Genomic DNA, 72089 nt, shown 5'->3' on the forward strand with positions numbered 1-72089 from the left:
TTTGTTGTCTGATTGCTTTGGTTAGGACTTCGATTACTATATTGAATAAGTAGGGAGAGAGTGGGCAGCCTTGTCTAGTCCCTGATTTTAGTGGGATTGCTTCAAGTTTCTCTCCATTTACTTTGATGTTAGCTACTGGTTTGCTTTTACTATGTTTAGAAATGGGCCTTGAATTCCTGATCTTTGCAGGACTTTTATCGTGAAGGGGTGTTGAATTTTATCAAATGCTTTCTCAGCATCTAATCATGTGATTCTCATCTTTGAGTTTGTTTTTATAGTGGATTACATTGGTGGTTTTTCGTATATTAAACCATCCCTGCATCCCTAGAATGAAGCCTACTTGATCATGATGGATGATCGTTTTGATGTGTTCTTGGATTTGGTTTGCAAGAATTTTATTGAGCATTTTTGCATCAATATTCATAAGGGAAACTGGTCTCAAGTTTTCTTTCTTTGTTGTGTCTTTGTGTGGTTTCAGTATAAGAGTAACTGTGGCTTCATAGAAGGAATGTGGTAGTGCTCTGTCTGTTTCTATTTTGTGGAATAGTTTGAAAAGTATTGGTATGAGGTCTTCTATGAAGGTCTGATAGAATTCTGCACTGAACCTATCTGGACCTGGGCTCTTTTTGATCGGGAGACTTTTAATAACTGCTTCTATTTCTTTTGGAGTTATAGGGTTGTTTAGATGGTTTATTTGTTCCTGATTTAACTTTGGTTCTTGGTATCTGTCTAGAAAATTTCCTCCATATTTTCCAGTTTTATTGAATATAGGTTTTTGTAGTAAGATCTGATGATTTTTTTAATTTCTTCAGATTCTGGTGCTATGTCTCCCTTTTCATTTCTGATTTTTTTAATTTGCATACACTCTTTGTAACCTCTGGTTAGTCTAGCTAAGCGTTTATCTATCTTATTGATTTTCTCAAAGAACCAGCTCCTGGTTTTGTTGATTCTATATATAGTCCTTTTCATTTCTACTTGGTTGATTTCAGCCCTGAGTTCAATTATTTCCTGCCTTCTATTCCTCTTGGATTTATTTACTTCTTTTTATTCGAGAGCTTTTAGTTGTGCTGTCAAGTTGCTAACATATGCTCTCTCATGTTTCTTTTGCAGGCACTCAGATCTGTGAGTTTCCATCTAAGTACCACTTTCATTATGTCCTGTAAGTTGGGAATGTTATAACTTCATTTTCATTAAATTCTAAGAAGTCTTTAATTTCCTTCTTTATTTTTTCCTTGACCAAGTTGTCATTGAGTAGAGCATTGTTCAACTTCCATGTATATGTCGGTTTTCTCTCATTATTGTTGTTACTGAAGACCAGTCTTAGTGTGTGGTGATCTGATAGGATGAATGGGTTTATTTCTATGTTCCTGTATCTGTTGAGGCCTGTTTTGTGACTGATTGTATGGTCAATTTTGGAGAAGGTTCCATGAGGTGCTGAGAAGAAGGTATATCCTTTTGATTTAGGATGGAATCTTCTATAAATATCTGTTAAATCCATTTGGTTCATAACTTCTGTTACTTTTTCCATGTCTCTGTTTAATTTCTGTTGTCCATTGATGAGAGTGGGGTATTGAAATCTCCTACTATTATTGTGTGAGGTACAATGTGTGTTTTGAGCTTTAGTAAGGTTTCCTTTATGAATGTAGGTGCCCTTGCATTTGGAGCATAGATATTTAGGATAGAGAGTGCATCTTGGTGGATTTTTTGTTTGATGAATATGAAGTGTCCTTCCTTATCATTTTTAATGACTTTTGGTTGAAAGTCAATTTTATTTGATATTAGAATCGCAATTCCATCTTCTTTCTTCAGGCTATTTGCTTGGAAAGTTGTTTTCCAGCCATTTTCTCTGAGGTCTGTCTTTGTCTCTGAGATGTGTTTCCTGCATGCAGCAAAATGCTGGGTCCTCTTTACTTATCCAGTCTGTTAGTCTATATCTTTTTATTAGGAAATTGAGTCCGTTGATTTTGAGATTATTGCTTCCTGTTATTTTCATTGTTAGAGGTGGAATTATGTTTGTTTGACTCTCTTTTGGTTTCATTACAAGGAAATTATATTCTTTCTTTCTCTACGGTGTATTTTCTCTCCTTTTGTTGGAGTTATCCATCTATTATCCTTTGTAGGGCTGGATTTATAGAAAGATATTGTGTAAATTTGGTTTTGTTATGGAATATCTTGGTTTCTCCATCTATGTTAATTCAGAGTTTTGCTGAATACAATAACTTGGGCTGGCATTTGTGTTCTCTTAGGGTCTGTATGATATTTGTCTAGGATCTTTTTGCTTTCATAGTCTCTGGTGAGAAGTCTGGTGTAATTCTTATAGGTCTGCCTTTATATGTCACTTGACCTTTTTCCCTTACCACTTTTAATATTCTTTCTTTGTTTTGTGCATTTGGTGTTTAACTATTATGTGACAGGAGGAGTTTCCCTTCTGGTCCAATCTATTTGGAGTTCTGTGGGCTTCTTGTATGTTTATGGGCATCTCTTTCTTTAGGTTATGGAAGTTTTAATTTTGTTGAATATATTTACTGGCCCTATAAGTTGGGAGTCTTCACTTTCTTCTATACCTATTATTCTTAGGTTTGAGCTTCTCATTGTATCTTGGATTTCCTGTATGTTTTGGACAAGAGCTTTTTGCGTTTTACATTATCTTTGACAGTTGTGTCGATGCTTTCTATGGTATCTTCTGCCCCTGACATTCTCTCTTCTACCTCTTGTATTCGATTTGTGAAGCTTGTATCTACAGCTTCTTGCCTCTTCCTTATGTTTTCTATATCCAGGGTTGTTTCCCTTTGTGCTTTCTTTATTGCTTCTCTTTGCATTTTCAATTCCTTCACCTGTTTGGTTGTGTTTTCCTGTAATTCTTTCAGGGATTTTTATGTTTCCTCTCTAAGGGCTTCTACTTGTTTACTTGTGTTTTCCTACATTTCTCTAAGGGAGTTCTTTATGTCTTTCTTAAAGTCCTCCATCATTATCAAAAATGTGATTTTAAATCTAAATCTTGCTTTTCTGGTGTGTTTGGATATCCAGTATTTTCTTTGCTGGGACAACTGGGCTCTGGTGATGCCAAGTAGCCTTGGTTTCTGTTGCTTAGGTTCCTGCACTTGCCTCTAGTCATTGGATTGTCTCTGGTGTTTGCTTGTCTTGTTGTTTCTGAGAGTGACTTGACCGTGCTCTAGATCTCTGTGTCAGCACTCCTGTAGAACTGTTTTCCTGTTTTCTTTCAGCCTTTTCTGAGAATAGGTGCTCTGATTTCAGGTGTGTCAACCCTCCTGGAGACTGTCTTCCAACTCTAGGTGCCAGCAGGAATCAAGGGGTCCTGCCCCTGATTTCTCCTAGGACCTTGCACCCAGTGGGCACAGTTGGCACTATGCAATTCCTTCTTGGGTCTGGACTGTGGGCAGAGCATAGTCTCCTCTAACTTCTCATGAGTGTCCACACTTTTGAGGGTCCAGCTCTCTCCCCCACAGAACTTGGGTGCAGGGCACTGTGTGGCCAATTCAGTTCAGTCCTGGGCACAGACCAAAACCACGGGTACCGGTGACTGTCTGTTCCTATATCCCAGTGTCCAGAGGCACTGTGCTGTTTCCGGGACACTGTGTGTTGGACCAGGGATGTTGGCAGAGGTGTACAGAGGTGGCAGTCTGTCCTGCAGTCTCAGGATGTCTGCACTCCTGGTTGTTCAGCTCCCTTCCTCATAGGATTTGGGTCAACATATTCATTTTTATTGAATATTTTTTTATTTACATTTCAAATGTTATCCCCTTTCCCCTCCCAACCACCCACCCCTTCGCACCACCCTGCTCTGGCATTCCCCTACACTGGGGGGTCCAGCAGTAACATATTCAATTAGGTCTCTTCCTCTAGAGAACCCTGACAAATATATAAGTCAACCAACAAGTAAACTATTGCCATCATTTTTTCTAAGCTGGGAGTCTTATACCTCATATACCAAGGAACTTGGAGAACATGAACCTTGGAGTGGGGGCTAGAAACAGAATATCTAGGCTGCTGTGCCAGATGCTCTACCTTGGGGCATATGTTACCATAAATTTTAATGGCGTTTCAGGTGTCAGTGGGAGATATAGACTTTGGCAAGTCCCCATAAGTAGATTATAGAAGAAGCCTATAGGACTTTGGAAAAAGGCTCTACTATTATCTTCAGATAACACTCTTGATATGCTTGGGTGTTAGTAGAAACTGAATGCTTAACAATGGACCACCGAGTTGTCATCTGAGCTGATGTACACGTAAATAGCTGGGTGTTACCTGATCTGAGAAGCCATAAACTTGTATTTCACAGCAGCAATCCATCATCAAATGAAAGTAGTATATATGTAACTAGACCCAATCTTGTCCTGAAGAAAGTTACATGAAGAAATCCCCAATATGTGGCACTATATAACTAGAAATCTCTTGATGTTGCCATGTCCTTTGATTAAGGTCAGTGACAGTTTATAACAACCCATCCTGGCATAAAACTAATGGCCCAAAGTCTTTAGAAATAGATACAGGTCATCTCTCCCGGCAAATAACCAAGTCCTTCAGGATGCTTCATGGTAGTAGAGGAAATACAGAATAGATAGTAAAGGAAGATAGTTATAGTTACCAGCTAAGGCCATGTGACCAGTTAAAGAAACAATGAGTGTAATTAATAGGAGTGTCTCTGTACTGGTTTGTTAAGAATATTCACGTAACGTCTGTTGGAGGTAGCAGTGTAGTGCATGCCTTTAATCCCAGCACTAGGGAGGTATCTCTATGAGTTTGAGACCAGCATGGTCTACAAAGCAAGTTCCAGAACAGCTAGAGCTACATAAATATACACATATATTAAGCAGCTATTTGTTTTCTTTCTACTACTTTTAAAACATGTAATATAGCAACAATTGAGATATTATCAGTATTAAATGTTACAAATCTATATTATCATTTCTAACTTATGGAATATTGAAAGATTAAGCCTTTATCAAGAAACTTTGACATCTATTCTGGAAGAATATAATGTTTTCAGTTGTACATGGGGTAGTTATATCATGTCAAACACAATTATGACATTATTCTTTTCATTTTGAAACAAAGCATAACATAAGGAAATCCAATTTTGGATCAAGATGACAAAGGATAAATTTGTGATAATTAACCTTGATTGTCAACTTGACTAGTCCTAGAAGCTATTATAAGGCATGCCTCTGGGCAAGTCTATGTGGACATTTCCAGGAGGAGTCTAACCAAAGAGTAGATCATACCTTCCAGCAGCAGTCCGGACACAAGGAAGTCCAAGTTTAAAACAATGCTCCTTGTTTGCCTGCCTTCAAATTTCTTCAATTTCTAGTGCAGAAGTACCAGGAGTGAGCCTTAATGGCTCCTTCAAGTTTTGTAGTTCAAGTTCTGTTTGGAAAAGATTACTTTTACCCATTTATGATGTAATTCTAAGACATTGGTAAGTACATTAAACTCTTCCTCATACATTTAAAGCTCCTTTCAACTCTGAATCATTCACCTGTAATGTAACATAGTTCCACATCTATAGAACATTATCCCTTTGTATGCCATTTTGTGTGCTTTCAAAATGTCAGGGTTTCAGGAGTATGTCAAGTATGTCACTGGGCATTTGTGTTTGAGTATGAAAAATCTGAAAGCTAGAGAACAACAGGTGTTCTCAGGAGCCATACAACTCATTTTTTTTTTTGAAGCATGGTCTCTCACTTGACATAGATCTCCCTGATTAATCATGTCTGGCTGTCAGGGATACCCAGGGAAACAACTGTCTCTGCTTTCCTCACATTGGAATTATGAATCGGCATTAGCATACAGAGATTATTTTTTTAATGTTGACTGTGGAGACCAACTCGGTTCCTGTGTATGCAAGGCAAGCACTTTACCATTTGAGTCTTCTCTTCTGTGTGTGGTTAGAACCTTGTACATAAAGTATCTGTAATTTAAAACATTTAAGACTTCATATAGTGGGGCACAGACATAACATTTTATTGGCAACAGAACATCTTTCTCCAGGGTTGTTCAGTAGTTTTTAATAAAGTTATATTGAATTTTTGTAGTGAAACTTAAAACCAAGTGAAATTTTCTTGATGTGGGGTTTATTTCCAGAGGCTTGAGGGTTCTCTATAAACTCCAAATCCATGTGTGGTTCATAGAAAATGCTGGTATGATTCAATCAGCTTTGGAAAACTTAGATAAAATTTCAAGCAATTAGGAACAAAAGAATAAATGTACTTCATTTACTTTAGACCAAATTCTGTGGGTTTTGAATTTAGAACTGAACAATTGTGGTTTAAGTTCTACTCACAGGAAAAACATGACTTCCTGATAGAAAGAAAAAACTTGAAGAAAACAATTTTACTTTGGAAAAATACAAAAATGGTTTATACATGGGCTCTAGAACCCAAGTCCACTGGCCAAAAAGTCATCTGAGAGGAATTTGAAGAAACTGAGTAACAGGGTGTGCTACAGCCAGTTGTTACTTTCTATTAAAGAGAACTGCCACAATATAGAGAGGTGAGGAAATAATCTTCATAGGGAAGACAATGGAAACCTCAGTCATGTTGCTGAATTCAAAATGTATTAAAAAAAAAACAAGTACAGAAGGCCTTATAGAAGCAAGGAATTGGTACATTGGCTAAATTCAGCTGAGCACATTCCAAGTAAGGAGCTTCTAAGAGTCCAGTAATAGAATCATTCTTCTATCACTTCAGAAGCAGGAAATCTGCAATGTGGTGTTAAGGGCTGAACCCAAGAATTGACACTAGGCTAATCCCCCATAGGCTAATTTTTCACTCAAACAACTACCAAGAAGTGGGCTAATTCACATGGCTGAAGAACACTCTGGTGGTTATATTTTTGAACTTAGGTTTTTTTCTTTCTGGCATTTCATAAATTTTGATTGGACTATTTCATGGAAGAAGTAAATCTGTAAGAAGTACACATTTAAAAAAAAACATTAACTGGCAAATTAAAAGGAAAAAGCTTCCACTCACACAAAGAGTATGGAAATGAGGAGTGGGTCCTGAATCCATGAGGATGTAGTAAAAGGAGCAGCTAAGCTTCAGACCAGGGGTAGATGAAGAGGGAGATTTGGAAATCAGATTTCCATTGTGGCTCATGTAAAGATTTGGATATCCTCCCCCTCCTAAAGAAACAGATTTTGATACTAAGGATAGAAATATGGGTAAAACTTCTAAAACAGATTGCTAAATCTAAGATATTTGAAATCAGTTCTGCTACTTAAAATATAGCCAGATTCCTCTCTCACAAGAGACAGAGTAGAAAACAAGGCATTTCTAAAGATGAGTTTTGTCCTAACCAGGTCTGAAGTTCCATGGGATGTCATTGGAACCAATCCAGCATCATTCTACAGCCAGTGCATATGGTTTTCAAATAAAACTGGACTGAGTTAAAAGTTGAGGTGGGAGCCAGAAGAACCCTGAAAACAGGTGAAATTTAGTGAAGCCAGCTAATTTTAGTTAATCTTTAAGACCCCTGCTCTCCCACTACTACCCCATGGAGCCCTGTTTGGAGGTGCAGCCAAGGTACTGAAGGTTTGTTCTCCATTTGGGCTTTCTTAAGTATATTTCTGTGCAAATACCCAGGGAAACAAAATGTCATGTTTCCTGCAACTTTGGTTACCTTCAGAAAAGACCCAGACTTAACCCACATCTATAAAAAGTGTTGGAAAATGTTTACAAACCTTTTCCAGCTGATTGATTTGTAAGTAAATTGAGGAAGAAGTTTGGTTTTTTGTTTAGTTTTGTTTTTAGTTTTAAATGTCACTCCAAGTCCGTGAATTCTTGGTTCATAATTCAACTAGCTAGGTTGAAAAGCTCACAGCACCCAAAAAAAAGATTCCAAGTAGAAAGTAACTGAAATAAAAGGTAGACAGAATTGTTGAAAATTCTCCTTTTGAATAACTGAAACTCATAAAAAGAGACCAAAATTCCAAAGAGAAAACTTGTGAAATTCCATAGGTTATACAGGACAATCAAACCTCCAGCCTGCTGTCTGGTAAAATTTCTGGGCAAAATTTTTATCTCATTTATTCTCAATTATATTCACTCTATGATTCCCATATAATTCCTATATAATATTCATTTTAATAATTTATTTCGTGTAATTATCTGAACCCATCACAGAAACAGCATATTAAGAAATACTGTAAAATCTGCCAATGGGAAGAAAAGAACAATACATTTCACTGAGCTTCTAGCATGCTTCTATATCTCCATCAGAGAGCCCAGTCCACCTAATTCAGCTTCTTTGTATGTCTGTGTCCTCATGTGTATGTCTTTTCTTTATTCTCTCACCACCTCAGTGAGGTCTATCCTTAAGGCCAAGCAAAGACCAGGCAACCAACATACATTCTGTGCTCTTGTTCTACACCTTCTGTGGTTGTAGGCTTTACCATTTAACCATGGGCCTGAGGCTTTGGGGTGGTTGACATGATTGTACCCTCATCAATCATCAACCACGACACACACACATACACACACACACACACACACACACACACACACACACACACGCACACACACACTGAGGACTTATCACACTCAGGGCTCCCTGAATCCCACCCCACACAGTGTATATTTTACCTAGAGCAAAGTGTATATTTTAGTTCTAGAGACTCAAATATACTTGTTGAAAAATCATTTGTATTTTGTCAATTTATAATGTCCTTAAATTTTATAATGTCCTTGAATTTTATTCTTAGACTACCAAAATAACCAAATGTACTGAAATATTTCTACTTTGTGTTAGTTCCATAGAATGGGTACTTTGTTCTTAAAACACTCTCTTAAAATTACTTTTATATAAGCTTCCTAAGTAGAAGCCTAGTATGTTTAGGTAAGAAATTTAAAATGAAAAAACACTACAATCCATTCATTTTTTTAAAAAAAAACAAGTAGATAGAGTGGGAACGCTGGGAGGTGGCAGTCTGGAATCTAAGGGACAGGGAGACACGAGGATGAGATGGGGCCAGTAGGTGGCAGGAGGGGGCTCGGCTGGAGCTGGCTGGAGGTCCAGGCCCCCACCCACCCCCTACACCCCTACACACCCCCACCCCTGTCCTAGCTTGCCCACCCTGGCCGCAGAGGAGAAAAAGGAGGATGATATCCTGATACACTTGGAAGGCCATGCCACAGAGTGTGGATGCCACAGAGCATGGAGCTGAAAGGACTAACAAAGTACACTCTTACCCACCATCACCTTCCAGAGCAGCTGGATGGCACTTTCTCTACATCAACTGGCACTGGAAATCCGTATTCTGCTTTTCCAAGCTAGACAGAAGGCAGCTCAAGCTTCTCTTGGGGAAATAGTGAACTTGACCAGAATGCCACTGAGAAAGTCCAGGCCATGTTCATGGGCCATTGATGAGCTCCTGTATGAAGGAAGCTAAGCATGCACACAGAGAGCCTGCAGAAAGAGTGTCAGCAGTGGGTATCCAGTTCCCCTCACCTCAGGATCCTGGGCATGAAGATAATCACTCCAAGTGAAGGCTATGGATTATACCCTAGATCCCCTTCTGCTGTGTCAGCTTTACATGAAGCAACCTTGTCTCAAGAAAGAGAGTCTACCATATTTGGTATAAGGAGAAAGAAGTTACATTTTCATCTTCTTATAAAGCATCTCCCACCATCAAAGCCTCTGCTCATCTGCTGTTAGAGGAGAGGAGGCAGATTGTATAATCTTTTCTGAAGGAATAATCGAGGAATACTTTGAATGACCTTTTTTTTTTTTAACCGCACAGATATGGAAGAAGGATTTCATGGAAACAAATCAGAAGCAGCTACAGAGAAACAGAAGTTAGGGTACCCTCCCATTGCACCATTTTACTGCATGAAAGAGGATGTTCTTGCTTATGTGTTTGACAATGTGTGGAACAAGGTTGTGGGCTGTATGGAGCAGTTGACACATAGTCACTGGGAGGGATGTGCCTCTGATGATGAGAGTAACAGTGAAATTATCAGACTAGATTCAGGAAGTCCCTATGTGCTGAACGAACAGACCCTTTGGTCTTATTCAAGTGCAGCAGTATGAGGTGCTGTCAATCACCTCAAATCCAATGTGTTTCTGTCAAGCAAGTAGTCATCAACTGAACATGAATGGTCTCTTGATTCATGGGATGTCTCTACAGCCAAGGAATTCTCTCTGATGGATAAGCTCCTAGATCTTGATGACAAGCTACTCACGAGGCCTGGGTCCAATTCCATCCTTTCAAACCACAATTGGCCAAACCAAGCCATGGAGCTCAATATGTCATCTTTGTCATATACAAAGTGATCTGCCAGGAGGCGCAATCCCCCACCACATACCCTTCATCCGATCAGCACAAGCCACGCACATGCTGGAACACCATGGTCTGCAGAAGAAGTCCTCAGAGGACCCTGGGTTCCAGTGACAGCAGATACACTCTCTTCTCTCTCACCAATGACCTTGAATCAGAACAATCTGTTGCCACCTATCGGAACAGCTGAAGTAGAACACCTGAGCACCATGGGGGCTACAAAAGCCAACAAAATCCCATGGTGACTCCACCTGAGCCCAAAGTACAATGGTGTACGAGCCTAGCCAGCAGCCCCAGGAGAGGCTCCTTTTGCCTGTCTTCTCTAGACCCAACACAACTCAGTCATTTTTGCCAGACACACTGTACATGTCTGTACAGCTCATGTACATCTTAGTATCCTCATCAGGCCTGACCTGGCAGGGGTTCTGCAGGTCCTCAGTCACATGGGTCTACAAAACCTCAAAGCAGAGGTGATACCCATCTCTAGAACTAGGCAGTTACCACAGGGCAAGTGAGAACCTGCAAGGTTGCAGCTGACTTGGGAACACATGGAGGCTTTCACGTACCATCACTCAGGCACCAGATGACGCAAAGCTCCTACAAACAGCAGTGTGGTCCATTAACAGCTATCTTGGAACACATGTCTGAGAAACACTACAGAGTATCTGCCAAAGACAGCATGGGTAACTGTTCTGTGTACAGTTACTGTCTTCTTTCAGCTTTAGTTAACCCATTCCATGGAGCACTAAAGGTTGTACCCAAAAATGTAACAATAAAAAAACCACCCCAAATCACTATTCACTTTGTCTGTAACGAATCACCTGTTCAGTTCTTGTACAATTCAGTGAGATTGCCTACACATAAATGATTCAGATCAGTGGGTTCAGAATATTTCTGCTTATATTAATTTCTGGAGAACTGCACTCAGTTTTAACATATTTTTAGGAGAAAGTGCTGCCAACAATCTGAGATATTCATCAAATAAATGTCATTCCTAAACTTTAAATAAAAGAACCATGAATAATTTTAAATCATGTGGATAAAGTTTGCAGTAATGTTTTCAAGGACTTGGGGGATCACAGTTTCGGTTATGCCTCCCGGCAACAGTGAAAACCTATGTTGAGTGGCAAACTACCTTTCCTCCTTTTTAAGATAATCCATCTGTACTAGTTACTTTCTCATGCCTGTAGCAAAATATTGGACAAAATCAACTTTAGGGAAGAAGGGATAACGTTTCCTTAAAGTTTGAGGGAACAGGATCCATCATGGTGGAAAGGTCTGTTAAGAGGAGCATGAAGCCCCTGAAGGCAGACCCTCAGCCATGTACCTAAAGGTGCACTTCTCTGGTGTCCTGTGTGTTCCTTAATGCAATTGTGCTATAATCAAGGATTCCCATCAAAGTATCTGTAAAAATACGATTAGGAAATAAAATACTAGTCGATAAATCATCTCAGTACAATTCTCCTACTCCATGGCTCTCCAAAAATATCCTAACTAACTGATGCTGATGTCTTTGTTGGCCTTTGCCTCAGGTGAACCCGAAATTTGTTTTATAAAATAAAATAAAATTGTCACCTCACAAACTGGGACTGAAACAAGGCTTTTCCTGCTCTAGTCCAATTTTCTCATAGTTCTGTCTCTTGCTCTGGCTCCATTCAAAACTGATCATCAACCATAGATGAATATGAGCAGTATTCCAAGGTTCAAAATCCAAACTGGCTGATAAAGGTTCCAAGATACAGCAACTGGGCCATTTCTGTTTGAAGTGATGCCCCTTCGTGTTCTGTTCCACTGAAGCAGGTCTATATCTCTTTAGAATCTATCTTCTCTATTGACATCTCTCTTTTCAGGTGAGTAGAGTACTTGTCACTTCCATCTATCCAGATCCAATTACACTGTCATCAAACAATGAACTTGACATTCACCAGAATATGAAACTGATCAAGGTCCTTGCTCTGTTAAGATAGTCCTAAGGCAATTTCTTCCCCATATAAAAATAATAAAAACTGCTTTCAATCATTTGTACTTGTAGAGATTGAAAGTTAATGTCTGCATCTGAAATGCCAAACACTCTGTTAAGTTTCAAAAAAGATATTAAACTTTGCTGTTGCTATGGTTCCTACTCACTGGCAACTTGGCTGGATTTAAAAATCACTTAAATGATACACCTGTGAGTATGTCTAGAACACTTTAACTGAGGCTGCAAGGCCTACCCTATTATAAGACCTGTCCTATTGTAGGTGGCAGTATGCTGTAGGCTAACCAAATAAAAGGTACAGAGAAGAAGGACTGATCAGTAGGAACAGTGGTTAAGACCTGTTAACATGAGAGGAGACTTTTTTGTTTATTGCTTGTTTATCTATTTTGTGGGTGGAGGCAAGTGAGAATCAGGACTCAAACTCAGGTCTTAAAGGGCTTAGAAGCAGGTTCTTTTGTCCACTGAGCCATCTCCCCGACCCAGACTTTATGTGTGAACCATGAACCAAAATCAGTATTTCCTTTCCATGAGTTGCTCTATATCAAGTATTGGAGAGCAGCAATGAAAAAGCAAGACATGAATTTGCATAACAGATACAATTAGATCTCCTACATGGTTAAATTTAGCATAATAATACAGTTATCATCAACCACAAACCACCAGATTTCACGATGTCTCAACAGAGAAAGTGAACAAAGAACAATTACCTCTGTATTTTATTAAGTTTTTGAGCAACAAATCTAATCTTTCAAACTCCTCTGAGGATTCTAGTGGTTTCTGGATTACCATCTGGACTGTGAGATCAAGAGACACCTTAGCAATTTCAGTGGTTTTTACTTTGCCATCTATACCATGATGAGATGAGGGCTTAGTTCTCAAAACTTCTGATCAATTCTCTTTTCTTGATGTACACTATTACTTGGAGAGAAAAATGGTACCCTTGTCCTTGGACCCCTTTGAAACCTCAATTTAATAACAGATTGCTCTAGTTTCCAGTCACAAGCTCCTCTATGTGGCAGTAGAACCAAGAGGACAGGAGGTACCATCTCAAATCTGTAACCCTAGTAGCAGATGTATTCCCTTCACTGTTAACACTGAGCCCAGTTCTACAGTCTATATATGAGTCTTTTCAGTCTTTTCTGTCCAGAGTGAAGCATGCTGCTAGTATGCATTTGTAAAAATCCAAAAGTATCCAAGAGAAAGCTGGCTGTGTCAACATGCTATGAGTTTGGATTGGCAGATTGAGATGTATGCCCTTTGGTAAAAAAGAAGAGTAGCTTCAGACCAGAGCTTTCAAGTGTACACTTACCTCAAGTATGGTAAAGTAAGGGTGGACCTACCCAAGTGACCTTTGGGGAAAAAAGGAGATGCTCCGGACCCTTGTGCTGAAACTGCAAGGATGTTGGTTTTGTATGGGGATTTGGTTTTGTTTTTCCAAAGAACATAATCTCCCTTCAGGTAACTTAATCTTGGTTGCAGACTTTTACTCTAAAGACTAAGTGGAAGATCATAATTTCCTATTATAAAAGCTGTTATCTGTTTCTCCTCATGTGCTCTGGCTTTTCTTGTTTTTTTTTTTTTTTGTCCAAGTTTATGAGAGATACCCTGACAGGCTGCCAATACACTGCTCATGCAAAACACATGACATATATTAGCTGTTATACCATAGGTTAACTTCCAAACACTTCTCTTCATGTTATTAATTGTATTGCTGCCATCTGACCTAGTCGTGTTTAAACTCTTTAGGAACTGATACTAATTTGAGAACACTAGTACTAGTTTGATGACAGTATCTTCCACAGTTGAGCCTGGCCTAATGGAATAGACACCACTAAACTTCTCAACCCTTCCCTTGTAGATATTGCTTTGCATCCAAGAAAGCAAGCAGTGTGCCTTGGCTGCAAGGAGGGGCTTTTCCTGAATGTTTTGGATGGTTTTATGTCAGCTTAACACAAGCTAAAGCCATCTGAGGGGGGAGCCTTAATTAAGAAAATACCTCCTTAAGATCAGGAGCAAAAACCATCCAGTGGAAATAAGAGCATTTTGAACAAATGGTGCTGGTTCAACTTGAGGTCAGCATGTAGAAGAAGGCAAATCAATCCACTCTTACTACTCTGTACAAAGCTCAAGTATAAGTAGATCAAGGACCTACACATAAAACCAGATACATTGAAACTAATAGAAGAGAAACTGGAGAAAAACCTCAAACACATGGGCACAAGGGAAAATTTCCTGAACAGAATGCCAATGGCTTATGCTCTAAGAACAAGAATCAACATATGGGACCTCATAAAATTGCAAAGTTTTGTAAAGCAAAGGACACTGTCATTAGGAGAAAATGGCAACCAACAGATTGGGAAAAGATCTTTACCAATCCTACATCTGATAGAGGGCTAATAGCCAATATATACAAAGAACTTAAGAAGTTAGATTCCAGAGAATCAAATAACCCTATTTTTAAAAAAAAAGGGGGCTCTAATGATAAACAAAGAATTCTCAGCTGAGGAATATCGAATGGCCAAGAGGCACCTAAAGAAATATTCAACGTCCTTAGTCATCAGGGAACTGCAAATCAAAACAACCTTAAGATTCCACCTCACACAAGGCAGAATGGCTAAGATAAAAAACTCAAGTGACAACAGATGCTGGCAAGGATGTGGAGAAAGAGGAAGACTCCTCCACTGTTGGTGGGACTGCAAACTGGCACTCTAGAAATCAGCAGTTCTTTAGAAAATTGAACATAGGACCTGAGGACCCAGCTATACCACTCCTGGGCATATACCAAATAGATGCTCCAACATATAACAAGGACACATGCTCCACTATGTTAATAGAAGCCTTATTTCTAATAACCAGAAGCTGGAAAGAACCCAGAGGTCCTTCAACAGAGGAATGGATACAGAAAACATGGCACATTTATGAAGTACTACTCAGCTATTAAAAACAATGACTACATGAAATTCTTAGGCAAATGGATGGAATTATAAAATATCATCCCGAGTGAGGAAAGCCAATCACAGATAAACATACATGGTATGCACTCACTGATAAGTAGATATTAGCCCAAAAGACCCAAGATACAATTTACAAACCACATGAAACTCAAGAAGAAAGACCAAAGTTTTCATGCTTCAGTCATTTTTAGAAGGGGGAACAAAATACTCACAGGAGGAAATACGGAGACAAAATGTGGAGCAAAGATAGAAGGAAATGCCATCTAGAGACTGCTCTACCTGGGATATCCATCCCATATACAGACTCCAAATCTAGACAATATTGTAGATGCCAAAAAGTGCTTGCATTCAGGAGCTTAATATAGCTGTCTCCTTGAGAGGCTCTGCCAGAGCCTGACAAATACAGAGGTGGATACTCACAGCCAACCATTGGACTGAGAACAGGGTTCCTAATGGAGGAGTTACAGAAAGGACTGAAGGAGCTGAAGGGATTTGCAACCCCATAAGAAGAACAACCATATCAACAACCAGACACCCCCCCCAAAGCTCCCAAGGACTAAATTACCATCCCAAGAATACTCAGGCTATGGCTTTATCCGCATATGTAGCAGAGGATGGGCTTGTTGGACATCAATGGGAGAAGAGGCCCTTGGTCCTATCAAGACTTGATGCCCCAGTGTAGGGGAATGTCAGGGCAGTGAGGTGGGAGGGAGTGGGTGGGTAGGTGAGGGAGCACCATCATTGAAGCAGGGGGAGGGGTGATGAGATAGCAGGTTTCTGGAGGGGGAATTGGGAAAGGGGACAACATTTAAAATGAAAATTAAAAAATCCAATAAATGAATGTAAAAAACAGAAATGATCAGGCTGTAAGCATGCTGGGAGGGCATTAATTAGCGATTGATGGAAGAGGGGCCCCACTCGTTCTGGGTGGTACCATCTGTGGCCTGCTAGCCCTGGGTTTACAAAGAAACAGGCCGATAAAGCCACGAGGAACAAGCCAGTAAATATCACCCCTCCATGGCCTCTGCATCAGCTTCTGCCTCCAGATTTCTGCCTTACTTGTGTTCCTGCCCTGGCTTCCCTTGAGGATGAACAGTGACATGGAGGTGTAAGCCCAAGTCACAGCAACTAGGGCACTGGACTTTGGAGTGTATTCAAGTATTTCCTATCTCATGTATTAGGACTGGCCTTAATCTTTTCATTTTGGATACTGTCTAGTCTTAGAGCTTGACGTGGACCCAACAGGTACACTTACAAAAACCAGAAGCTGCATCTGTGGAAATGCCCTGGAGTCCCACGGTCAGTTCAGTCCCAAGAGAGTGACCAGGCAGTCAGTTCAGTCCCATTGACAAGCACAACTTTTAACCATCATTAGCAATTTGTTAAAATGGTGTTGACAAATTTATTAGGGGTAACCATTACTCAACAGATACAGAACAGGTTCAGAGTTCTGAGACACTAATGGGTTATCACTGGATTTGAGTCCATATGTGAGTTCATTGTCCCTCTCACATAATGTATTTAAATTTCTGTCAGTCCCAAAACACACACACACACACACACACACACACACACACACACACACACACACACACGCAATGTTCATGAAGGATATTTAGGCTCTGATTTCTTCTCTTATTCATTTTTTCTTGGTTTTGACGTCACAGTCACTTTGGTCTTAGAAAACACTTTTGGAGGCATCTCGCTCTGTCTTCTGAAAAGTGCATGTAGAGCTTTGATTACTTCCTGAACATATGAAGAAATCATCAATGACTATACCTGGGCCTTGAGTGTTGTTTGAAGAAAAAAATATTACTATGAATTAAATTTCTTTATATATACAATTGGAAATTGCAAAATAAGTCAGATTTAAAAAACCTAAACTTAAAATTGGGATGTGTGACTTTTATAATGTATTTGATTGTAGGTCATGGAACTAGAAAATGTATCCTGCAATTAAATCTTAGATATGGGAAATAGACAGTATAGTGGGGGCAGAGGAAGGTCCAGTCAGAAAAGTGCCTGCCTGGCAAGCATGACAGCCTGCATTTGATCACTGTGGTAGCTTCAGGGAGATATCCTCCTATTCTCAGGTATCTAAGTGCCCGGTCTCCTATTGTAACATGGTATGGGTAGGTTTCAGAGGTGGCATTGCTGGAGGAAGTATGTGAACAAGGAAAGACTTTGAAGTCATTTTTATAATGCAGCCTCTTCTGATTTTAATTGTACTAATGAAAGTGTTTCATGATATGCACTCATTGAGAAGTGGATATTAGCCCAAATGCTCGAATTACCCTAGATGCACAGAACACATGAAACTCAAGAAGGATGACCAACATGTGGAGGCTTTACTCCTTTAAAGGGGGGACAAGAATACCTTTGGCAGGGAATAGGGAGGCAAAGTTTAGAACAGAGGCAGAAGGAACACCCATTCAGAGCCAGCCCCACATGTGGCCCAAACATATACAGCCACCAAACTAGATAAGATGGATAAAGCAAAGAAGTGCAGGCTGACAGCAACCAGATGTAGATCTCTCCTGAGAGTCACAGCCAGAATACAGCAAATACATAGGCAAATGCCAGCAGCAAACCACTGAACTGAGAACAGGACTCCCGTTGAAGGAATCAGAGAAAGGACTGGAAGAGCTTGAAGGGGCTGGAGACCCCATATGAACAACAATGCCAAGCAACCAGAGCTTCCAGGAACTAAGCCACTACCCAAAGACTATACATGGACTGACCCTGGGCTCCAACCTCATAGGTAGCAATGAATAGCCTAGTAAGAGCACCAGTGGAAGGGGAAGCCCTTGATCCTGCTAAGACTGAACCCCCAGTGAACTAGATTGTTGGGGGGAGGGCGGCAAGGGGGGGAGGATGGGGAGGGGAACACCCGTGTAGAAGGGGAGGGGGGAGGGGGATGTTGGCCTGGAAACCGGGAAAGGGAATAACAATCGAAATGTAAATAAGAAATACTCAAGTTAATAAAGATGAAAAAAAAAGAAAGTGTTTGTTTTATGAACAAAGTCAACAAATGTAAAATGCCTGCAAATGTCATATGCTTATTAGCATAGTGATGGTTTAATAACTGTATGGATAACTATTGACTACCAAATTGTTAAATTCAAAATATAATCTAATCTCATATAAAACTATACGGATACACACTGGCCACCTCTACAGACACTGAAAATTACTTGATTGGGGATGGAAGTGTACATGTGGCTTTTCTCTTAGCATGGAAACCCAAAAGTTTACATTATATTTCACTCACAACTTCACATTTTCATGCATACATCTGGCTTCTTGCACTGTGAGTTTAACAACATTGTAGTGCTGTTGTTTAGGTAATGGGTAAAGCACATACAACCCTTTGATGTGGTTTCTCACAAGGCAGCTATGGTTAAGATAACCCTCTACTTGCACAGGAGTAGATCACTGCCCATTCCATATGTGTTTTGTCTCCAGACTGACTTGGCTTTGCTGTCTCGATCAAGGAGTCTGTTCTACTTCACTCCCTCTATCTTCTCACCCATTCTTCAGTTCTCCAACCTCAGAACCCATGCTTCGGCTTTCTTAGATGTGTTCACTCTCCAGTGAGCTCTTCCTCTCCATCTTGCTCCATTTTCATAATGTAACAGGTAAGTAAAACAAACCACTATCCTTGTGCCCTATTGACTTTGCTCAATTGCCTTAGAGCCCACTGTCTTACCTTCTAAAACAACTGTTTGGTAGCATTCGGGAAGCAAGATATTCTGTTGTTAGTGCAGAAAGCAAAATAAATGAGCCAACATTTGATATAAATAATATGCAACTTAAATTTAGCACTATTTCTGCTGCATTACATTTCCTTTTGTGTTTTTACAGTGGTGCCTTTTTCTTCTCTGACATGAGTTAACACATTCAGTTGGCTTTCCATTGGTGTTGACTTTTGCTTGGTAAACTTAAGGAAGGTAAGGGCAAGGAGACTTTCTTTATTTTGCTTGGGTCAGGATAACATTATAATAGTACTTAATTTCTAGTTGCTAAGCTTACTGAAGCAGGAAATGCAGGTGGCAGTTTCTATGTTCACAATCTATACCCAACTAAAGGAGAAGACATGACTGTGTCAAAAATATAAATTATCCTGAGAGCAATCCATAGAACCTACTAAGATCTCGATGCTCATCCTGGATGTGATCAAGTCCCTGCTCTCATAACTGTCATCAACATTTCTCTTTAGGCTGCCACTCAGTCTAGCCAAAATAAAGTGTGTGTTTCAATGGCCTCAGTAACGTACAAGGAAAGCATGACTTAAGTATATGTCCTTAGAGCCGCACTGCTTACTTTCCTTTACTACCTCTAATTGGTTTTGTTTTCTTCCTTTTCAATGCTGGGATTGAATCCAAGCCATCTGCATGTTGATGAGTGTTCCACCACTGAGCAAACCCAGTTGCTTTTATTTTTAAGTGAAAATATGTAATTTTTAAAAGATTTTAAAGTAGCTCTCTGTAGCCCAGAAAACATTTATTTTCAAATTAATTTTATTGATCTTACAGATAGAATAATATCAATAATTTCCTATGACAGTTAACAATACCATTACAACTTTGATATCAATAGCAATAATCATGAAAACTTGAGTAAGCAGCTCATCAATTTTGAGAATTAAAAGGCATATAATGGTAGTATCAATAAAATAGTGTGCATGTGTGTTAAGAAAGAAATAGACAACATAACCTTTTAATGACTTGAGCATTCTCTAGTGGTGGAATTTATACTATTTTTTTCACATGAGAAACACATTGGTCAGTTGTCAAAAATCCTGAAGAAAAAGATGCATTAAAGTGCCTCTTTGGCTAACAGTGGCTGTGCACCTCCTTAGTTTGATATCATACAGTGCTGTCATCACTCACAAAACATAAAAAATCCATACTAGATTTGCCGCAAGCTTTTTCAAAGATGACTAACCTTGACAAAGATGCCCACTTGAAATCATTCACATTTGCTGAACCTAATAGACTACTGGGTGAACAACGACATCTAGTGGTTATGGTGCTATCACTAGACAAATATTTTTAAAGCACTAATGTCAAGAATACCTACCTAGAAAACATTGAAGAAGCTCAGATGCTTCGCCTTTAACATTGCCACACATCTACCTCCAAATAAGTTACATATGAGAATTATAATTTCCCAGTGATTTCCTGATTCCATAATAACATATACTGAAAGAAAAGTCACTCTTTAACAATCCTTTCATAGGTAAATAAATACCCTTTGTAGATTTTTTTTTTAATTCTTATTGTTACTTCTTTGACCTGACTTTTTATTTCTATCAGAACATTGTAAGAATTTCTGAATTACTAGTCAGTTAATTTTAGGGCTGTTGTATAAATACATGTATAAATACAATGATAACAATGTCCTAGCAATGACACAGACAGGCAGAGGAGATGGCATGAGAGCTGTGCACATTTCATCTTCATTAATCTGAGTTCACTTTGGAGTGTTCCTAGGGTTTTTGTTTTGTTGTTTTGTTTTTACACACAGGGCACATTCTGCTCATACATTTTTAGTACATCTAGCTTATGAAATGGATAATAGAATCAAAATGGGATTACAGAATTGTTTCTACCATCAGAAAGCCATTGCTTGTTACTCATAACATTTTCCTATTAATAAAACATCAGTACATTCTTTAGCTATGTGCATAGTTCACTTGAAGCCATCCAAGCAGACTTTCCCTTTACTCACGTTCTTAGGATGAGCTCCTCATCAGATTCACGAAGCTTCTCCTAAGACTTTGACAGCGAGCTCCAGGAAGACTGCCTCCCTGCTTCAATATGAGGTTTTTCCTGATCTCTAGGTCATCTGGGAACTGTCTCTTCCACATGGACTGAGATATCCCACAAATTCTTAAACACACATGGATGAGTATGGGTGGACATCACTAGCTAGATATTTTATCTCTCCCAAATTAACTGTCAATATCTAGTGCTAGCTTTTCCTTTTTCCTTCAATGTAAAGCTTTGTCGATAGTCATAAACAAATACAAAGCCTAGCCAACGGTTTGTGCATGAATGTGCCACTCTCCTCAAATAAAAATGAGCACATTTGACTCTCATTGAATGATCCACTACAAGCCATAAGCCATGATGTTTACCTTAGATATTCATCTGCATATTACTTATATGTATAAAGAGGGCTATAGAGGCCAAGGCTCCCAGGACTGAGCACTGTTGTCCACAGGAAAATATCTCTCATGGTCATGGGAGCCATGAAGACTGCCCTATCTTTAGAAGGCACCATGAAGACTTCCTTTAGACATTCATATAATTGCCAGAAATATATGTTTCAATGGGCATCTCATGGTCAAGTGTATAATAGCTTAATCTTATTAAATCAACAAGTATAATTCATAATTAGGGTCAACTGAAGTGTTTTCTATGCAGTATGTAGGTTTCTCTCTGGTATACTATCCCCACAAACTTCCCAGCCCTCTGTTCCCTCTTAACAGTTCTCAGTTAAGGAGGGGACATAACCACAAGTAGGTAGATGTGAAGTTTTCCAAGGAGAGAGGCAACCATGGGCAGCAGTGGAAGCCACTGGAAGTTACCATCTACAGCTTTGTTCTAGATGTACTTCATTCTCTTGTTTTCTTTCTCCCCTTTCCCATTTTTCTCCTTTACGTATGCCTAAGCTGCTAGTGGAAGATGAAACATTACAATGTCCTGTTGTTATCTGAATCCTGTCTAGCATAACAAAGATGACTTCAGAGTCCCAGAAGAGGATCCTGCAACTGTTCAACACCCAGAATTGCAGTCACTCTCAGGTGAAGCACTATAAGCAGTCATGGGTTATTATTACTGTCTGCTCCTAATTACAACCTCTCAAGAAATAACTGAGGACATGAATTTATAATCTCCATAAAGATCCCTTACCTATCTGTCAGAAGTTACATTGATCTTTAAGGGATAAATTAGAAGTAAGTTGTGTTGTCTAAGAAAGGAAGGAAGGAAGGAAGGAAGGAAGGAAGGAAGGAAGGAACGAAGGAACGAAGGAACGAAGGAACGAAGGAACGAAGGAACGAAGGAAGGAAGGAAAAAACATATCATTAGCTCCTTTCCCCACATGAACTCCCCAATGAATACTATAAAATATGTTTTCTACTAGTTACCAAGAACAAATCTTCAATGGGTCTGGAAGAATGGATGAGGGTCTAGTGGAGTGGTTAGATGTGCTGCTACCACAGAACCCAACAAACCTAGAAATAATTTGGTCTGGGTCTGAGTGATAATATCATGTTGCCAAGTCTCCTTCTGAAAAGCATAAATGCAAAATATCCCATTCCTACAAGCAAACCAACCACAAGGGTGCTACCGAGAACTTTCGGGGCCCTTTTCTTGGCCACCCGGAATGCTGTGGGCAGCACCGCAGAGATTAATATATTGTTGACATGTCCTAAAACCTTGTTAAATGTTTTTCTCTTCAAGACACGCTCATAATAGCTTTCCAAGTTTGGTCTCTTTCCATGTCCCCAGTTTCTCCTTGCAAACCCCAGGAACTTCAGCCGATGCAATGTGACAGCCAATGAGACATCTGCCAGTGTAAAGGATTCTCCACAGAGCCAAGGCTGGTTGCCCTCATCTAATCAGAGAAAGGGAATGAGAGTCAGGGACAGGTATTATACAGACAGACTACATCTCCCATTTGCAGTCTGAGCCCTAAAGGAAAAGACAATCACAGGTTATCTTGACCATCACAGTCATGCAGACTTATCCCAAATTAAGAGACTTGTTCGACATTTGTCAGCCACAAAAGTCCCTTTGTTTCTAGTCGTTATCATTTATACAATATACCATAAAAGTTACTTGCATGCCCTTCACATTGATCACAAGTAATCAAGAATGACCTCAGGTATATACAGGAGGATATGTAAATTCCAAATCATTTTACATAAAGGATCCATGGAGTATGGTATCTTAAGTTGCTCCTGAAACCAATCAACCCTCATAGAACAGAAGAGTTACATTTCCTTAAAGTAGAAGGAATTCATCCTTTTTTATTTCTTTTAAGATTTTTTTAAGACAAAGGCTTATTCTCTATCTCTGAAAGTTCTTTAACTGCTGGCAAGGCCTCTGCCTCAACCTTACTGGGATGACAGGTAAGAGGTGTCAAACCCAGCTGTGTTCCTGCTGTGAAAGAAGTTTCAGTTAACACTGTCTTCAATTAAGTTGCACAAATAGCTCCCATGTATAAACATGAAAAATGGCTGATTGCTGAAGCCCACAAATGCCCTCTATATATGTTCTGGCATTCACTATACCCATTTGCTTCCACCTGCTCCCACTCTTCACTTTAGAGTCAAGCTATTTCCCTAACTGAGGAAAAAACAGAGAGGACAAACTAGCAATTTTCTAGATTATTCAACCAAACCACTCTAAAAATTAACTTGTGAGGCTGGATAAGGATGTATCACCCAGTCACCATTGAAAATGTGCAGAAAACCTTTCTTGAGTGACATTTCTTATAGATACAAATTAGATTACAACTATATACTATAGTTCTTCTGAATGAAGTAGCTTATTTAAAACTGCTTCTGAATAGCAACAACCCCAGAAACAAATTAAAAAAGGTTAGAGGGGTCTTAGAACATGTCTACAAATACTCTTAGTGTTTCATCAAAAAGAAAGCCAATGAGAACCTACCTGGAGTTTCTTCATTTCTTCTTTGTAACTCAGTTTCCACCTGATCTAAGACCTTCTCCAACTCATCAAGAATTTTCTTCAAGTATTTGACATTGTCGTGATCAAGCAGCTTTGACTAATTAACAACCAAAAGAAGCTATTTATGCTACTAACAACAGCAGGAAAACTATAATACACAAAGTCGATTTCACATGCATATACATGCATACCTTTAGAATTAAGATCTGTTCATTTTACACAATTTTTTAATGGGGAAATATAAAATAACTTGGTAGAGCTAAAGCCAAATGAGGAAATAGTCCAGTTGTGAGGTAAACTCAGGAGCAGACCCAGTACTCAGTGGCCACTCCTGGGAGGCCAGTTAACCAGTAAGAACAAACAACGTGAGAAACACAAAAATTCTTCTCTAGCAGTCAACTCAAGAATAGAATCTGAGATGCCTTAGGTGACGAATGAGAGCATCAAGAAAAATGCAGGTATTAGGGAGAGAGAGTTCAGTCTGTAAAATGCTTGTCCTGAAAGTATGATGGCCAGAGTTCAAGAACTAGAACCTGTTTTCAAAAGGCTAGGCATGGCAGAACACATTTGTAACACCAGATTGAGGAGGCAGAGACAGACAGAACCCTGGACCTCAGCTTACCTAGCCAAATCAGTGAGACCCATGTCAGTAAGAAATATAGTCTCAAAAATAAGGGGAGAAGACCCTAAGGAACACCTACTATTACCCCCTGGCTTCTACATGCAGAAACATGCACCCTCACATATATGCACATACCAAAAGGGGAAAGAAAGAATATAAGAGAAGTCTAAATGTGATTGTGGAAGGTAAGGAGAATGACTATGGAGGGTGGATTCTGAGCCCATCTAGCTAAGAGAGAATAAAAGGAAGGCAGGAAGCTGAGGGGAGTTGACTGCTGCTTGCTACATGCATGACAGCAAACCTTCCATGTGCTGTCTGGGCATGGGCAAAGAACCAACAGAAGGGGAAAGATTGACGATTACTGATATTCCTTATGATGGCAGAACAAGCCACCCAAGACACAGAGGTCTGATTGCACAGTGGCAGATTACCTGCTAAGAGATTCCTATATTATATTAACCAAAACTTTTATAATCACCTTCTATACTCAATAGCTCCTAATCAGATAATTATCAGTGTATCTGACTATTAAACATAATAAAGAGGTTTTTTACTCAAAAATTTGTTTTTGTTTGGGAATATTTGAAATTGTATTTCACTTTTTGATCCAGGATGGCCTGGAACTCAGTGATCCTCCTGGCTCATATGCTGCTGAATATTTCTAAAAGTAGAGCACAGGCCACAGGGGCCATGTTCACCAATGGTCTACAATAGTACAAATATATCCCAGAAACAGCATTCCTTTTTTTTCAGAAAGAGTAAGTGGTGTGAAGCATAGTGAGCCTGACACTTACCTTCAGTCGCTTCTGCTTGGCAATGTAAGCCTCTTGTAAGTCAGGGTTTTCTTCAGCAAGTTTCTTCAGTTCAGACTCCGTGTTACCAATCTGGCCTGATAATAAAAACATTTTAAAATTAAAAAGAAATTCCCCCCCCCTTGTGGCGCAGACATAAGGAGCAGTAGAGACATGCCCAGGTGAGAGTTCTGAGACTGCTGGCCTGCTGATACCTTGGACATACTTTGTCTGCCTCAGTTTCTCCATTTAAAATTATTGAGAAAATATCTAGCACACAGTCTAAGGACTTCATAAGAAGCTGTCATGGACATGTAAGGCAGATCCAGCAAGGCTTGGCACCTTCATGCTCTGTGCCACTGGACTGCCTCACACGTCCATGACTTTCTACTTTTTCTGATGAAAGGAACAGAAAACCAAAATGAAGTTAACTATAGGGAATAATGTTGTAGTCAGTTTGTATTACAAATCACATAAATACTTAGTGGGAGAAGGAAGACAAATATAAGGACAGAAAGTGCTAGGGAGATTGCAGGGGAGAGGACAGGGGGAAAGGGAGGGGATGAGCAGGACAGAGGGGAGAGGAGAGGAGAAAGAAGGGGAAAAGAAGAAAAAAGAAATGGGAAAAGAAAAGGTATCAAAGGGGAGCAAAGGAAAAGAATAATAGAACAAACAGGTGAGTCATCATTTAAGAAAAAGTCATGGTTTCTGTGTTTAGAAGACTTGGGATCCAAACACTCATGAGTGTAGACAGTGCCATCTCTGTCCTTCCTAGCCATAGCCAACCATGCTGCAAAACACATGCTTCAAAGCTCTGCATTTCACACCCTCTCCCTTGATGCACACCTCACACCCTCTCCCCTGCTGCACACCTCACACCCTCTCCAACACTGCCTCTCCTCAAGACAGCAAGTAGGGAAGAAGCTGGATCACAGCTCAATTGCAGAAAGTTCCCAGTCAAACACGGAGACATCCTCTCATCCAGCTTCCTCCCTTCATGAAATATGTGAACCAAATTACCCATCCGTCCAAGAAGGTGTCAGTCATTTGGATTTCCAGTTCTTCTTTTTGACAACATGTCATGTTCTCAACCTTTCTATCAGTCACCTGTCAATGTTTTATCCAAGTTTGGCCTTAAGACCAAAAGCTGACAAACTAGATGTGATAGATAAAATATGTCTAGTTAAACTTCTCAGGGACAGATTAACCTGACAGATTATTTTCCCATGCACATCCATGAAGCAAACTCAACAATCCTATTGCCCCATCTTCTCTTAGTGACCAGCAGATATAGCAAGTCTCAAAATTGATACAAAACTTCAAGCGGAGTCAGATCCTGGCCTTTGAGATGTTTACATACCGCGAATCCTTGTGGTTGCATAAGCTGGGATCATGGAATCCACAGTGAGCTCAGGATGCAAAATGCAGCCATGTGTGTAAGCATCCATCGGCAAGGAGTCAAGAAGCTCTCGGTAATGCTGCACCCGTGGGTAATACATGCTTCCTTCATCAGGCATTAACCTGGGTGTTCTTTCTAAAACACACATAGAAAATATAAATATGAAATTGGAGGAAAGTGACAAATAAGACATAGCATTAAGACACAAAAGCCCTAATGCTTCATTATCAACATCACACCGTAGATGCGCATTCACAGAATGAAGTCTTTCTAGTCCATACATTCAACATTTAAAACAGACTTGTGTTCCAGATCAGCATCCAAACCATGACCTGCCAGCTCTCTCTCATTTCTCCGCCTTGTAAATTCCTGCTCAACCCTCAAGTCCAACTCTCAGGCTCATCACTTCCTCGGGAAGCATGCCCTCACCTCCTTTACCCACCTGTCTCAGTTGTTCCTTCTGTTACCTCCCATAAAACACTAACTGTTCTCTGCTTTAGGCCCCTTTGTATATGGTTGCATCTTTTCATTTCATAAATGTTCTAAGGATGAAGAACTATGCTGTAAGTTGTAAAGTATAGAGGAGCTAGTAAGAGAGAGCAATTGAGGATCACTCTTTTCTATATATTAGCCAACACCATAAATGGCCACACTGATACTATGTGACCATGAAATAGCAATCTATATAAAGTAGGAAAGGCTTTTTCTCAAAAACTCTCTTTACCTAGATTTCTCGCAATTTAACCCTGGCAAATTCATTCTGCCTAAATCTTTACTTCATGGTGGAAAAATCTAGATTGTAAACCCCTTGTGATTTGGGAGCACAAAACGTGCTTTATTAGCTCCTTCAAGCTTTAACATATACTCAGTGCATGATAAATTATAGTAAGTGAGCTGAGCACATCCCCAAGTTCCCAATTACTCTAGAATACTTACACTGGAAAGTCCTGAAGTACTTAATACAGAGGCTAGAATATGGATACTGGAAAGTTAACCCAGGATCCCACAGCTACTCTAGTTAAAACAAAACAAGTGGAACTTAACCACTGTCAACACAAGGCTCTACTTATTACACCACCACATCTTCTAAGAACTTATATTTCCGAGTATCCACGAAGAAAAAAAGGGAAGGGTGAACCCAAAGGACCCTTCAGAATCATTTCCCAGTCTTCCTCTTAAACTGTTCTGAAAATATGTCAACTAGCTTATTCCCACTAGTACAAGGAAGAACCTCAATATTTTTTTATTTACTCATTTCTTGGCTCAGGTTCTATATTTAATTCAAAATGCCCTAAACATACCACGTTCATTCCTAAACATTGACAATTCAGAATTGCTTACCATTAACAGTACATTTCAAGCAAGATCTTCTTCTTCTTCTTTTTTTTATCTTTATTAACTTGAGTATTTCTTATTTACATTTCGAGTGTTATTCCCCTTCCCGGTTTCCGGGCCAACATCCCCCTTCCCCTTCCCCTTCAACACGGGTGTTCCCCTCCCCATCCTCCCCCCATTACCGCCCTCCCCCCAACAATCACATTCACTGGGGGTTCAGTCTTGGCAGGACCAAGGGCTTCCCCTTCCACTGGTGCTCTTACTAGGCTATTCATTGCTGCCTATGAGGCTGGAGCCCAGTGTCAGTCCATGTATAGTCTTTGGGTAGTGGCTTAGTCCCTGGAAGCTCTGGTTGCTTGGCATTGTTGTTCATATGGGGTCTCGAGCCCCTTCAAGCTCTTCCAGTCATTTTTCTGATTCCTTCAACGGGGGTCCCATTCTCAGTTCAGTGGTTTGCTGCTGGCATTCACCTATGTATTTGCTGTATTCTGGCTGTGTCTCTCAGGAGAGATATACATCCGGTTCCTGTCAGCCTACACTTCTTTGCTTCATCCATCTTATCTAATTGGGTGGCTGTATATGTATGGGCCACATGTGGGGCAGGCTCTGAATGGGTGTTCCTTCTCTCTCTGTTTGAAACTTTGCCTCCCTATTCCCTGCCAAGGGTATTCATATTCCCCTTTTAAAGAAGAAGTGAAGCATTCGCATTTTGGTCATCCCTCTTGAGTTTCATATGTTCTGTGCATCTATGATAATTCAAGCATTTGGGCTAATAGCCACTTATCAATGAGCGCATATCATGTGTTTTTCTGTGTGGATTACCTTACTCAGGATGATATTTTCCAGTTCCATCCATTTGCCTATGAATTTCATAAAGTCATTGTTTTTGATAGCTGAGTAATATTCCATTGTGAAGATGTACCACATTTTCTGTATGCATTCCTCTGTTGAAGGGCATCTGGGTTCTTGCTAGCTTCTGGCTATTATAAATAAGGCTGCTATGAACATAGTAGAGCATGTGTCTTTGTTATATGTTGGAGCATCTTTTGGGTATATGCCCAAGAGAGGTATAGCTGGGTCCTCAGGTAGTTCAATGTCCAATTTTCTGAGGAAACTCCAGACTGATTTCCAGAATGGTTGTACCAGTCTGCAATCCCACCAACAATGGAGGAGTGTTCCTCTTTCTCCACATCCTCGCCAGCATTTGCTGTCACCTGAGTTTTTGATCTTAGCCATTCTCACTAGTGTGAGGTGAAATCTCAGGGTTGTTTTGATTTGCATCTCCCTTATGACTAAAGATGTTGAACATTTCTTTAGGTGTTTCTCAGACATTTGGCATTCCTCAGCTGTGAATTCTTTGTTTAGCTCTGAACCCCATTTTTAATAGGGTTATTTGTCTCCCTGCAGTCTAACTTCTTGAGTTTTTTGTATATTTTGGATATAAGCCCTCTATCTGTTGTAGGCTTGGTAAAGATCTTTTCCCAATCTGTTGCTTGTCGTTTTGTCCTAATCACAGTGTCCTTTGCCTTACAGAAGCTTTGCAGTTTTATGAGATCCCATTTGTCGATTCTTCAAGCAAGATCTTCTAGTGCCAGACCAAGACAAGCAAGCTTTTTAAACCAGACAGCAATTTCTGACTCTCTAAGCAAGAAAGCATGGAAAATTCCTCAGACCCATAGGCAAATGTCTGATCCCCAGCTACACAGTACAATGCTAAAGTCTGCCTTAGAACAACAACAAAGCATGAAACACAACATGAGAACAAGACAGGGAAGCAGCCTACACCACATCCAACCTCTCAATACTACACACCTCAATTAGCTCCTTACACAGACTTTTCAGGACCTCATCGCTATTTCCAGTTCCCCAAACAATCCACTTCCATGAGAACAATAAACCAGAAGCTATGAAATCCTGAGGTCCTCTTGCCCTTCCATATGCCACTGAGTTTGTCTCAAAATAATAATGTCCTTAGATGCATAAAATAAAAGACATGGCACTACTGAGGTTATGAATATATGTTAACAAAATAATACTCATTTATAAGATACTAATACATATACCTCTTTAACACATTACTAATATCCAGCAGCAGATCTGATAACTGCCCTAATATACAAGTATCAAAACATCTATAATAATTTCCTATGCTAGGGGCATATCTGTGATTTCTATTGGTAACAGAGTCAATGCACTCTTAACTGCTTTGGGTTGTCTATTATTAGTAATAAAACAATGACTGACTCCTATTAGGAATAGGCAAAGTTAAAGACAATTTTTACACCCATGTAAAATCTCAACTCTCCCTCTACTAATAGATCCACAGAGTTCTCAATGTGTAACCTGAGGATCCACAGACTTCTTAGAAGCACACTGAGGAGACTCACAAATTTTAGACTTTTTAGAGTAGCACCATGATACTGATGGTTTTTCAGTCTTGTAACCCCTCCAGTTATAAGCAAGCTTTCCAGAGGCCACGTAAAGCACACTGGCTCTGTGACACATGACAGTCTTAGACCCTTGAGTGTTCTAGGATATTAAAACTTTTCTGGTTCATTTCTAAATAATAAATGTTGACCCATATAAACCAAAGCTCTCAAGTGTCCTCAGTAGTTATTACGACAAAGAGATTCAAAACCCTTAAGAAACACTGCTTTGGCAGTCCAGGAGCCTCAGGTTAATAACCATAAACAGTATATTTTTGAACACTTCCCAAATGACAAGTTTATGGTTCCTGGGTAGGGTTGCTTTCTGGTGCCAAGCCCTGGAGCTTTCTCCAAAAGAACATACCACTTCCTTCCCAGAAAAGTGAACGGGAGGAAGAACAGTAACATTTGTTCTCTGGGTATTATCCATCTGGCTAAGCCCAACTTCTTCAAAAGAGAGCAAAAACTTAAAGCCATGAATATAATTCTCTCCTATCCAGTGGCCCACTAGTAGTCACTATCTGCTGAAGAACTTTGTCAGGCACAATCTAAGATACCCACTTGACCCATGTCATTGTCCCAGCTCCCTTCCCGCAAATATCACATGGGTGCCCTGTCTGGTCACCTCCTTTGAAAGCAAAGCACAACAGTACTCGCTACCTCTGGAAAGTTTTCAAAAGAGAGCTGAGTCCAGCAAGTGGCTTATGTCTGCAATTCCAGCATTTAGCAGCTGGTGTGGGCTATGTAGTGAGGACTCAAACAACCAAACAAAAAGACAAGTGGTAAATTCTCTTGAATTATACACATCTTTCCTCCAAAATTGGTTTACTTTACTTTCTAATTCTTCCATAGAGCACCATTGTAAAGATATTTTTAAAGTACATTTTCTTGATATGCTCCCTGTCAGCAGTGAGGATAATAAAAAGCATATGGGTCTACAGAGGAAGTGAGGGAGTGTTTTAAAGCCAGTGATAAAAGGAGACAAAAGCATTGGAAGTAAGGTTGCAATAATGCCAGCCAGGTTTAGTGACTTGAAGAATAATAAAGAGGAGCTAGGGGGTTGGTTCAGTACGAATATTTGCTAATTGTTTACAAGGCCCTGGATTAAATCTCAAGTACCAAAACCACTTATCCATATATAATAAACCAAATCTATAAAATGTCTTAAATAAAATAAAATTACTTCAAAATTATTATTCTTTTAATGTTATGCTTAAATTTCAATGTGTAGTGGCAAAATTTTGTCTAAAATGTATTTATATAATCATATTTCTATATTATTTTTTATTTTGCCAGAATAACTTATTTCCAAACCAAATCTTTTAACAGAATTTTAAATGTTAGACATGAGACACCAGACATGATTTTTCTGAGAACTATCATATATCAAATTATAAAAACACTATATAACATCCAAGATTCCAGGTTGTCACTGAGCTATTTGGCAATAATAAAAATCATATGTTCTAGTATTTTCTACACATTTCATGCCACTTTTATTAAATTTTACTGACAGATTTAGGATATCACAGGATACAGTTGGACTTAAATGTCAGCATTGATGTGTTTATTTACCTCGTCCTGTCCCCCATTCTTGTATTTGCCCACTGTAACATCGCACCAAGCTTAAATAACAAGTTCCTTTAATACAATTTTCTTTATTGTATGCCAGATTGAAAAAGGCATCATGGATATAAAGCATTCTAAAAAACTGAATAGTAACTGCAAATGTGCATGTTGAGGACAGGTAAGGTACTCTTGTCAAACTGTATATAGAAAATGTCTTTGAAGACTAACAGTTTTCTAACGATATGAGGTCTGTGAACTATCTTGCACATCCCATGAACTTGCACCTAATAAATATCTGTTGAGAGAAAGGATGCAGAAAACACTCTCAGCTGACCTGCTGATGAGTAGTTATAATGGAGAACTTCTAAATTCTTCCTTAGCCAAAGTCTGGCTCTTGGGAATAGCAATCATATCTCCATGAGTCTACTTTCAATGATGATGACGACGATGATGATGATGATAAAGAGCATCTTAATCCAAATTTCTTCTGTTTAAGTGCCAGTTATTTAACAGAATGCAAATATACAAATATGGATACACAAAATGATTAAGTAAAACACTTTTTTCTTTAGTTAAATGACTATAACTACTGGACTTTTATTATAACTGTGGATAATAATGCACCTTATCATCCTAACCACTCCTGTAAAGTCCATTTTAGAGAGACAAAATGGCGAATATTATGACTAGTTTAGAATGCAGAGCACTAAGTTTTCTGGTCTGGATAGAGCCAATACTTTTTTTTTCAGTACAAATAATTCTATTTTTTAATTGGATTTTTTTATTTACATTTCAAATGTCATCCCCTTTCTGGGTTTCCAGTCCATAAACCCACTATCCCACCCTCCTACCCCTTCTTCTATGAGGGTGTACCCACCCCTTCCCATTTCCCTGCTCTGACATTCCCTTACACTGGGGGTTTAAGCCTTGGCAGGACCAAGGGCTTCTCCTCCCATTGGTGCCCAACAAGGCCATCCTCTGCAACATATGCAGTTGGAGCCATGGGTCTGTCTATGTGTACTCTTTGGATGGTGGTTTAGTTCCTGGAAGCTCTGGCTGGTTGGTATTGTTGTTCTTATGGGGTTGCAAACCCCTTCAGCTCCTTCAATCCTTTCTCTAACTCCTCCAATGGGGACCCCATTCTCAGTTCAATGGTTTGCAGCTAGCATCTACCTCTGTATTTGTCATGCTCTGGCAGATCCTCTCAGAAAACACCTATATCAGGCTCCTGAACCAATACTTTTTAAAACAACCTAAGACCACACTAGCCTGGCAACTTACTAACAATCAGGCTGCTTGCACATTCTAATTGCAACTAATTTTTAAAACCAAAATTCATGTGTTACATTGGCCTTGTTAAACTTCATCTTGGTTTTCTGGTTTATTCTTATTCCACAAGAAACATTTCATAAGGTATTTTTCATTTTAGTGATCATAGTTTTTCCATCATTCATAAATATGGTAACATTTATTTTAATAAATTTTTAAAATTTCATATGCATTGGTATTTTACCTGCATGTATGTCTGTGTGAGATGACTGATCCCCTGGAACTGGAGTTACAGACAGGGGCGAGCAGCCATGTGGGTCCTGGGGATTGAACCTGGAACCTGGATCCACTGGTAGAGCAGCCAGTTCTCTTAGCCACTGAACCATCTCTCTAACCCCAGTATCATTTCTTTAATATCCTTACTCATTTGTGTATTAAGCTCAAGTCAGGAAATAGAAGCTTTAAAAAACCACCACTGGGGGCTAGCAGGGTAGCTTAGTGATAGATCATTTGCATGAAATCAGCTGTGGATTGACTCCTACAACTTCAGCCAATCAACCAATCAATAAAACAGCATTGCAAAGTCCCATTCAGGCTCACAGATATTTCAATAATTCATTCATTTTGTTCATTAAATATGATTTATTAAATATTTATTCTGGAGTATCTACTTGAAGGAAGCATAGGGGCACACCTTTTAAGAAGGTAGTCTCTGACCTCACAGTGACTTAAAAGTAATTCAAATGTGAATAAGTAAAACAGAAGTTTATAGCTGGAGGGCCAACTTAACGTTAAGTTGTTCATCAGTATTCTTCAGTGTGGCTATTAATTCATCTGCAGATGCATTTTATTTACCATCCTCTATCATAGCTGTCACTTTATTCCATAAGAATATTCTATAATCTCAAATGTTCTACTTGGATCAAGATACATTATATAGTGAATCATGGCTTACACATAGTAGACACATTTTAAAGGTATTTATAACATTCTCCAACAATATAAAACTTAAGTTAGTTCCTTCTACTGACAGACATAAAGACTGAACATATAAAGTTTTCTTTAAACTTTGGCAACATTATCAGTTGCACAGATAAACAGGTCCAACCAGGTAGTATTTCATTCATTCCTCTTTCCCAGGAAAATAGTTCTCCAATTGGAAAGGATGAAAAAGAAAAAAAAAGTTGGCAGTACATTCTAGAACTTTGCCAGACAGAGTAATTTGGAATACTGCTTTGAGTATAATACAATAATTTATAGCATTAGTCTAAAGTTGTAAGACACAAATAAATCATTGGGGGTTATTGCTAAAACAAGATTCTACCCCAACATCCTTGCTATAACAATTGTGAAGACAATCTCTCAGATGGTGCCAGTGCTGCTGGTGATGCTGCACTTTGACAAGGGTTTGTAGTTCATCTGTCCTATTCTTTGATAGTGGGATGACATTGGTTATATATTATTTGGCACTTTTCCTATTCCCCCCCTCAGTCCTTAATGGTAGATACTAGCTGTCTGGACTTTTGATTGTAGTAATGCTTATGTTTGTTGCTTCTTTAATTCTCAATATCCTGAGGTAAATTCTATCTTGACCTGTAAACTGGTCTGGTTGTCATATCTGCCCAAAACTATAGGTGTCTTAATGTTTTTAATCTTCTCCAATTGGATAACTACTCCCCTGGGGATGCAGAACATGAAGTAAGAGTTAGTTGGATTTGTTTTACCTTACAAAGGCAAATTCCAGCACTCAGTTCAATGGTTACAAAATATCTTCAATAGAGTACCAGCAACATCCAGCCAGAAGTGAGAACTGACAGTTTCACCCAAAAACAGTCAACGGAAGCCCATAAGTCCCACATCCTAATGCTGTCACTCAGCCACAGTGCTTTATCTCAGCAATAATGTCATCAGCAGAAATCGTTACTTCCACACAGTATCTGAGAACTCTGAACTATTGAATTCTACAAGCAAACCAACAAAACCTATTTTACCCTGTAGCTGTACTCTATATACAACTTAGAAAAACTCAGAATGTATTTTAGCTTTACTATCATATAATAAGAGCAAAAGCTAGGGAAAATGTTAAGAAAACAACTATAATTAACATTTACTATAAAGCATGAGGTAACATTTATGAGGTAACAAAGAGAACAGGCAAAAATGAAGAAAGACCTAGAATAATGATACAATAATAATAATACAAGCTGTATTACTTCAAGCGATGTTCCAGAGGTTTAAGTATTATTTCTCATGTATTATATAGGTAGTGTATATGATTATATAATATTACAGATTGTATATAATACAAGATAGTATCTAAATAATGTCTAAATTTTAGACACTTAAACTAGAATTCTTACAAAATTATTTTTGCTTTGTTCCTATTATTCTAATCAATTTTCCCAAGAAATACAAATTAATAACAGTCTTATCCATTTCCAAGAAGCTCGAGGCTGAGAAAAATGTCTCTTAACTCAATTTGTCTCCATTTTCAGCACAGTCCCCAGCATACAAACATATAAGAATAGCTAGTAATGGTGAAAAGTAAGAAGTTCTTTACATCGCTTGGATTAGGCCAAGACCAACTTTAATTAAAACTTCCAATAGAGTTCTGTGTCATTAAGACTTAAATTAAGAATGGTGGCACTTCTCCACACAAATAAAGACTATGAGTTCCTAGTTTATTTGCCCCTATGAGATCTAATATCCATTTTCCTCCTAGGTACCTGGGACACTTTTTAACCCAGTAATTTGGGGCTGTATGCTGAGCTTAACTGCCCAGTTAGCACCAGCACAGCAGGAGCTAAGCAGCAGGATCATTTGGAGAGCAATGTCTGGCAGAGCCATGAAAGCCTGGAGCCATCGCCTCCACTCTCAGCTCTGCTAGTGGTCAGCCCTGTCGCTGTACCAACCTGGCCCTGTAACCAAGATACAGCTAACCTGAAGGAGCTGTCAACGGAAACAAACAAGACCATTTGTAGGTGACCAAGAAAATGGCAAATGGTATAGGCAGAAGACTTGGGAGAGCAAAGATCCCGTCATAAACGGTTACATTATCTTAGACAAATCTTCTATTTCTCTTTCCTCACATACAAAATGGAATGACTAGTCTCCACACTTCGTTCAGATTCCATGCCTGTTTCCAATAAGCTCTGTTGGCAACTGACTAAAATTGAAATATAAAATGTCTAGCACATAAGCAATCATAAATGATCCCTAATTTAAAACATTATACATGTTTAAACCTATAACTCTGTAGAAAGGATAAAAATTCAAACTATGCAGAAGCAATGAGAGGAAAGAACCCAAAGTATAGGAGAAATGATTCTCCCTTCTCTAGTATTGATTCTTCTTTTTCTCATTTTTTAAAAGATGAAATTTATTTACATGATATATCCTAAGAATCAACATCATGAATCTTACTTTAAAGATAATAAATCACCACCATTACAAGTGCAAGTGAATTTGAAAGTTTTGATATTAACATTGCAATTCCAGTTGAGAGTCTTTCAAACATTTGCACTGGCTGATTTGAATTTCGTGTTAGGCTTACATTTTTTTTTGTGCTTACGGAAATGGAAAAGGTTTTTTAAATCACTAAACCAGCATAATAAAACAGAGAGAGAGGAAGAGGGGAGAAGGGAGAGAGAATGGGGGTGCTTATACTGAAAATAAATTCAAGAAAACACAAATAGCCTTAACATTACCATCCAGGAAAGTCTGCTCAAGATAATCAATGATCTGGGTGGCCTCACAAATTATGTTTTCCCCGTGGATAAGGACAGGCACTTCTCCAGTTGAGTTCAAACGCATAAACCAAGGCTCATTGTGCTCACTCAGGGGCAGACTTACATCATGTTCCTCACACTTCAGTGCCTTTTCAGCAATTACCAAGCGCACCTGCAAGAGTTCACAGTGGTTACCGCTGTCTGTTTTCACTTTGCCTGGATACAGCTAAACAACCCTGGTGAACTTCCTGACCCAGCAGCACTTTAGAAGTTCACTTAGTGAAGTCTATTCCTAGAAGGACAAATAAGAAGCATTCTGGCAGCTTACTAGCTTACTGTTAGCCATTACAGAAGAAAACATCAGGAATGAAAATTATTTTGTCTTCATTACATTCTGTCTTCATTGCCACTGTGGTCTCTGTACCTTAAACCAAACTATGTGTTCTCCCCAGATGGGCAGGACTGGAGAGGTGACACAGCAGTTAAGGCAGCAGTTTAAGGCAGTGGTTCTCAACCTAAGGGTCAAAAGACCCTCTCACAGGAGGCACATATCAAATATCCTGCATATTAGATATTTGCATGACAATTAGTAAGAGCAGCAAATTTATAGTTATGAATAGCAATGAAAGTAATTTTATGGTTATGTTCACCACAGCACAAGGAAGTATATAAAAGGGTCATAGCATTAGGAAGATTGAGAACCACTGGTTTGATGGAATGTACTGCTCTTGCAGATGGCCCACGCTTGATTCCCTGCACTGGCATCAGATGGTTCACAAGGGTCTGTAACTCCAGGTCTAGGTGAACCCATAAAAGAACCACCCTAAGTATAAATATGCATCTGGACTATTGTTAAAGAATGCAAATGTGGTGAAATAGAAGCAATGTCATTCCCTTGGTGAGGGGTGGAGAGATGGTGCCTTTACATGATTTTGTCTTGTCACAACACCGCACCCCTCTTCAGATGCTAGGGATTACCAAACCTTGGGCCTGCTAGGCAAGTACTCTATCTCTCAGCTAAACACCTAACTTCTTTTTTTTTTTAAGGAAGAGCCAGTCATGGTGACCCAAAACTGCAATCACAACAGTAGAGGAGCCGAGATAAAAAGGTTGCCATGAATTCGGAGCCTGCTTAGTCTACCCAACAAGTTCAGGTTGGTTGGGCAGGGTTACACCTCAAGACCCTGTCTCAAAACTATAATTTATTTACTTTCTTTCTTTCCTTCCTTCTTTCTGGGGGATTGGAAGGAAAGTAGATCAAGGGGTTGCAGTAAGGCCCTTTTCCCTTCCTCACTCTCCAGGGCAAAATCTCTAGGCCAAATGCAGAATGTGATGTTTCTTAGTGGCGCTTCCTGAGTGCAGTGGTAGTGCCTGCGTCACTGCCTTCCCAAGTCATCTCTCTTCTGCTGGTCCAGCACTTAGTGCTCCCCAATTCTGAATGCACCCGGGAGCCCAGCCTCTTGGAGACTCACAGGTCACGCCGGGGGAGCTGTCCCGGTCCTGAACCCGAGGGCGGCCCTCCACTACTGGCGGTTACCTTTTGAGAGCTGAAGGAGTGCGTCCAGTGGTACAGAATGAGGCGGACCTCTGCGGCCGGCGGGCCTTGCGCCCTCAGGGGCACGCCGGACCGCGCCTCGTCTTGCTTCCGAGCCATTGCGGGATGCAGGGACTCAGCCAGCCTTGTCGGTTGGCCTGCTTGCTGCAGAGGCTTAGAGCCGTCCTTTGGTTTCGCAGGGCCCCCTGTTGCGTAAAGGACGTGCTTTGCAGAAGAACTGGCTTCTGGGAGATGTAGTTTCACCCCAAGGAAGCTGTGCTGCCTAGTAGGCAGAGGCCCTTGAGAGGTCATCCGTGAGATGTAATGGGGTAGAGAATTTTTCTAAAATATAACTATTTGGCTTTGTTATCACAAGAAATAGTGATAACAGCAAATTAGGCTTTGAACGTTGCTTGAGCATAAAAGCACCCGTTTCACAAGAAATTCAAGGCATTTACTTAGGTGGAAAAGTTCTAGTGAGCAAAGCAATAGCATTAAGTATCAATAAATTTTCATTAGGAGATATTACAATGGAGTACAAAATATGTATTTCATGAATAAATCAACAATGACAATGTAAAAGTGCCTATTAGTTAAGTGTGAACGTTCATACCAGAAATACCTGGGTTTTTTTTTCTTTTTGAAACAGAGATTATTTCATTTGTAAGCTTTTCATGAGACCTGAGTAGATGAATAAGATAGTGCAAGCAATGGCAATTCCACTCGCAAGCCCAGTTGCCTTAAAAATAGTCTCTTCATGGGGCTGGAGAGATGGCTCAGTGGTTAGGAGCACTCACTGCTCTTCCAAAGGTCCTGAGTTCAATTTCCAGCAACCACGTGGCAGCTCAGACTGTGATGTCCTGTTCTGGGATGAAGATGTGCATGGAGTCAAAGTCCCCATATACACAGAATACATAATTAAGTCTTTTTAAAAAGAATCTCTTTATAATCATGATCAGAAAGGCTAGCGACTACAGACTCTGTATTCTAATTCTAGTTATAACTGCATATCGTTTAAAATCTGGAATGATAGAAAACTAGTAAAATTTCTCCTTTGGCAAATTCATATAAATATTATTGTGAACTAGTTTCATTATAATTTACTACCAAATATTTGAACACTGTTTTCTAGGCATTTTGTTGGATCCTGGAACTACAAAGATTTGCTGTGAAAGACCTGGCACACAATATAGGCATCTGCTGGCAAATGTAACAACATAAACAGCAACACTAACTAAGAATGGCTTTAGGGCCAATGCACCAAATAATGAAGACAGAAGGTGTGGTGGGCAGGCAGGCAGCCCAGGTAGGAACCGCTCCTGAAAGACACAAAAGGCTTGTGGAGTTTTTCTCCCTACAGTACTTCATCTGTTTCCTCCATATTTCATTTATGACTTGAAGGGTTTTGCAATACATTCTTATATCTCTGAACAGTAGAAGTGAGCTCCTCAACAAGTTTTTAATTGGATCTGTCATTTGGGTGGGAGGATGCTCAGGGCTTCTACCACAGAGACAAACACATAGACTCATCAGTTCATTCTTAGAAAAAAAACTTTAAACACAAGCAGAGTGAGGTCCAATTCCAGTGCCACTTCTAGCTTAAGGCCTCTTGCGGCCTTTTACCTTTATTTAGATAAAATATAGTTGTACAAAAATGTAGTCCTATATTGACTGGTATGGAATCCAATGAGGAGGATACTGACTTACATGATGAAAGAAAGGTCTATGACTGAGGCTATCCCCAGGAGCTGGAGTTATACACATAAGCCACCATGTGTGTTCTAGAAGAGCAGCTAGTTCTTTTAACTGATGAGCCAACTCTCCAAACAGTCCCCAAACTGCCATAGTTTCATTTCTTCCCACACACCCCAAAAGTAGACTGCAATTATATTTAACACATTATCTTTAAGGCAGACTTACTTGATGTTTTTTATCTGTCCTCACAAACATATCAATCACTTGAAATATAGGTAACAGGTCTCTTTCTCCATCCCTACCCCCTTTTCCTCCATTCCTCCCTTCATTCCTCACTCCCTTTGTCCTTCCCCTCTGCTCAGTATTTTGGTTTATGTAGTTTTGGCTTATCTGATAATCACTACGTAGACCAGGCTGGCCCAATGAGATTAAAGGCATGCAGCACCACACCCAGCTTCCTTTTATTTCTTTAACCTTCTTATATACTAAAATTCCTATAATAAATGTTGCTTTTATCTCTTAAAAAGTAAATATTCCAAGAACATTATTAAATATAAGGGGCAATTGTAAAGTTTATTTGTTTTGTTTTTATCATAACAGACATAGAGGAGCCTGCTGTCTCTATAATTCCTTTCCCAGGTCAACAAGAGCGTAATCAACCTCTTTTCCACTTGCATGCTTATTCAGAGTTTTATTACCTGCCCGTGTACTTTATACCTGTGTGCATCATTGCATTACTGTGGCTGCTGGAGGGAAGAGACCAGATCCGGGCAGATCAATACAATGTATCAGATGAACGAAAGAATATCAGGACTTGAAGACAAAAGTAGAAGAATTAGATCACACCCAAAGAAATGTTACATCTAAAACAAGAAAGTAGTAGTGATGCACACTTTTGATCCCAGGACTTCTAAGGCAGAGCAAGGCAGATAGCTATGAGTTTGAGGCCAAATTGATCTAAAGCACAAGTTCCAGGTCAGCCAGAGTTGTAGGGTAAGACCCTGTCTCAAAAATCTGAACAACAACAACAACCATGCTACATGCATGTACAAAATTATTAAATAAAAAAAAACAGAAAAATAAATACTTTTAAAATTTAATTAAGAATCATAGTCCAGACCCACTCCCACAACACTCAGAGGAAGCCTGAGTCCCAAGTGCTCTAACATTCCCAGGATTAGAGGTGAAAAGGGCACAACAACAACTGCCCCAACACCCAGACTGGGACCCCTGGGATTCAGGGAGACAGGAACCCCTACCCAGCCAATGGCAAGGGTTCCTTCCAGTCTGAGCCAGTACCTTGAACAGACCTTGGGCAATGGCTCTGCACCCAATCCTACAACACCCAGAGGGCACCTGACTTTCAGGTGCTCTGGGACACCCAGGATCACAGGATCACAGGATCACAGAGGAAGCTCGACTCCTAGGGAATCAGACACAACCAGGAGCACTGGACCTCTGAGACACTCAAGATCACATTTGAGGCTACAACATCTTTCCCAAAACCCAGTGTAATTCACAGGAACAAGGGAAACCGAAACCCTGCAACCCAGAGGTAGGAGTTCATTACAGCTTGCACCTGTTCCTAGAACAGACCCAGGCTCTGGCTCCCCACCCCCTCCTGCAACACCCTGAGAAAGCTTGACACCAAAGGATCTCTGAAACTTGGTCATGGCAGGATTCCAGAATTCCAGTATCCCAGGGGCGCCTTGACTCCCAGGAGCTCTGACACACCGAGGATCTCAGGATCACAGGATCGCAGAATCACAGGATCACAGAGACAGCTTTACTCTGACAAGTTCTAACACAACAAGGATCACAGGAGGGACAAGCTCCAGTCAGAAACAACAAGGACTAGGGATAAACAGATGGCAAGAGGTAAGCACAAGAACATAAGCAACAGAAACTAAGGCTACTTGGCATCATCAGAACCCAGTTCTCTTACCACAGCAAGTCCTGGATATCCCATCACACCTGAAAAGCAAGATTTGGATTTAAAATAACATCTCATTGATGATGATAGAGGACTTTAGTAAGGACATAAATAACTCCCTTAAAGAAATACAGGACGACACAGATAAACAGGAAGAAGCCCTTAAAGAAGAAACACAAAAATCCCTTAAAGAATTACAAGAAAACACTGCAAAAAGGTGAAGGAATTGAACAAAAATATCCAGGATCTAAAAATGGAAATAGAAACAATAAAGAAATCACAAAGGAAGACAACACTGGAGATAGAAAACCTAAGAAATAGATCAGGAATCACAGACACAAGCACCACCAACAGAAAACAAGAAATGGAAGAGAGAATCTCAGATCCAGAAGATACCATAGAAAACATTGACACATCAATCAAAGAAAATGCAAAATACAAAAAAAATGCTAACCCAAAACATCCAGGAAACCCAGGACACAATGAGAAGTCCAAACCTAAGGAAAATAAGTACAGAAGAAAGCGAAGATTCCCAACTTAAAGGGCCAGTAAATATCGTCAACAAAATTATACAAGGTAAGTTCCCTAACCTAAAAAAAGAGATGCCCATGAACGTACAAGAACTGGACCAGAAAAGAAACTCCTTCTTTTATATAATAATCAAAACCACAAATGCATAAAACAAAGAAAGAATATTTAAAACACTAAGGGGGAAAGGGCAAGTAACATATGAAGGCAGACCTATCAGAATTACACCAGACTTCTCAACAGAGACTATGAAAGCCAGAAGATCCTGGGCAGGTGTCATACAGACCCTAAAAGAACACAAATGCCAGCCCAGGCTATTATACGTAGCACACCTCCCAATTAACATTGATAGAAAAGTCAAGATAGGGTTGGGGATTTAGCTCAGTGGTAGAGCGCTTGCCTAGGAAGTGCAAGGCCCTGGGTTCAGTCCCCAACTCCGAATAAAAGAACCAAAAAAAAAAAAAAAAGAAGTCAAGATATTCCATGACAAAACCAAATTTACACAATATCTTCACACAAATCCATCCCTACAAAAAGATAATAGAAACTCCAACACAAGGAGGAAAAATACACCCTAAGAAAAGCAAAAAAAGTAATCTTCTTTCAACAAACTCAAAAGAAGAGAGAAACACAAACATCATTCCACTTCTAAGCACAAAAATAACAGCAAGCAACAATCACTTTCCCTTAATATCTCTTAACATCAGTGGACTCAATTCCCCAATAAAAAGACATGGACTAACTGACTGGATAGGTAATCAGGCACAAAATAGGACTCATTAGATAAAAGAAGATAGATATAACCCAATGCCTCCTATCAGATCACCACAAAATAAGGCTGGTCTTCAACAACAACAACAACAACAGCAGAAAGCAAAAACAGAAAAGCAGGAAAATTCATGGAAGCTGAACAATGTTCTACTTAGTGATAATTTGCTCAAAAAGAAGGAAAGAAATTAAAGACCTTTTAGAATTCTATGAAAATGAAGACACAATATACCAAAACTTATGGAACACAATGAAAGCAGTGCTAAGAAGAAAACTAATAACTCTCAGTGCCTCCAAAAAAAAGAGAATACACTAGCAGCTTGACACCGCACCTGAACACTCTAAAACAAAACAAAACAAATACGTACAAGAGGAGTAGATGGAAGGAACTAATCAAACTCAGGGCTGAAAGCAACCAAGTAGAAACAAAAAGAACTATACAAAGAATCAACAAAACCAGGAGATGGTTCTTCAAAAAAATCAACAAGATTGATAAACCCTTAGCCAGACTAACCAGAGGGGACAGATACAGTATGAAAATTAACAAAATCAGAAATGAAAAGGGAAACATAACAACAGAAACAGAGGAAATTTAAAAAATCATCAGATCCTACTATAAAAGCCTATACTCAACAAAACTGGAAAATCTGGATGAAATGGAAAATATCTAGATAGATACAGGTAACAAAGTTAAACCAGGATCAGGTAAATCAGAAATAGAAGCAGTCCTTAAAAAAAAAAAAAAAAAGCTTAGAACCAGATGGGTTTAGTGCAGAATTCTGTCAGACCTTCATGGAAGACCTCATACCAATACTCTTCAAACTATTCCACAAAATAGAAACAGATGGAGGAATACCCAATTCTTTCTATGAAGCCACAAATATGCTTATATCTAAACTACACAGAGACCCAACAAAGAAAGAGAACTTCAGACCAATTTCCCTTATGAATATTGATGCCAAAATAATCAATAAAATTCTTGAAAACTGAATCCAAAAACACATCAAAATGATCATCCATCATGATCAAGGAGGCTTCATCCCAGAGATGCAGGGACAGTTCAATATCATGAAATCCATCAACATAATCCACTATATAAACAAACTCAAAGAACAAAATCACATGATCATCTCATTAGAGCTGAGAAAGCATTTGACAAAATTCAACACCCCTTCATGATAAATGTTTGGAAAGGTCAGGAATTCAAGGACCATACTTACACATAATAAAAGCCATATACAGCAAACCAGTAACCAACATCAAACTAAATGGAGAGAAACTTGGAGCAATACCACTAAAATCAAGGAATAGACAAGGCTGCCCACTCTCTCCCTACCTATTTAATATAGTACTTAAAGTTTTAGCCAGAGCAATTCGACAACACAAGGAGATCAAAGGGTTACAAAACAGAAAGGAAGAAGTCAAAATATTACTATTTGCAGATGATATGATAGTATAATTAAGTGACCCCAAAAATTCCACCAGAGTACTCCTAAATCTGATAAACAACTTCAGCAAAGTGGCTGGATATAAAATTAACTCAAACAAATCAGTAGACTTCCTCTACTCAAAGGATACACAGGCTGAGAAAGAAAATAGGGAAATGACACCCTTCACAATAGTCACTAATAATATAAAATGCCTTGTTGTGTATCTAACCAAGCAAGTGAAGGATCTGAATGACAAGTACTTCAAGTCTCTGAAGAAAGAAATTGAAGATCTCACAACATAGAAAGACCTCCCATCCTCATGGACTCGCAGGATTGATAGAGTAAAAATGGCCATTCTGCTGAAAGCAATCTACAGAGTCAATGCAAAATGAAAAAACCAACTCAATTCTTCACAGAGTTAGATAGAGCAATTTGCCAATTAATTTGGAATAAGAAAAACCCCAGGATAGCAAAAAAATATTCTCAACAATAAAAGAACTTCTGGGGAATTCCCTAACCTCCAGCTGTATTACAGAGGAATAGCAATAAAAACTGTATTGTATTGGTACAGAGACAGGCAGGTAGATCAATGGAATAGAATTGAACACCCAAAAAGGAACCCACACACCTATGGTCATTTGATCTTTAACAAAAGGAGGTAAAACCATCCACTGGAAAAAAAGACAGCATGTTCTTTTTCTTTTTCTTTTTTTTTTATAGTCTCTTTCAAGACACCATTTTTATATTTTTATTTTTTTCCTTTTTTTCTTTATTAACTTGAGTATTTCTTATTTACATTTCGATTGTTATTCCCTTTCTCAGTTTCCAGGCTAACATCTCCCTAACTCCTTCAGCTCCCCTTCTATATTGGTGTTCCCATCCCCATTTTCCCCCAGGTACAGCCCTCCCCACAACAATCACATTCACTGGGGGTTCAGTCTTAGCAGGAACAAGGGCTTCCCCTTCCACTGGTGCTCTTACTAGGATATTCATTGCTATCTAAGAGGTTGGAGCCCAGGATCAGTCCATGTATAGTCTTTGGGTAGTGGCTTAGTCCCTGGAAGCCCTGGTTGCTTTGCATTGTTGTTCATATGGGGTCTCGAGCCCCTTCAAGCTCTTCCAGTCATTTCTCTGATTCCTTCAACGGGGGTCCCATTCTCAATTCAGTGGTTTGCTGCTGGCATTCGCCTATGTATCTGCTGTATTCTGGCTGGGTCTCTCAGGAGAGACCTACCTCCGGTCCCTGTCAGACTACACTTCTTTCCTTCATCCATCTTGTCTAATTGGGTTGCTGTATATATATGGTCCACATGTGGGGCAGGCTCTGAATGGGTGTTCCCTCTGCCTCTGTTTTAATCTTTTCCTCCCTATTCCCTCCAAACGGTATTCTTGTTCCCCTTTTAAAGAAGGAGGAAAGCTTTCGCATATTGGTCATCCTTCTTGAGTTTCATGTGTTTGGTGCATCTATGGTAATTCAAGCATTTGGGCTAATAGCCACTTATCAATAACTGCATACCATGTGTGTTTTTCTGTGATTGGGTTTCCTCACTCAGGATGATATTTTCCAGTTCCATCCATTTGCCTATGAATTTCATAAAGCCGTTGTTTTTGATAGCTGAGTAATATTCTATTGTGTAGATGTACCACATTTTCTGTATCCATTCCTCTGTTGAAGGGCATCTGAGTTCTTTCCAGCTTCTGGCTATTATAAATAAGGCTGCTATGAACATAGTGGAGCATGTGTCTTTGTTATATGTTGGGGCATCTTTTGGGTATATGCCCAAGAGAGGTATAGCTGGGTCCTCAGGTAGTTCAATGTCCAATTTTCTGAGGAACCTCCAGACTGATTTCCAGAATGATTGTACCAGTCTGCAATCCCACCAACAATGGAGGAGTGTTCCTCTTTCTCCACATCCTCGCCAGCATTTGCTGTCACCTGAGTTTTTGATCTTAGCCAATCTCACCGGTGTGAGGTGAAATCTCAGGGTTGTTTTGATTTGGATTTCCCTTACGACTAAAGATGTTGAACATTTTTTCAGGTGTTTCTCAGCCATTTGGCGTTCCTCAGCTGTGAATTTTTGTTTAGCTCTGAATCCCATTTTTAATAGGGTTATTTGTCTCCCTGTGGTCTAACTTCTTGAGTTCTTTGTATATTTTGGATATAAGCTCTCTATCTGTTGTAGGATTGGTAAAGATCTTTTCCCAATCTGTTGGTTGCCGTTTTGTCCTAACCACAGTGTCCTTTGCCTTACAGAAGCTTTGCAGTTTTATGAGATCCCATTTGTCGATTCTTGATCTTAGAGCATAAGCCATTGGTGTTTTGTTCAGGAAAGTTTCTCCAGTGCCCGTGTGTTCAAGATGCTTCCCCACTTTTTCTTCTATTAGTTTGAGTGTATCTGGATTGATGTGGAGGTCCTTGATCCACTTGGACTTAAGCTTTGTACAGGGTGATAAGCATGGATCGATCTGCATTCTTCTACATGCTGACCTCCAGGTGAACCAGCAGCATTTGCTGAAAATTCTATCTTTTTTCCATTGGATGGTTTTGGCTCCTGTGTCAAAAATCAAGTGACCATAGGTGTGTGGGCTCATTTCTGGGTCTTCAATTCTATTCCATTGGTCTATCTGTCTGTCTCTGTACCAATACCATGCAGTTTTTATCACTATTGCTCTGTAATACTGCTTAAATTCAGGGATAGTGATTCGCCCTGAAGTCCTTTTATTGTTGAGGATAGTTTTAGCTATCCTGGGTTTTTTGTTATTCCAGATGAATTTGCAAATTGTTCTGTTTAACTCTTTGAAGAGTTGGATTGGTATTGTGATGGGCATGGCATTAAACCTCTAGATCGCTTTTGGTAAAATGGCCATTTTTACTATATTAATCCTGACAATCCATGAGCATGGGACATTTTTCCATCTTCTGAGGTCTTCTTCAATTTCTTTCTTCAGAGGCTTTAAGTTCTTATTCTACAGAACTTTTACTTGCTTGGTTAAAGTCACACCGAGATACTTCATATTATTTGGGACTATTATGAAGGGTGTCATTTCCTAATTTCTTCCTCGGCTTGTTTCTCTTTTGAGTAGAGGAAGGCTACTGATTTATTTGAGTTAATTTTATACCCAACCACTTTCCTGAAAGTGTTTAACACGTTTACTAGTTCTCTGGTGGAACTTTTGGGATCGATTAAATATACTATCATATCATCTGCAAATAGTGATATTTTGACTTCTTCTTTTCCAATCTGTATTCCCTTTATCTCATTTGTAGTCTGATTGCTCTGGCTAGAACTTCAAGAACTATATTGAATAAGTAGGGAGAGAGTGGGCAGCCTTGTCTATTTCCCTGATTTTACTGGGATTGCTTCAAGTTTCTCTCCATTTAGTTTAATGTTAGCGACTGGTTTGCTGTTTATGGTTTTACTATGTTTAGGTATGGGCCTTCAATTCCTATTCGTTCCAGGACTTTTATCATGAAGGGGTGTTGAATTTTGTCAATAGTTTTCTCAGCATCTAATGAAATGATCATGTGGTTTTGTTCTTTCAGTTTGTTTCTATAATGGATCATGTTGATGGTTTTCCACATATTAAACCATCCCTGCATGCCTGGGATGAAGCCTACTTGATCATAGTGAATGATTGTTTTCATGTGCTCTTGGATTCGGTTTGCCAGAATTTTATTGAGTATTTTTGCGTCGATATTCATAAGGGAAATTGGTCTGAAGTTCTCTTTCTTTGTTGGGTATTTGTCGGGTTTAGGTATAACAGTAATTGTGCCCAAGAGAGGTATAGCTGGATCCTCAGGCAGTTCAATGTCCAATTTTCTGAGGAACCTCCAGACTGATTTCCAGAATGGTTATACCAGTGTGCAATCCCACCAACAATGGAGGAGTGTTCCTCTGTCTCCACATCCTCGCCAGCATTTACTGTCACCTGAGTTTTTTATCTTAGCCATTCTCACTGGTGTGAGGTGAAATCTCAGGGTAGTTTTGATTTGCATCTCCCTTATGACTAAAGATGTTGAACATTTCTTTATGTGTTTCTCAGCCATTCATCAATACTCAGCTGTGAATTCTTTATTTAGCTCTAAGCCCCATTTTTAATAGGGTTATTTGTCTCCCTGTGGTCTAACTTCTTGAGTTCTTTGTATATTTTGGATATAAGCCCCCTATCTGTTGTAGGATTGGTAAAGATCTTTTCCCAATCTGTTGGTTGCCGTTTTGTCCTAACCACAGTGTCCTTTGCCTTACAGAAGCTTTGCAGTTTTATGAGATCCCATTTGTCGATTCTTGATCTTAGAGCATAAGCCATTGGTGTTTTGTTCAGGAAATTTTTTCCAGTGCCCATGTGTTCGAGATGCTTCCCCACTTTTTCTTCTATTAGTTTGAGTGTATCTGGATTGATGTGGAGGTCCTTGATCCACTTGGACTTAAGCTTTGTACAGGGTGATAAGCATGGATCGATCTGCATTCTTCTACATGCTGACCTCCAGTTGAACCAGCACCATTTGCTGAAAATGCTATCTTTTATCCATTGCATGGTTTTGGCTCCTTTGTCAAAAATCAAGTGACCATAGGTATGTGGGTTCATTTCTGCGTCTTCAATTCTGTTCCATTGTTCTATCTGTCTGTCTCTGTACCAATACCATGCAGTTTTTATCACTATTGCTCTGTAATACTGCTTGAGTTCAGGGATAGTGATTCGCCCTGAAGTCCTTTTATTGTTGAGGATAGTTTTAGCTATCCTGGGTTTTTGATATTCCAGATGAATTTGCAAATTGTTCTGTCTAACTCTTTGAAGAGTTGGATTGGTATTGTGATGGGAATTGCATTGAATCTCTAGATCGCTTTTGGTAAAATGGCCATTTTTACTATATTAATCCTGACAATCCATGAGCATGGGAGATCTTTCCATCTTCTGAGGTCTTCTTCAATTTCTTTCTTCAGAGTCTTGAAGTTCTTATTCTACAGAACTTTTACTTGCTTGGTTAAAGTCACACCGAGGTACTTTATATTATTTGGGTCTATTATGAAAGGTGTCGTTTCCCTAATTTCTTTTTCAGCTTGTTTCTCTTTTGTGTAGAGGAAGGCTACTGATTTATTTGGGTTAATTTTATACCCAGCCACTTTGCTGAAGTTGTTTATCAGCTTTAGTAGTTCTCTGGTGGAACTTTTGCGATCACTTAAATATACTATCATATCATCTGCAAATAGTGATATTTTGACTTCTTCTTTTCTGATCTGTATCCCCTTGACTCCTTTTGTTGTCTGATTGCTCTGGCTAGAACTTCAAGAACTATATTGAATAAGTAGGGAGAGAATGGGCAGCCTTGTCTAGTCCCTGATTTTAGTGGGATTGCTTCAAGTTTCTCTCCATTTAGTTTAATGTTAGCGACTGGTTTGCTGTTTATGGCTTTTACTATGTTTAGGTATGGGCCTTGAATTCCTATTCTTTCCAGGACTTTTATCATGAAGGGGTGTTGAATTTTGTCAAATGCTTTCTCAGCATCTAATGAAATGATCATGTGGTTTTGTTCTTTCAGTTTGTTTCTATAATGGATCACGTTGATGGTTTTCCACATATTAAACCATCCCTGCATGCCTGGGATGAAGCCTACTTGATCGTAGTGAATGATTGTTTTCATGTGCTCTTGGATTCGGTTTGCCAGAATTTTATTGAGTATTTTTGCGTCGATATTCATAAGGGAAATTGGTCTGAAGTTCTCTTTCCTTGTTGGGTCTTTGTGTGGTTTAGGTATAAGAGTAATTGTGGCTTCATAGAAGGAATTCGGTAGTGCTCCATCTGTTTCAATTTTGTGGAATAGTTTGGATAGTATTAGTATGAGGTCTTCTATGAAGGTCTGATAGAATTCTGCACTTAACCCGTCTGCACTTGGGCTCTTTTTGGTTGGTCAACATTTAATGACTGCTTCTATTTCCTTAGGAGTTATGGGGTTGTCTAACTGGATTATCTTTTCCTGATTTAACTTCTGTACCTGGTATCTGTCTAGGAAATTGTCCATTTCCTGCACATTTTCAAGGTTTGTTGAATATAGGCTTTTATAGTAAGATCTGATGATTTTTTGAATTTCCTCTGAATCTGTAGTTATGTCTCCCTTTTCATTTCTGATTTTGTTAATTTGGACACACTCTCTGTGTCCTCTCGTTAGTCTGGCTAAGGGCTTATCTATCTTGTTGATTTTCTCAAAGAACCAACTTTTGGTTCTGTTGATTCTTTCTATGGTCCTTTTTGTTTCTTCTTGGTTGATTTCAGCTCTGAGTTTGATTATTTCCTGTCTTCTACTCCTCCTGGGTGTATTTGCTTCTTTTTGTTCTAGAGCTTTTAGGTGTGCTGTGAAGCTGCTGACATATGCTCTTTCCTGTTTCTTTCTGCAGGCACTCAGAGCTATGAGTTTTCCTCTTAGCATAGCTTTCATTGTGTCCCATAAGTTTGGTTATGTTGTATCTTCATTTACATTAAATTCTAAGAAGTCTTTAATTTCTTTCTTTATTTCTTCCTTGAGCAGGTTATCATTGAGTAGAGCATTGTTCAACTTCCATATATATGTGGGCGTTCTTCTCTTATTGTTATTGAAGACCAGCTTTAGCCCCTGGTGGTCTGATAGGACAAATGGGATTATTTCTATCTTTCTGTATCTGTTCATGGCTGTTTTTTGACCAATTATATGGTCAATTTGGAGAAAGTACCCTGAGGTGCTGAGAAGAATGTATATCCTTTTGCTTTAGGATAGAATGTTCTATAAATATCTGTTAAGTCCATTTGGTTAATGTCTTCTCTTTTTTTTTTTTTTTTAAATTATTCAGATTCTTTTTTTTTTTTTATTAACTTGAGTATTTCTTATATACATTTCGAGTGTTATTCCCTTTCCCGGTTTCAGGGCAAACATCCCCCTCCCCCCTCCCCTTCCTTATGGGTGTTCCCCTCCCAACCCTCCCCCCATTGCCGCCCTCCCCCCATAGACTAGTTCACTGTGGGTTCAGTCTTAGCAGGACCCAGGGCTTCCCCTTCCACTGGTGCTCTTACTAGGAAATTCATTGCTACCTATGGGGTCAGAGTCCAGGGTCAGTCCATGTATAGTCTTTAGGTAGTGGCTTAGTCCCTGGAAGCTCTGGTTGCTTGGCATTGTTGTACTTTTGGGGTCTCGAGCCCCTTCAAGCTCTTCCAGTTCTTTCTCTGATTCCTTCAATAGGGGACCTATTCTCAGTTCAGTGGTTTGCTGCTGGCATTCGCCTCTATATTTGCTGTATTCTGGCTGTGTCTCTCAGGAGCGATCTACATCCGGCTCCTGTCGGTCTGCACTTCTTTGCTTCATCCATCTTGTCTAATTGGGTGGCTGTATATGTATGGGCCACATGTGGGGCAGGCTCTTTATGGGTGTTCCTTCAGTCTCTGTTTTAATCTTTGCCTCTCCCTTCCCTGCCAAGGGTATTCTTTTTCCTCATTTAAAGAAGGAGTGAAGCATTCACATTTTGATCATCCGTCTTGAGTTTCGTTTGTTCTAGGGATCTAGGGTAATTCAAGCATTTGGGCTAATAGCCACTTATCAATGAGTGCATACCATGTATGTCTTTCTGTGATTGGGTTAGCTCACTCAGGATGATATTTTCCAGTTCCAACCATTTGCCTACGAATTTCATAAACTCGTTGTTTTTGATAGCTGAGTAATATTCCATTGTGTAGATGTACCACATTTTCTGTATCCATTCCTCTGTTGAAGGGCATCTGGGTTCTTTCCAGCTTCTGGCTATTATAAATAAGGCTGCGATGAACATAGTGGAGCACGTGTCTCTTTTATATGTTGAGGCATCTTTTGGGTATATGCCCAAGAGAGGTATAGCTGGATCCTCAGGCAGTTCAATGTCCAATTTTCTGAGGAACCTCCAGACTGATTTCCAGAATGGTTTTACCAGTCTGCAATCCCACCAACAATGGAGGAGTGTTCCTCTTTCTCCACATCCTCGCCAGCATCTGCTGTCACCTGAGTTTTTGATCTTAGCCAATCTCACCGGTGTGAGGTGAAATCTCAGGGTTGTTTTGATTTGGATTTCCCTTACGACTAAAGATGTTGAACATTTCTTTAGGTGTTTCTCAGCCATTCGGCATTCCTCAGCTGTGAATTCTTTGTTTAGCTCTGAACCCCATTTTTTAATAGGGTTATTTGTTTCCCTGCGGTCTAACTTCTTGAGTTCTTTGTATATTTTGGATATAAGGCCTCTATCTGTTGTAGGATTGGTAAAGATCTTTTCCCAATCTGTTGGTTGCCGTTTTGTCCTAACCACAGTGTCCTTTGCCTTACAGAAGCTTTGCAGTTTTATGAGATCCCATTTGTCGATTCTTGATCTTAGAGCATAAGCCATCGGTGTGAATTTAACCAAGCAAGTAAAAGATCTGTACAATAAGAACTTCAAGACACTGAGGAAAGAAATTGAAGAAGACCTCAGAAGATGGAAAGATCTCCCATGCTCATGGATTGGCAGGATTAATATGGTAAAATTGGCCATTTTACCAAAAGCAATCTACAGATTCAATGCAATCCCCATCAAAATACCAATCCAATTCTTCAAAGAGTTAGACAGAACAATTTGCAAATTCATCTGGAATAACAAAAAACCCAGGATAGCTAAAGCTATCCTCAACAATAAAAGGACTTCAGGGGGAATCACTATCCCTGAACTCAAGCAGTATTACAGAGCAATAGTGATAAAAACTGCATGGTATTGGTACAGAGACAGACAGATAGACCAATGGAATAGAATTGAAGACCCAGAAATGAACCCACACACCTATGGTCACTTGATTTTTGACAAAGGGGCCAAAACCATCCAATGGAAAAAAGATAGTATTTTCAGCAAATGGTGCTGGTTCAACTGGAGGGCAACATGTAGAAGAATGCAGATCGATCCATCCTTATCACCCTGTACAAAGCTTAAGTCCAAGTGGATCAAGGACCTCCATATCAAACCAGACACACTCAAACTAATAGAAGAAAAACTAGGGAAGCATCTGGAACACATGGGCACTGGAAAAAATTTCCTGAACAAAACACCAATGGCTTATGCTCTAAGATCAAGAATCGACAAATGGGATCTCATAAAACTGCAAAGCTTCTGTAAGGCAAAGGACACTGTGGTTAGGACAAAACGGCAACCAACAGATTGGGAAAAGATCTTTACCAATCCTACAACAGATAGAGGCCTTATTTCCAAAATATACAAAGAACTCAAGAAGTTAGACCGCAGGGAAACAAATAACCCTATTAAAAAATGGGTTTCAGAGCTAAACAAAGAATTCACAGCTGAGGAATGCCGAATGGCTGAGAAACACCTAAAGAAATGTTCAACATCTTTAGTCATAAGGGAAATGCAAATCAAAACAACCCTGAGATTTCACCTCACACCAGTGCGATTGGCTAAGATCAAAAACTCAGGTGACAGCAGATGCTGGCGAGGATGTGGAGAAAGAGGAACACTCCTCCATTGTTGGTGGGATTGCAGACTGGTAAAACCATTCTGGAAATCAGTCTGGAGGTTCCTCAGAAAATTGGACATTGAACTGCCTGAGGATCCAGCTAATGTCTTCTCTTAGTCTGTCTAACTCTCTGTTTAATTTCTGTTTCCATGACCTGTCCATTGATGAGAGTGGGATGTTGAAATCTCCTAGTATTATTGTGTGATTTTGAGCAATGTGTGTTTTGAACTTTAGTAAGGTTTCTTTTACTTATGTAGGTGCCCTTGTATTTGGAGCATAGCTATTGAGGATTGAGAGTTCATCTTGGTGGATTTTTCCTTTGATGAATATGAAGTGTCCTTCCTTAATTTTTTTGATGACTTTTAGTTGAACCTTGATTTTATTCTAATATAGAATGGCTACTCTAGCTTGCTTCTTCTGACCATTTGCTTGGAAAGTTGTTTTCCAGCCTTTCACTCTGAGGTAGTGTCTGTCTTTGTCTCTGAGGTGTGTTTCCTGTAGGCAGCAGAATGCACGGTCCTCATTGCATATCCAGTTTGTTAATCTATGTCTTTTTATTGGGGAGTTGAGACTATTGATGTTGAGAGATATTAAGGAACAGTGATTATTGCTTCTTGTTATATTCATATTTGGATGTGAGGTTATGTTTGTGTGCTTTTCTTCTCTTTGTTTTGTAAAAGAAAGCATTTTTTTTATTAACTTGAGTATTTCTTATATACATTTCAAGTGTTATTCCCTTTCCCGGTTTCCGGGCAAACATCCCCCTCCCCCTCCCCTTCCTTATGGGTGTTCCCCTCCCCACCCTCCCCCCATTGCCGCCCTCCCCCCCAACAGTCTAGTTCACTGGGGGTTCAGTCTTAGCAGGACCCCTGGCTTCCCCTTCCACTGGTGCTCTTACTAGGATATTCATTGCTATCTATGAGATCAGAGTCCAAGGTCAGTCCATGTATAGTCTTTAGGTAGTGGCTTATTCCCTGGAAGCTCTGGTTGCTTGGCGTTGTTGTACATATGGGTACTCGAGCCCCTTCAAGCTCTTCCAGTTCTTTCTCTGATTCCTTCAACGGGGGTCCTATTCTCAGTTCAGTGGTTTGCTGCTGGCATTCGCCTCTGTATTTGCTGTATTCTGGCTGTGTCTCTCAGGAGCAATCTACATCCGGCTCCTGTCGGCCTGCACTTCTTTGCTTCATCCATCTTGTCTAATTGGGTGGCTCTATATGTATGGGCCACATGTGGGGCAGGCTCTGAATGGGTGTTCCTTCAGTCTCTGTTTTAATCTTTGCCTCTCCCTTCCCTGCCAAGGGTATTAAAAGAAAGCATTTTCAATAAATAGTGCTAGTTCACCTGGCATTCAGCATGTAGAAGAATGTAAATTGATCCATTCTCATCTCCTTGTACAAAGCTCAAGTCCAAGCGGATCAAAGAACTCCACCTAAAACCAGATATACTGATACTAGTAGAAGAGAAAGTGGGTAAGAGCCTCTAACCCATTTTCAGGGGAAATTTTCTTGAACAGAACATCAGTGGTTTATGCTCTAAGATCAACAATATATAAATGGGACATCATAAAATTGCAAAGCTTCTTTAAGGAAAAGGGCACTGTGGATAGGACAAAATGGCAACCAACAGATTGGGAAATGATCTTTACCAATTCTACATCAGATAGAAGGCTCATATTCAATATGTACAAAGAACTAAAATATTAGACTTTAGAGAACCAAATAATCCTATTTAAAATTTGGATGCAGAGCAAACCAAATAATTCTCAACTGAGGAATATCAAATGGCTAAAGAACCTAAAGAAATGTTAGACATCCTTAGTTGTCATTGAAATCCAAATCAAAACCACTCTCAGATTCCACCTCATACCAGTCAGAATGGCTAAGATCAAAAAGTCAGGTGACAGCAGATACTGAGGGGGATGTGGAGAAAGAGGAACACTCCTCTATTGCTAGTAGGATTGCAAGCTGGTACAACCACTCTGGAATTCAGTCTGGCTGTTCCTCAGAAAATTGGACAAAGGACCTGTGGACCCAGCTATATGACTCCTGGGCACAAACCCAAAAGATACTCCAACATTAATCAAGTACACATGTTCCACTATGTTTATAGAAGCATTATTTATAATAGTCAGAAGCTGGAAAGAACCCAGAGGTCCTTTAACAGAGGAATGGATACAGAAAATGTTTACAGAATGGAGTACTACTCACTATCAAAAACAATGACTTCAGGAAATTCTTAGGCAAATGGATGGAACTAGAAAATATCCTGAGTGAAGTAACCCAGTCATAAAACAACACAGATGGTATGCATTCACTGATAAGTGGGTATTAGTCCAAAAGATCAGATTATCTGATAATACAATCTAGATACCACATGAAGCTCAAGAAGACAGACAACCAAACTGTGGATGCTTTAGTCCTTCTTAGAAAGGGTAGCAAAATACTCACAGGAGAAATTATGGAGACAAAATGTGGAGCAGAGTCTGAAGGAACAGTCATTGGAGACTGCCACACACAGGGATCCATCCCACATGCAATCATTAAACCCAGTCACTATTGGGAATGCCAAGAGGTGCATGCTGATAGAAGCCTGATATGGCTGTCTCCTGAGAGGCTTTGCCAAAGCCTGACAAATACAAAAGTGGATGTTCACAGCCAACCATTGAACTGAAAATGGGGTCTCCAATGGGGGAGTTAGAGAAAGGACAGAGATAGCTGAGAGGTTTGCAACCCCATAGGAAGAACAACAATATCAACCAACCAGATCCCCCAGATCCCCCAGGAACTAAACCCACCAACCAAAGAGTACACATGAGTGAGCCATGGCTCCAGGCACGTACGTAGCAGAGGATGGCCTTGTCAGGCAGAAATGGGAGGAGAGGCTCTAGGTACCATGAAGGCTCAGTGCCCCAATGTAGAAGAATGCCAGGGTGGGGAGGCAGCAGGGAGTGGGTGGGTGAGGGAGCACACACTAATGGAGGCAGATGGTTGGGGGATGGGATAGGGGATTTCGGGAGAGGAACTGGGAAGGGGGACAATATTTGAAATGTAGATAAGAAAATATCCAATAAAAAGTGAAAAAAATCATAGTCCTATAATCTGGCACTATGTCTTGTCATTTATGTCTGTAATTCCCAGCCACTTACACAACCCTTAGTGAGTGAAGTCCAGGTGGATTTGATATTGTAAAACAGCACATCATACAGCTTCTGTGAACTTCAATTCACCTTTACCAGTTATTCTGGTAAACAAACACAGTTTTGGAGAAGTTTTTTTTAACTAAATAGTTATGATTTGTACACTTTCCTATACTTGATGACTTGATAAAGTTTTAAATTATTTAATGGATTGCTAGCACTAAAATATAAATATTAGATTACATGTGTATGTACATATATGTTACCAAATGTATAATCTTAATGTTGATATGATGTATTTTGCACATGTTAGGTGATACCTATATTTTTAAATAAATGTCACCTGAACCAGAAATTTGAAACATAACCAATTTGAATACTTCTGTTTTTAAAGTATTCTTCTGAATGACCACAAGAGGTCTCTAGCTTTTAAGAAAAGAACATCCCTTGCTATTTTTCTTTCTGGACAAATTAGAAAACAGATAGAAAGATTATATTTTCCAGAAAATATATTTAATTAATTTAAAAATATTAATGGCACATTTTCCAAATTCAAAAAGACATATTTTGTACATGTAGGAAAATAGGATTCTTTCCACTTTTTCTTCTTTTTTTTATTATCTTTATTAACTTGAGTATGTTTATTTACATTTCGATTATTATTCCCTTTCCCGGTTTCTGGGCCAACATCCCCCTAACCACTCCCACTCCCCTTCTATATGGGTGTTACCGCCCTCCCCCCAACAAATCACGTTCACTGGGGGTTCAGTCTTGGCAGGAACAAGGTCTTCCCCTTCCACTGGTGATCTTACTAGGATATTCATTGCTACCTATGAGGTCAGAGTCCAGGGTCAGTCCATGTATAGTCTTTGGGTAGTGGCTTAGTCCCTGGAAGCCCTGGTTGCTTTGCATTGTTGTTCATATGGGGTCTTGAGCCTCTTCAAGCTCTTTCAGTCCTTTCTCTGATTCCTTCAACGGGGGTCTCGTTCTCAGTTCAATGGTTTGCTGCTGGCATTTGCCTATTTGCTGTATTCTGGCTGTGTCTCTCAGGAGAGATCTACATCCGGTTCCTGTTGGCCTGCACTTCTTTGCTTCACCCATCTTAAGTAATTGGGTGGCTGTATATGTATGGGCAATATGTGGGGCAGAGTCTGAATGGGTGTTCCTTCTGCCTGTTTTAAAGTTTGCCTCCCTATTCCCTGCCAAGGGTATTCTTGTTCCCCTTCTAAAGAAGGAGTAGCACCATTAGTAGTAGGCATTCATGAACTGGATTGCCATGTCAGGAATCTAGTTCATGGGAATCATGTAGGATTTGGAAGTAAAGTACACATAAGAAATAAAAAGGAAAACCTTTATTCACACTGACATCGGCATAAGTAAGCACCATGTGACCAAGACATGATCTGACCAAAGGCACACTGTGGACAAGATAGCTAAGGACTAGTGCCAAGAAAAAGCTACTCTGTAACAAAGGGATTCTGTGATCAGGATGTAGAAGTTAGGCACATGGGGACTAGGGAGCACTTTACTTTTTTTTTTTTTTTTTAATTAACTTGAGTATTTCTTATATACATTTCGAGTGTTATTCCCTTTCCCGGTTTCCGGGCAAACATCCCCCTCCCCCCTCCCCTTCCTTATGGGTGTTCCCCTCCCCACCCTCCCCCCATTGCCGCCCTCCCCCCCAACAGTCTAGTTCACTGGGGGTTCAGTCTTAGCAGGACCCATGGCTTCCCCTTCCACTGGTGCTCTTACTAGGATATTCATTGCTATCTATGAGGTCAGAGTCGAAGGTCAGTCCATGTATAGTCTTTAGGTAGTGGCTTAGTCCCTGGAAGCTCTGCTTGCTTGGTATTGTTGTACATATGGGGTCTCGAGCCCCTTCAAGCTCTTCCAGTTCTTTCTCTGATTCCTTCAACGGGGGTCCTATTCTCAGTTCAGTGGTTTGCTGCTGGCATTCGCCTCTGTATTTGCTGTTTTCTGGCTGTGTCTCTCAGGAGCGATCTACATCCGGGTCCTGTCAGCCTGCACTTCTTTGCTTCATCCATCTTGTCTAATTGGGTGGCTGTATATGTATGGGCCACATGTGGGGCAGGCTCTGAAGGTGTTCCTTCAGTCTCTGTTTGAATCTTTGCCTCTCTATTCCCTGCCAAGGGTATTCCTGTTCCCCTTTTAAAGAAGGAGTGAAGCATTCACATTTTGATCATCCGTCTTGAGTTTCATTTGTTCTAGGCATCTAGGGTAATTCAAGCATCTGGGCTAATAGCCACTTATCAATGAGTACATACGATGTGTGTCTTTCTGTGATTGGTTTAGCTCACTCAGGATGATATTTTCCAGTTCCAACCATTTGAGTACGAATTTCATAAAGTCATTGTTTTTGAAAGCTGAGTAATATCCCATTGTGTAGATGTACCACATTTTCTGTATCCATTCCTCTGTTGAAGGGCATCTGGGTTCTTTCCAGCTTATGGCTATTATAAATAAGGCTGCTATGAACATAGTGGAGCAAGTGTCTTTTTTATATGTTGGGGCATCTTTTGGGTATATGCCAAAGAGAGGTATAGCTGGTTCCTCAGGCAGTTCAATGTCCAATTTTCTGAGGAACCTCCAGACTGATTTCCAGAATGGTTGTATCAGTCTGCAACCCCACCAGCAATGGAGGAGTGTTCATCTTTCTCCACATCCTATCCAGCATCTGCTGTCACCTGAGTTTTTGATCTTAGACATTCTCACTGGTGTGAGGTGAAATTTCAGGGTAGTTTTGATTTGAATTTCCCTTATGACTAAAGATGTTGAACATTTCTTTAGTTGTTTCTCAGTCATTCGGCATTCCTCAGCTGTGAATTCTTTGTTTAGCTCTGAGCCCCATTTTTTAATAGGGTTATTTGTTTCCCTGTGGTCTAACTTCTTGAGTTCTTTGTATATTTTGGATATAAGGCTTCTATCTGTTGTAGGATTGGTAAAGATCTTTTCCCAATCTGTTCGTTGCCGTTTTGTCCTAACCACAGTGTCCTTTGCCTTACAGAAGCTTTGCAGTTTTATGAGATCCCATTTGTCGATTCTTGATCTTAGAGCAAAAGCCATTGATGTTTTGTTCAGGAAATTTTTTCCAGTGCCCATGTGTTCCAGATGCTTCCCTAGTTTTTCTTCTATTAGTTTGAGTGTGTCTGGTTTGATATGGAGGTCCTTGATCCACTTGGACTTAAGTTTTGTACAGGGTGATAAGCATGGATCGATCTGCATTCTTCTACATGTTGCCCTCCAGTTGAACCAGCACCATTTGCTGAAAATGCTATCTTTTATCCATTGCATGGTTTTGGCTCCTTTGTCAAAAATCAAGTGCCCATATATGTGTGGGTTCATTTCTGGGTCTTCAATTCTGTTCCATTGGTTTATCTGTCTGTCTCTGTACCAATACCATGCAGTTTTTACCACTATTGCTCTGTAATACTGCTTGAGTTCAGGGATAGTGATTCCCCCTGAAGTCCTTTTATTGTTGAGGATAGTTTTAGCTATCCTGGGTTTTTTGTTATTCCAGATGAATTTGCAAATTGTTCTAACTCTTTGAAGAATTGGACTGGTATATTGATGGGGATTGCATTGGATCTGTAGATCGCTTTTGGTAAAATGGCCATTTTTACGATATTAATCCTGACAATCCATGAGCATGGGAGATCTTTCCATCTTCTGAGGTCTTCTTCAATTTCTTTCTTCAGTGTCTTGAAGTTCTTTTTTTTTTCTTTCTTTTTTTTTTTTTTATTAACTTGAGTATTTCTTATATACATTTCAAGTGTTATTCCCTTTCCCGGTTTCCGGACAAACATCACCCTCCCCCCTCCCCTTCCTTATGGGTGTTCCCCTCCCAAACCTCCCCCCATTGCCACCCTCCCCGCATAGTCTAGTTCACTGGGGGTTCAGTCTTAGCAGGACCCAGGGCTTCCCCTTCCACTGGTGCTCTTACTAGGATATTCATTGCTACCTATGGGGACAGAGTCCAGGGTCAGTCCATGTATAGTCTTTAGGTAGTGGCTTAGTCCCTGGAAGCTCTGGTTGCTTGACATTGTTGTACTTTTGGGGTCTCGAGTCCCTTCAAGCTCTTCCAGTTCTTTCTCTGATTCCTTCAACGGGGGACCTATTCTCAGTTCAGTGGTTTGCTGCTGGCATTCGCCTCTGTATTTGCTGTATTCTGGCTGTGTCTCTCAGGAGCGATCTACATCCGGCTCCTGTCGGTCTGCACTTCTTTGCTTCATCCATCTTGTCTAATTGGGTGGCTGTATATGTATGGGCCACATGTGGGGCAGGCTCTGAATGGGTGTTCCTTCAGTCTCTGTTTTAATCTTTGCCTCTCCCTTCCCTGCCAAGGGTATTCTTTTTCCTCATTTAAAGAAGGAGTGAAGCCTTCACATTTTGATCATCCGTCTTGAGTTTCCTTTGTTCTAGGGATCTAGGGTAATTCAAGCATTTGGGCTAATAGTCACTTATCAATGAGTGCATACCATGTATGTCTTTCTGTGAGTGGGTTAGCTCACTCAGGATGATATTTTCCAGTTCCAACCATTTGCCTACGAATTTCATAAACTCGTTGTTTTTGATAGCTGAGTAATATTCCATTGTGTAGATGTACCACATTTTCTGTATCCATTCCTCTGTTGAAGGGCATCTGGGTTCTTTCCAGTTTCTGGCTATTATAAATAAGGCTGCGATGAACATAGTGGAGCACGTGTCTCTTTTATATGTTGAGGCATCTTTTGGGTATATGCCCAAGAGAGGTATGGCTGGATCCTCAGGCAGTTCAATGTCCAATTTTCTGAGGAACCTCCAGACTGATTTCCAGAATAGTTTTACCAGTCTGCAATCCCACCAACAATGGAGGAGTGTTCCTCTTTCTCCACATCCTCGCCAGCATCTGCTGTCACCTGAGTTTTTGATCTTAGCCATTCTCACTGGTGTGAGGTGAAATCTCAGGGTTGTTTTGATTTGCATTTCCCTTATGACTAAAGATGTTGAACATTTCTTTAGGTGTTTCTCGGCCATTCGGCATTCCTCAGCTGTGAATTCTTTGTTTAGCTCTGAACCCCATTTTTTGATAGGGTTATTTGTTTCCCTGCGGTCTAACTTCTTGAGTTCTTTGTATATTTTGGATATAAGGCCTCTATCTGTTATAGGATTGGTAAAGATCTTTTCCCAATCTGTTGGTTGCCGTTTTGTCCTAACCACCGTGTCCTTTGCCTTACAGAAGCTTTGCAGTTTTATGAGATCCCATTTGTCTATTCTTGATCTTAGAGCATAAGCCATTGGTGTTTTGTTCAGGAAATTTTTTCCAGTGCCCATGTGTTCCAGATGCTTCCCTAGTTTTTCTTCTATTAGTTTGAGTGTGTCTGGTTTGATGTGGAGGTCCTTGATCCACTTGGACTTAAGCTTTGTACAGGGTGATAAGCATGGATCGATCTGCATTCTTCTACATGTTGCCCTCCAGTTGAACCAGCACCATTTGCTGAAAATGCTATCTTTTTTCCATTGGATGGTTTTGGCTCCTTTGTCAAAAATCAAGTGACCATAGGTGTGTGGGTTCATTTCTGGGTCTTCAATTCTATTCCATTGGTCTATCTGTCTGTCTCTGTACCAATACCATGCAGTTTTTATCACTATTGCTCTGTAATACTGCTTGAGTTCAGGGATAGTGATTCCCCCTGAAGTCCTCTTATTGTTGAGGATAGCTTTAGCTATCCTGGGTTTTTTGTTATTCCAGATGAATTTGCAAATTGTTCTGTCTAACTCTTTGAAGAATTGGATTGGTATTTTGATGGGGATTGCATTGAATCTGTAGATTGCTTTTGGTAAAATGGCCATTTTTACTATAGTAATCCTGCCAATCCATGAGCATGGGAGATCTTTCCATCTTCTGAGGTCTTCTTCAATTTCTTTCCTCAGTGTCTTGAAGTTCTTATTGTACAGATCTTTTACTTGCTTGGTTAAAGTCACACTGAGGTACTTTATATTATTTGGGTCTATTATGAAGGGTGTCATTTCCCTAATTTCTTTCTCGGCTTGTTTCTCTTTTGTATAGAGGAAGGCAACTGATTTATTTGAGTTAATTTTATACCCAGCCACTTTGCTGAAGTTGTTTATCAGCTTTAGTAGTTCTCTGGGGGAACTTTTGGGATCACTTAAATATACTATCATGTCGTCTGCAAATAGTGATATTTTGACCTCTTCTTTTCCGATCTGTATCCCCTTGATCTCCTTTTGTTGTCTGATTGCTCTGGCTAGAACTTCAAGAACTATATTGAATAAGTAGGGAGAGAGTGGGCAGCCTTGTCTAGTCCCTGATTTTAGTGGGATTGCTTCAAGTTTCTCTCCATTTAGTTTAATGTTAGCAACTGGTTTGCTGTATATGGCTTTTACTATGTTTAGGTATGGGCCTTGAATACCTATTTTTTCCAGGACTTTTATCATGAAGGGGTGTTGAATTTTGTCAAATGCTTTCTCAGCATCTAATGAAATGATCATGTGGTTCTGTTCTTTCAGTTTGTTTATATAATGGATCACGTTGATGGTTTTCCTTATATTAAACCATCCCTGCATGCCTGGGATGAAGCCTACTTGATCATGGTGGATGATTGTTTTGATGTGCTCTTGGATTCGGTTTGCCAGAATTTTATTGAGTATTTTTGCGTCGATATTCATAAGGGAAATTGGTCTGAAGTTCTCTTTCTTTGTTGGGTCTTTGTGTGGTTTAGGTATAAGAGTAATTGTGGCTTCATAGAAGGAATTCGGTAGGCTCCATCTGTTTCAATTTTGTGGAATAGTTTGGATAGTATTGGTATAAGGTCTTCTATGAAGGTTTGATAGAATTCTGCACTAAACCCGTCTGGACCTGGGCTCTTTTTGGTTGGGAGACCTTTAATGACTGCTTCTATTTCCTTAGGAGTTATGGGGTTGTTTAACTGGTTTATCTGTTCCTGATTTAACTTCGATACCTGGTATCTGTCTAGGAAATTGTCCATTTCCTGAAGATTTTCAAGTTTTGTTGAATATAGGTTTTTATAGTAAGATCTGATGATTTTTTGAATTTCCTCTGAATCTGTAGTTATGTCTCCCTTTTCATTTTTGATTTTGTTAATTTGGACGCACTCTCTGTGTCCTCTCGTTAGTCTGGCTAAGGGTTTATCTATCTTGTTGATTTTCTCAAAGAACCAACTTTTGGTTCTGTTGATTCTTTCTATGGTCCTTTTTGTTTCTACTTGGTTGATTTCAGCTCTGAGTTTGATTATTTCCTGCCTTCTACTCCTCCTGGGTGTATTTGCTTCTTTTTGTTCTAGAGCTTTTAGGTGTGCTGTCAAGCTGCTGACATATGCTCTTTCCTGTTTCTTTCTGCAGGCACTCAGCGCTATGAGTTTTCCTCTTAGCACAGCTTTCATTGTGTCCCATAAGTTTGGGTATGTTGTACCTTCATTTTCATTAAATTCTAAAAAGTTTTTAATTTCTTTCTTTATTTCTTCCTTGACCAGGTTGTCATTGAGTGGAGCATTGTTCAATTTCCACGTATATGTGGGCATTCTTCCCTTATTGTTAATGAAGACCAGTTTTAGGCCGTGGTGGTCCGATAGCACGCATGGGATTATTTCTATCTTTCTGTACCTGTTGAGGCCCGTTTTTTGACCAATTATATGGTCAATTTTGGAGAATGTACCATGAGGAGCTGAGAAGAAGGTATATCCTTTTGCTTTAGGATAGAATGTTCTATAAATATCCGTTAAGTCCATTTGGCTCATGACTTCTCTTAGTCTGTCTACATCTCTGTTCAATTTCTGTTTCCATGATCTGTCCATTGATGAGAGTGGGGTGTTGAAATCTCCCACTATTATTGTGTGAGGTGCAATGTGTGTTTTGAGCTTTAGTAAGGTTTCTTTTACATATGTAGGTGCCCTTGTATTTGGGGCATAGATATTTAGGATTGAGAGTTCATCTTGGTGGATTTTTCCTTTGATGAATATGAAGTGTGCTTCCTTATCTTTTTTGATGACTTTTAGTTGAAAATTGATTTTATTTGATATTAGAATGGCTACTCCAGCTTGCTTCTTCTGACCATTTGCTTGGAAAATTGTTTTCCAGCCTTTCACTCTGAGGTAATGTCTGTCTTTGTCTCTGAGGTGTGTTTCCTGTAGGCAGCAGAATGCAGGGTCCTCGTTGCGTATCCCGTTTGTTAATCTATGTCTTTTTTATTGGGGAGTTGAGGCCATTGATATTGAGAGATATTAAGGAATAGTGATTATTGCTTCCCGTTATATTCATATTTGGAAGTGAGGTTATGTTTGTGTGCTTTCATTCTCTTTGTTTTGTTGCCAAGATGATTAGTTTCTTGCTTCTAGGGTATAGCTTGCCTCCTTATGTTGGGCTTTACCCTTTATTATCCTTTGTAGTGCTGGACTTGTAGAAAGATGTTGTGTAAATTTGGTTTTGTCATGGAATATCTTGGTTTCTCCATCTATGTTAATTGAGAGCTTTGCAGGATACAGTAACCTGGGCTGGCATTTGTGTTCTCTTAGGGTCTGTATGACATCTGTCCAGGATCTTCTGGCCTTCATAGTTTCTGGCGAAAAGTCTGGTGTGATTCTGATAGGTCTGCCTTTATATGTTACTTGACCTTTTTCCCTTACTGCTTTTAATATTCTTTCTTTATTTTGTGCGTTTGGTGTTTTGACAATTATGTGACGGGAGGTGTTTCTTTTCTGGTCCAATCTATTTGGAGTTCTGTAGGCTTCTTGTATGCCTATGGGTATCTCTTTTTTTAGGTTAGGGAAGTTTTCTTCTATGATTTTGTTGAAGATATTTACTGGTCCTTTGAGCTGGGAGTCTTCACTCTCTTCTATACCTATTATCCTTAGGTTTGATCTTCTCATTGAGTCCTGGATTTCCTGTATGTTTTGGACCAGTAGCTTTTTCCGCTTTACATTATCTTTGACAGTTGAGTCAATGATTTCTATGGAATCTTCTGCTCCCGAGATTCTCTCTTCCATCTCTTGAATTCTGTTGGTGAAGCTTGTATCTACAGCTCCTTGTCTTTTCTTTTGATTTTCTATGTCCAGGGTTGTTTCCATGTGTTCTTTCTTGATTGCTTCTATTTCCATTTTTAATTCCTTCAACTGTTTGATTGTGTTTTCCTGGAATTCTTTCAGGGATTTTTGCGATTCCTCTCTGTAGGCTTCTACTTGTTCTCTAAGGGAGTTCTTTATGTCTTTCTTGAAGTCCTCCAGCATCATGATCAAATATGATTTTGAAACTAGGTCTTGCTTTTCTGGTGTGTTTGGATATTCCGTGTTTGCTTTGGTGGGAGAATTGGGCTCCGATGATGCCATGTAGTCTTGGTTTCTGTTGCTTGGGTTCCTGTGCTTGCCTCTCGCCATCAGATTATCTCTAGTGTTACTTTGTTCTGCTATTTCTGACAGTGGCTAGACTGTCCTATAACCTGTGTGTCAGGAGTGCTGTAGACCTGTTTTCCTGTTTTCTTTCAGCCAGTTATGGGGACAGAGTGTTCTGCTTTCGGGCGTGTAGTTTTTCCTCTCTACAGGTCTTCAGCTGTTCCTGTGGGCCTGTGTCTTGAGTTCACCAGCAGGTTTCTTGCAGGGGAAAAATTGGTCCTACCTGTGGTTCCAAGGCTCAAGTTTGCTCGTGGGGTACTGCCTAAGTCCTCTCCGCTGTGGCAGCAACCGGGAAAATCTGTGCCGCTCCTTCCGGGAGCCTCCATGCACCAGGGTTTCAGATGACGTTTGGTGTTTTCCTCTGGCGCCTGGATGTGCACAGAGTGCAGTCTCTTCTGGTTTCCCAGGCGTGTCCGCCTCTCTGAAGGTTCAGCTCTCCCTCCCACGGGATTTGGGTGCAGAGAACTGTTTATCTGGTCTGTTTCCTTCAGGTTCCGGCAGTGTCTCAGGCGCAGGGGTCCTGCCGCTCCTGGGCCCTCCCCTACGGGAACCCAGAGGCCTTATACAGTTGCCTCTTGGGCCAGGGATGTGGGCAGGTGTGGGCAGTGTTGGTGGTCTCCTCCGCTCTGCAGCCTCAGGAGTGCCCACCTGATCAGGCGGTGGGGTCTCTCTCCCACGGGGTTTGGGAGCAGAGAGCTGCTGCGGGCCGGGATCCGCAGGTGCGGGACTTCCGGTAAACACAGGAAGTGCCCGGCCTTAGAGGAATTTTGCCTCTGTGTGTCCTGAGTTCACCAGGCAGGTTTCTTGCAGGGGAAAAGTTGGTCCTACCTGCAGTTCCAAGGCTCAAGTTTGCTCGTGGGGTACTGCCTAAGTCCTCTCCGCTGTGGCAGCAACCGGGAATATCTGCGCCGCACTTTCCAGGAGCCTCCGTGCACCAGGGTTCCAGATAGCGTTTGGTGTTTTCCTCTGGCGCCTGGATATGCACAGAGTGCAGTCTCTTCTGGTTTCCCAGGCGTGTCCGCCTCTCTGAAGGTTCAGCTCTCCCTCCCACGGGATTTGGGTGCAGAGAACTGTTTATCTGGTCTGTTTCCTTCAGGTTCCGGCAGTGTCTCAGGCGCAGGGGTCCTGCCGCTCCCGGGCCCTCCCCTACGGGAACCCAGAGGCCTTATACAGTTGCCTCTTGGGCCAGGGATGTGGGCAGGGGTGGGCAGTGTTGGTGGTCTCCTCCGCTCTGCAGCCTCAGGAGTGCCCACCTGATCAGGTGGTGGGGTCTCTCTCCCACGGGGTTTGGGAGCAGAGAGCTGCTGCGGGCCGGGATCCGCCGGTGTCTTGAAGTTCTTATTGTACAGAACTTTTACTTGCTTGGTTAAAGTCACACCAAGGTACTTTATATTATTTGGGTCTATTATGAAGGGTGTCGTTTCCCTAATTTCTTCCTCCGCTTGTTTCTCTTTTGTGTAGAGGAAAGCTACTGATTTATTTGAGTTAATTTTATACCCAGCCACTTTGCTGAAGTTGTTTATCAGCTTTAGTGGTTCTCTGGTGGAACTTTTGGGATCACATAAATATACTATCATATCATCTGCAAATAGTGATATTTTGACTTCTTCTTTTCACATCTGTATCCCCTTGATCTCCTTTTGTTGTCTGATTGCTCTGGCTAGAACTTCAAGAACTATATTGAATAAGTAGGGAGAGAGTGGGCAGCCTTGTCTAGTCCCTGATTTTAGGGGGATTGCTTCAAGTTTCTCTCCATTTATTTTAATGTTAGCAACTGGTTTGCTGTATATGGGTTTTACTATGTTTAGGTATGGGCCTTGAATTCCTATTCTTTCCAGGACTTTTATCATGAAGGGGTGTTGAATTTTGTCAAATGCTTTCTCAGCATCTAGTGAAATGATCATGTGGTTTTGTTCTTTCAGTTTGTTTATATAATGGATCATGTTCATGGTTTTCCATATATTAAACCATCCCTGCATGCCTGGGATGAAGCCTACATGATCGTAGTGAATGATTGTTTTGATGTGCTCTTGGATTCGGTTTGCCAGAATTTTATTGAGTATTTTTGCGTTGATATTGATAAGGGAAATTGGTCTGAAGTTCTCTTTCTTTGTTGGGTCTTTGTGTGCTTTAGGTATAAGAGTAATAGTGGCTTCATAGAAGGAATTCGGTAGTGCTCCATCTGTTTCAATTTTGTGGAATAGTTTGGATAATATTGGTATGAGGTCTTCTTTGAAGGTCTGATAGAATTCTGCACTAAACCCGTCTGGACCTGGGCTCTTTTTGGTTGGGAGACCTTTAATGACTGCTTCTATTTCCTTAGGAGTTATGGGGTTGTTTAACTGGTTTATCTGTTCCTGATTTAACTTCGGTACCTGGTATCTATCTAGGAAATTGTCCATTTCCTGTAGATTTTCAAGTTTTGTTGAATATAGGCTTTTATAGTAAGATCTGATGATTTTTTGAATTTCCTCTGAATCTGTAGTTATGTCTCCCTTTTCATTTCTGATTTTGTTAATTTGGACATACTATCTGTGTCCTCTCGTTAGTCTGGCTAAGGGTTTATCTATCTTGTTGATTTTCTCAAAGAACCAACATTTGGTTCTGTTGATTCTTTCTATGGTCTTTTTTGTTTCTACTTGATTGATTTCAGCTCTGAGTTTGATTATTTCCTGCCTTCTACTCCTCCTGGGTGTATTTGCTTCTTTTTGTTCTAGAGCTTTTAGGTGTGCTGTCAACCTGCTGACATATGCTCTCTCCTGTTTCTTTCTGCAGGCACTCAGAGTTATGAGTTTTCCTCTTAGCACAGCTTTCATTGTGTCCCAAAAGTTTGGGTTTGTTGTACCTTCATTTTCATTAAATTCTAAGAAGTCTTTAATTTCTTTCTTTATCATTGAGTAGAGCATTGTTCAACTTCCACGTACATGTGGGCATTCTTCCCTTATTGTTATTGAAGACCAGTTTTAGGCTGTGGTGGTCTGATAGCACCCATGGGATTATTTCTATCTTTCTGTAGCTGTTGAGGCCCGTTTTTTGACCAAGTATATGGCCAATTTTGGAGAACGTACTATGAGGAGCTGAGAAGAAGGTATATCCTTTTGCTTTAGGATAGAATGTTCTATAAATATCTGTTACGTCCATTTGGCTCATGACTTCTCTTAGTCTGTCTATGTCTCTGTTTAATTTCTGTTCCCATGATCTGTCCATTGATGAGAGTGGGGTGTTGAAATCTCCCACTATTATTGTGTGAGGTGCAATGTGTGTTTTGAGCTTTAGTAAGGTTTCTTTTACGTATGTAGGTGCCCTTGTATTTGGGGCATAGATATTTAGGATTGAGAGTTCATCTTGGTGGATTTTTCCTTTGATGAATATGAAGTGTCCTTCCTTATCTTTTTTGATGACTTTTAGTTGGAAATTGATTTTATTTGATATTAGAATGGCTACTCCAGCTTGCTTCTTCTGACCATTTGCTTGGAAAGTTGTTTTCCAGCCTTTCACTCTGAGGTAGTGTCTGTCTTTGTCTCTGAGGTGTGTTTCCTGTAGGCAGCAGAATGCAGGGTCCTTGTTGCGTATCCAGTTTGTTAATCTATGTCTTTTTATTGGGGACTTGAGGCCATTGATGTTGAGAGATATTAAGGAATAGTGATTATTGCTTCCCGTTATATTCATATTTGGATGTGAGGTTATGTTTGTGTGCTTTTCTTCTCTTTGTTTTGTTGACAAGACAATTAGTTTCTTGCTTCTTCTAGGGTGTAGCTTGCCTCCTTATGTTGGGCTTTACCCTTTATTATCCTTTGTAGTGCTGGACTTGTAGAAAGATATTGTGTAAATTTGGTTTCGTCATGGAATATCTTGGTTTCTCCATCTATGTTAATTGAGCGTTTTGCAGGATACAGTAACCTGGGCTGGCATTTGTGTTCTCTTAGGGTCTGTATGACATCAGTCCAGGATCTTCTAGCCTTCATAGTTTCTGGCGAAAAGTCTGGTGTGATTCTGATAGGTCTGCCTTTATATGTTACTTGACATTTTTCCCTTACTGCTTTTAATATTCTTTCTTTATTTTGTGCGTTTGGTGTTTTGACAATTATGTGACGGGAGGTGTTTCTTTTCTGGTCCAATCTATTTGGAGTTCTGTAGGCTTCTTGTATGCCTATGGGTATCTCTTTTTTTAGGTTAGGGATGTTTTCTTCTATGATTTTGTTGAAGATATTTACTGGTCTTTAAGCTGGGAGTCTTCACTCTCTTCTATACCTATTATCCTTAGGTTTGATCTTCTCATTGAGTCCTGGATTTCCTGTATGTTTTGGACCAGTAGCTTTTTCCGCTTTACATTATCTTTGACAGTTGAGTCAATGATTTCTATGGAATCTTCTGCTCCTGTGATTCTCTCTTCCATCTCTTGTATTCAGTTGGTGAAGCTTGTATCTACAGCTTCTTGTCTCTTCTTTTGGTTTTCTATATCCAGGGTTGTTTCCATGTTTTCTTTCTTGATTGCTTCTATTTCCATTTTTAATTCCTTCAACTGTTTGATTGTGTTTTCCTGGAATTCTTTCAGGGATTTTTGTGATTCCTCTCTGTAGGCTTCTACCTGTTCTCTAAGGGAGTTCTTCACATCTTTCTTGAAGTCCTCCAGCATCATGATCAAATATGATTTTGAAACTAGATCTTACTTTTCTGGTGTGTTTGGATATTCCATGTTTGTTTTGGTGGGAGAATTGGGGTCCGATGATGCCATGTAGTCTTGGTTTCTGTTGCTTGGGTTCCTGCGCTTGCCTCTCGCCATCAGATTATCTCTAGGGTTACTTTGTTCTGCTATTTCTGACAGTGGCTAGACTGTCCTATAAGCCTGTGTGTCAGGAGTGTAGACCTGTTTTCCTGTTTTCTTCCAGCCAATTATGGGGACAGAGTGTTCTTCTTTCGGGTGTGTAGTTTTTCCTCTCTACCGGTCTTCAGCTGTTCCTGTGGGCCTGTGTCTTGAGTTCACCAGGCAGGTCACTTGCAGCAGAAAAGTTGGTCTTACCTGTGGTCCCGAGGCTCATGTTTGCTCGTGGGGTGTTGCTTATAAGCTCTCCGCTGCGGCAGCAACC

At 40.0% G+C, this 72089-nt stretch overlaps 1 protein-coding gene and 1 pseudogene across 2 annotated transcripts; one reads left to right on the forward strand and one right to left on the reverse strand.

Moving 5' to 3' along the window:
- The first annotated feature begins 9116 nt into the window (after positions 1-9116).
- On the forward strand, positions 9117-11162 carry LOC134487105 (primary cilium assembly protein FAM149B1-like; annotated as a pseudogene).
- Positions 11163-19728: 8566 nt separating this feature from the next.
- Gdap1 (ganglioside-induced differentiation-associated-protein 1) lies at positions 19729-38819 on the reverse strand. 2 transcript variants are annotated; one of them, NM_001107897.1, is given in 6 exon segments: positions 19732-22852; positions 23914-24028; positions 25348-25442; positions 26705-26878; positions 37050-37242; positions 38608-38815. In NM_001107897.1, coding segments are annotated over 6 exon segments (1077 nt in total). In that variant the 5' UTR covers positions 38725-38815; the 3' UTR covers positions 19732-22469.
- Between the last annotated feature and the right edge of the window lie 33270 nt (positions 38820-72089).

Source organism: Rattus norvegicus, chromosome 5 (genome assembly GCF_021556685.1).
Source record: "Rattus norvegicus strain SHRSP/BbbUtx chromosome 5, alternate assembly SHRSP_T2T, whole genome shotgun sequence".
NCBI lineage: Eukaryota > Metazoa > Chordata > Mammalia > Rodentia > Muridae > Rattus > Rattus norvegicus.

Bases quoted from the DNA above. Each gene is read 5' to 3' on its own strand.
- Gdap1 (XM_087548610.1), bottom strand. From the start codon at position 26,861: ATGCCTGATGAAGGAAGCATGTATTACCCACGGGTGCAGCATTACCGA. The intron at 24,029-25,347 runs GTAAGTGTCAGG...GTTGTTAATTAG, and splicing joins CCAAGCAGAAGCGACTGAAG to TCAAAGCTGCTTGATCACGA. The intron at 22,853-23,913 runs GTAGGTTCTCAT...TTCTCTGATTAG, and splicing joins AAGAAATGAAGAAACTCCAG to ATGAGGGCAACCAGCCTTGG.